Source organism: Lolium perenne, chromosome 1 (assembly GCF_019359855.2).
Source record: "Lolium perenne isolate Kyuss_39 chromosome 1, Kyuss_2.0, whole genome shotgun sequence".
NCBI lineage: Eukaryota > Viridiplantae > Streptophyta > Magnoliopsida > Poales > Poaceae > Lolium > Lolium perenne.
Window position 1 is genome coordinate 265,338,165 of NC_067244.2, and position 72,089 is coordinate 265,410,253.

The 72,089-nt window shown below is 44.4% G+C and overlaps 3 protein-coding genes across 3 annotated transcripts; 2 read left to right on the forward strand and 1 right to left on the reverse strand.

Annotated features, from left to right (window-relative positions):
- Window positions 1-22,092: 22,092 nt before the first annotated feature.
- On the forward strand, window positions 22,093-28,804 carry LOC127327920 (uncharacterized). Its single transcript, XM_051354743.2, has 3 exons — window positions 22,093-23,103; window positions 27,094-27,683; window positions 27,790-28,804. The coding sequence occupies exons 1-3, from the start codon at window positions 22,344-22,346 to the stop codon at window positions 28,549-28,551; spliced, it is 2,112 nt and encodes a 703-aa protein (XP_051210703.1). The 5' UTR covers window positions 22,093-22,343; the 3' UTR covers window positions 28,552-28,804.
- Window positions 28,805-37,876: 9,072 nt separating this feature from the next.
- On the forward strand, window positions 37,877-39,895 carry LOC127327848 (AAA-ATPase At3g50940). Its single transcript, XM_051354649.2, has one exon. The coding sequence runs from the start codon at window positions 38,033-38,035 to the stop codon at window positions 39,566-39,568; it is 1,536 nt and encodes a 511-aa protein (XP_051210609.1). The 5' UTR covers window positions 37,877-38,032; the 3' UTR covers window positions 39,569-39,895.
- A 3,833-nt stretch (window positions 39,896-43,728) lies between these two features.
- Window positions 43,729-51,336, reverse strand: LOC127327849 (lysine-specific demethylase JMJ703). The gene is made up of 12 exons (XM_051354650.2): window positions 51,085-51,336; window positions 49,654-49,997; window positions 49,472-49,552; window positions 49,307-49,384; window positions 48,741-49,211; window positions 48,251-48,475; window positions 47,967-48,128; window positions 47,091-47,459; window positions 45,334-47,008; window positions 45,023-45,126; window positions 44,751-44,948; window positions 43,729-44,201 (listed from the first exon to the last, which is right to left on the reverse strand). Exons 2-12 carry the CDS (start codon window positions 49,993-49,995, stop codon window positions 43,938-43,940), a joined length of 3,969 nt encoding a protein of 1,322 aa, XP_051210610.1. The 5' UTR covers window positions 49,996-49,997; window positions 51,085-51,336; the 3' UTR covers window positions 43,729-43,937.
- Between the last annotated feature and the right edge of the window lie 20,753 nt (window positions 51,337-72,089).

The window sequence follows — 72,089 nt, forward strand, 5'->3', positions numbered from 1 at the left end:
TTGAAGAAGCTCGACTTGTCGAAAAGTTGTTTACGACAAAGTTCAAAGAGTTGACTACGATAAGATTAGATCTTCCGTAGCAATGCTTATAGTCTATGTGGATTATTCTAGTAATCACTACATATTTCTTTTATGAGATATGCTAGTAGGATGGCAAAATACATTACTTATCAGACGTGTGTATTAAAGGTGTATACAAGATACAACCAATTGTTTTGCTAGTCCGTGGAATACAAACTTCAATTGGATGAAGTGAGTATCACGGAGTTGGAATCTTCACAAGATGAAATAGTCAAAGAGTTTTTGATTTCATCAGAAATGATGAAGAGGCTTGCATTTGCAAGAAATTAAGTGGGAGCGCTGAGACATATTTATAATACTTTATGTAGATGACATATAGTTGGTTATAAATGATGTAATTATATACTTGATTAAAAAGGTTTCATTGAGAAATTAACTTCAATGAAAGGATATGGACTGAAACAAATTTAGTGTCAAGATCTATGAAGATAGATTGAAACACATAATAAGTTTAAGTCAAAGTACATAGAATGGATATTGAAGTAGTTCAATATAGAAATATTAAGAAAATGTTCTTGTCATGTGAAGGTTTAACAAGACTTGAGTGTATCTGACACTCGATGAGTAAAAACACATGAGTGATTTTAGATCATGAATAATATGTACATAATCAGATATCTTGTGCTCTAAAAGGTTAGGAGCATATAACAGAATGATTCATGTGATGATCATTGAAAAACAGTAAGAATATTCTTGAGTACTTAAGAAGAACCAAGAATATATATATATATATATATAGTTTTTGTATGAAGAAATGACAAACAAATCGCTGTAAAGTGTTGCACCGATATTTGTTTTTTCACATATGAAAATAAAATTTCAATTTCAAATTAGACTAAGTGTTGTTTAAAAGGTAGCACAATGAGCTAGAAGTTGTCTATGCTAGATTTAGAAGAGTTCTAAATATTGTGACGGATTCTACAAAAGAAGGCAGAGTATGTCATTGTTTTGACAATGACAAAGGATGTTAAGTCAAGAGGTTCTTTTAGAACTTGGTGTAGTTCCGACAGAGTCAGAACTTTGAAGCTATATTGTCTGTGACAATATTAGTGACATATTTCAGACCACGGAATAAAGGTTCCACCAGAAGACCAAACATATTTAATGCCGACTCATTTGGAAATGAGTGATGCGTTGAGACACAAATGAATTGCAAAATACATACGTTTCTGAGCGTGTCAGAACCGTTGACTAAAACCTCTCCCGTGAGCAAAACATGATAAAACACCGGAAGGCCAAGGTGTTATATCTTTACAAATGTAAACTAGATTATTGACTCTAGTGCAAGTGGGAGACTGTTGGAGATATGCCCAAGAGGCAATAATAAAATGGTTATTATAATATATCTTTGTGTTTATGATAATGTTTACATACCATGCTATAATTGTATTAACCGAAACATTGATACATGTGTGTTATGTGAACAACAAGGAGTCCCTAGTAAGCCTCTTGTATAACTAGCTTGTTGATTAATAGATGGTCATCGTTTCATGATCATGAGCATTGGATGTTATTAATAACAAGGTTATGTCATTATGTGAATGATATAATGGACACACCCAATTAAGCGTAGCATAAGATCACGTCATTAAGTTATTTGCTATAAGCTTTCGATACATAATTACCTAGTCCTTATGACCATGAGATCATATAAATCACTTATACCGGAAAGGTACTTTGATTACATCAAACGCCACTGCGTAAATGGGTGGTTATAAAGGTGGGATTAAGTATCCGGAAAGTATGAGTTGAGGCATATGGATCAACAGTGGGATTTGTCCATCCCGATGACGGATAGATATACTCTGGGCCCTCTCGGTGGAATGTCGTCTAATGTCTTGCAAGCATATGAATAAGTTCATAAGAGACCACATACCACGGTACGAGTAAAGAGTACTTGTCAGGAGACGAGGTTGAACAAGGTATAGAGTGATACCGATGATCAAACCTCGGACAAGTAAAATATCGCGTGACAAAGGGAATTGGTATCGTATGTGAATGGTTCATTCGATCACTAAAGTCATCGTTGAATATGTGAGAGCCATTATGGATCTCCAGATCCCGCTATTGGTTATTGGTCGGAGAGAAGTCTCAACCATGTCTACATAGTTCGCGAACCGTAGGGTGACACACTTAAGGTTTGATGTCGTTTAAGTAGATATGGAATATGGAATGGAGTTCGAAGTTTTGTTCGGAGTCTCGGATGGGATCCAGGACATCACGAGGAGTTCCGGAATGGTCCGGAGAATAAGATTCATATATAGGAAGTCACTTTCCAAGTTTGGAAATGATCCGGTGAATTTATGGAAGGTGGTTTCTAGAATTATCCGGAAATAAATTACTATGGAAGGAGGAGTCCCGGAGGGACTCCACAAACCCTAACCAGCCAACCAAGTGGGAGGGTGGAGTCCATGGTGGACTCCACCTCCTTGGCCGGCCAAAGAAAAGGGGGAAGGGGAGAGTCCCTGTCCCTCTAGGTTTCGTCCATAAGGCAGTTTTTCTGTTGGGGTCTTATTCGAAGACTTTGGGCAAACCCTTGGGGTTCCACCTATATAATGAGGAGGAGAGGGAGGGGGCAGCCCATGGCTTGGCCGCACCACCCCTGCCCCCTTGAGGCCGGTGCCCATAGCACCCCCTCTCCCCAAACCCTAGCACCCCTCTTCCACTACTTCTCCCGCATATGCTTAGCGAAGCTCCGCCGGAGATCTCCATCGACACCGCCACCACGCCGTCGTGCTTCCGGGATTCCGAGGAGGATCTACTACTTCCGCTGCCCGCTGGAACGGGGAGAAGGACATCGTCATCAACACCGAACGTGTGACCGAGTACGGAGGTGCTGCCCGATCGTGGCACCGTGATCAAGATCTTCTACGCGCTTTTGCAAGCGGCAAGTGATCGTCTACCGCAGCAATAAGAGCCTACTCTTATAGGCTTTGGAAATCTTCAAGGGTTAGTTTCGTTCATCCCCTCGTTGCTCCCATCTTCAAGATTGCATCTTGGCTTGGATTGCGTTCTCGCGGTAGGAAATTTTTTTGTTTTCTATGCAACGTATCCCAACAACAAGTATGTAGGAATCAATGCACACAGTTGACACAAGTGTTTGCTTCTAAGACAGAAAGAAGTAGGTAAACTGACTCAACATAAAGTAGAAGAATGGCCCTTCGCAGAGGGAAGCATGGATTGCTATATTTGTGCTAGAGCTTTTATTTTGAAAACATAGAAACAATTTTGTCAACGGTAGTAATAATTCTTATGTGTTATGCATAAGACATCTTATAAGTTGCAAGCCTCATGCATAGATTACCAATAGTGCCCGCACCTTGTCCTAATTAGCTTGGATTTACATGGATTATCATTGCATAGCATATGTTTCAACCAAGTGTCACAAAGGGGTACCTCTATGCCGCATGTACAAAGGTCTAAGGAGAAAGTTCGTATTGGATTTCTCGCTTTTGATTATTCTCAACTTAGACATCCATACCGGGACAACATAGACAACAGATAATGGACTCCTCTTTAATGCATAAGCATTCAACAACAAATAATATTCTCATAAGAGACTGAGGATTATTGTCCAAACTAAAAATTCCACCATGGATCATGGCTTTAGTTAGCGGCCCGACGTTCTTCTCTAACAATATGCATACTCAAACCATTTGATCATGATAAATCACCCTTACTTCAGACAAAACGAACATGCATAGCAACTCACATGATATTCAACAAAGGTGAAATAGTTGATGGCGTCCCCAGGAACATGGTTATCGCTCAACAAGCAACTTATAAGAAATAAGATACATAAGCGACATATTCTTCATCACAATAGTTTTTAAGATATTTTTCCCATGAGCTATATATTGCAAAGACAAAGAATGGAATTTTAAAGGTAGCACTCAAGCAATTTACTTTGGAATGGCAGAGAAATACCATGTAGTAGGTAGGTATGGTGGACACAAATGGCATAGTTTTTGGCTCAAGGATTTTGGATGCATGAGAAGTAATCCCTCTCAATACAAGGCTTAGGCTAGCAAGGTTATTTGAAGCAAACTCAAGTATGAACCGGTACAGCAAAACTTACATAAGAACATATTGCAAACATTATAAGACTCTACACTGTCTTCCTTGTTGTTCAAACCCTCACCAGAAAATATCTAGACTTTAGAGAGACCAATCATGCAAACCAAATGTCAACAAGCTCTACAGTATTTCTTCATTAATAGGTGCAAAGTACATGATGCAAGAGCTTAAACATGATCTATTTGAGCACAACAATTGCCAAGTATCAAATTATTCAAGACGTTATACCAATTACCACATGAAGCATTTTATGTTTCCAACCATATAACAATGAACGAAGCAGTTTCAACCTTCACCATGAATATTAAGAGTAAAGCTAAGAACACATGTATTCATATGCAACAGCGGAGCGTGTCTCTCTCTCACACAAAGAATGCTAGGATCCGATTTTATTCAAACAAAAACAAAAATAAAAACATACAGACGCTCCAAGTAAAGCACATAAGATGTGACGGAATAAAAATATAGTTTCACTAGAGGTGACCTGATAAGTTGTCGATGAAGAAGGGGATGCCTTGGGCATCCCCAAGCTTAGATGCTTGAGTCTTCTTGAAATATGCAGGGATGAAGCACGGGGGCATCCCCAAGCTTAGAGTTTTCACTCTTCTTGATCCTATTGTATCATCCTCCTCTCTTGATCCTTGAAAACTTCCTCCACACCAAACTCAAAACAAACTCATTACAGGGTTAGTGCATAATCAAAAATTCATATATTCAGCGGTGACATAATCATTCTTAACACTTCTGGACATTGCACAAAGCTACTGAAAGTTAATGGAACAAAGAAATCCATCAAACATAGCAAAACAGGTGTTATCGCCGGATTTTAACCAGATCAAGAGATGGGCCATGATTGAGATGGGCTTAGAGGATATGCACGTAAAATATTTCTGAATCGGCCTCGTACGAGAGTTTGGGCTAGATTGCCCGTGTATTTGTACATTATGGTAGATTTTGTTAGAATTAAGAGATAGAGTTTAGTTTGTACACAGTTAGGTTTATTCCCAAGATAGAAAGTCCACGGACTATAAATATGTACCTAGGGTTATTGAGAAAGGAGGACGATCACGTTCACAACAAACCAATCTAGGCGCATCGCCACCCCTTGTTTCGAGGGTTTCTTCCGGTAGCGCCATGTCGCCAGGATCGCATCTTGTGATCTCGAGCAAAGATACGTTTATTCATTGTTTTGTGTGTTGCTCGTACTGAAGCCTTGTTGATGGCGAGTAGCACTGTTATCATAGGTGTTTTGGGGCTAGCATCGAGGCTTTCTTGATGTATTTGCTTAGTTATGCTATCCCTAGATATCTAGCTGCCCTTGCACCTATCTTAGGTGTAAGGGCAGCATCTTGCTTAGTCTTTATTCAGTAGATCTCATCTGTTATGATTGTTCCTTGTTTTCCAAGGATTAGTTTGATATCCGCATGGTTAGGCCTTGCAAACGGGTTGAACGATCCAGTAGTGCGTGAGGTATGGTTTGCCGATCCTAGAGTTGTTCCGGGAATCAACTCCATGTTGGTTTTTAGGCCTTTTCTAGGACTAGTTTTCCGTTATCTTTCGTATCTGCCAGGCTCAACTACGTGTAGGATGTTCCAGTTATGCGGTGAAAACCCTAGATCGTCGTAGATCGTTTTAACTTAATATTGATCAAGCAGGGCCTCCATGTTATCGTAGATCCAATACGAACCATGGGTGGATCGGCTCCTTGAGCCGATCCACAGGTAACCTGAGAGCCGATCGAGGCTCGGATTTAATGTTTACGTGTCTGCCATGCAGGAAACTAATCGAAGCAATCCATCACCTTCCTGACCAGGTATAGGTCAGGTGGCACGCCCTCGCACCAGCCAGGACGTGTGCCGGAGTTTTGCGGGCCGTTTCCCGAGGGACCAGGGCCCACCAGCAGTTCTGGGAGCCTCCCGGCTCTTCGTGTTGCTCGACGCTGCTCGCCGGTGGGTTTTGGCAGGCAACACATTCTGGCACGCCCGGTGGGACACAGGTGACGTGTCAGTGTTCAAACGTCTAGGGCCTCTCCCATCTCAGAACAAGCGAGCTGAGTCATATCGGGTGGAAGATCTCGAGGAGTTAGAAGATGATGAAGAAGAAGAAGATAGATACCACCGGCCAAGGTGGTGCCCTGATGGACTCAGTCAGTCCCAAAAGCATAGGGTTCAGCGGCTACGTAGCTTGGAGGAAGCCGAGGCGCAATACCTGCACACGTGAGGAAAGCGCGGCCCGATCTGGCCGTGAAAATTCAGCAAACTTTGGACGCGGAGACTCGTCCACAGAAGAAAGAATGGCGCCCCAAACAAGTAAAAACCGATGCAAAGACATCGGCTGGCACAAATATGGTGTTCATACTTCCGTCGGAGTTTTGTGCGCCAAGAACCGAAGAAGCGCCCGTGGCACAGTTTGACTGCGGCCCACGACCAGTTATTTTTGAAAAGCCACGAGAGAAGAGCTACAAACATTTGAAGGCCTTGTACCTGAGAGGTTACATCAACGGGCAGCCTGTCAGCAAGATGTTGGTTGACACTGGAGCGGCAGTCAATATAATGCCATACTCCATGCTACGGCATTTGGGACGCTCTAATGCAGATCTGATCAAAACCAACGTCACACTAAGCGACTTCAACGGCCAAGCATCAGAAACGCATGGCGTTCTTAACGTAGATCTAACCGTGGGCCTAAACACCATCCCTACGTCATTCTTCATCGTCGACAGCAAAAGCACCTACGCTGTCCTGCTAGGGAGGGATTGGATTCACGCCAACTGCTGCATTCCATCCACAATGCACCAATGCCTGATACAGTGGGATGGAGATGAAGTGGAGGTCGTTCATGCAGATGACTCGGTCGAGATCTCAATAGCTGGCATGAATATTTGGGACGCAGAAGACCAAAAGCCGATCTCTGGAGTCAATTTGGACGGCTGTGAGCGCATCGAAGCTACAAAAAACAGGGTGAGGCTGGTCTTATCCACTGGCCTGACAGAGTAGCAAGAGCAAAATCAATGGACGTACGTGGCAAGGCCGATCCCTGCGATCGGCCCCAAAAAATAAAAAGCAATGATCCCACCTCAAGCAGGTCACGTAGTCGTAGTAGAGCACAAATAAGTTGTAAACCTTCGTTGAGCAATGCAATCAAAATGGGGGCCGATTCCAGCAATCGGCCCAAATTATCCTCCCCATACGTTTTGCCTGTGTTCAGCATCGATCTAGTAGGCGACGGAAAGCTAGGTTATGGGTTTACATCAGCTGACGAGCTAGAAGAGATTGACATTGGTCCTGGGGATAAGCCACGGCCAACTTTTATCAGCAAAAAGTTAGATCCGCATCTAAGGGGCCTGATGATAGCTCTATTGAAAGAATACCCAGATTGCTTTGCCTGGGATTACACAGAAATGCCTGGGTGAGACACGAGCATCATTGAGCATCGGCTCCCTCTGAAGAAAGGATTTCGGCCGTTCCAGCAGCGAGCACGACAGATGAAGGCCGAGATTTTAGAAGAAGTCAAGAAAGAGATCGAGAAAATGTTGAACGCCGGGTTCATCAAGCCATGCAGGTATGCTGAATGGATTTCTAGTATCGTACCTGTGCAGAAAAAGGATGGCCGATGGCGCGTCACCATAGATTTTCGGGATCTCAATAGAGCCACTCCAAAGGATGAGTATCCAATGCCGGTAGCGGAGACATTGATCAATGCATCTGCTGGTCATAAGGTTTTGAGTTTCATGGATGGCAATGCCGGTTACAACCAGATTTTCATGGCTCCAGAAGATATACACGAGACTGCATTCAGAGTACTAGGTTCGGTGGGCTTGTTTGAATATGTAGTCATGACATTTGGACTGAAAAATGCCGGCGCAACATACCAAAGAGCCATGAACTACATCTTTCATGATCTGATCGGCAAATTGGTGGAGATTTACATTGATGACGTGGTGGTCAATTCTGTTTCATTAGAAGGACACTTGGAGGATTTGCGACGCATCCTGGAACGAACCAGAAAATTCGGGCTAAGAATGAATCCAAAGAAGTGTGCTTTTGGTGTAACAGCCGGTCAATTCTTGGGTTTCTTGGTTCATGAACGTGGAATTGAGATCGGCCTGAAAAGCCAGGAGGCAGTGCGAACAATGAAGCCACCTACCACGAAGAAGGAACTCCAGTGTCTCATCGGCAAAATCAATTTCGTCAGAAGGTTCATCTCCAACCTGTCAGGGCGAATCGAGCCGTTCATGGGACTGGTAAAAATTAAATCTGATGAGGAATTTCGCTGGGGGGCAGAGCAACAGCGAGCGTTTGACGAGATTAAAGAGTATCTAATGAAGCCACCTGTGTTGGTTCCGCCCCAGAAAGACAGACCATTCTATATTTACTTGTCAGTGGCTGACACTTCCATCGCCTCAGTGGTGGTGCAACTTTATGATGGTCTGGAGAGAGTTTCTTTCTACCTCAGCAGAAGGATGCTGGATGCAGAAACTAGGTACCCTGAGATCGAGAAGTTGTGCCTCTGCCTATTTTTTACCTGCACCAAGCTTCGTCACATCTTGATGTCAGCGGAAATTGTCATCATATGCAACTCAGATGTCATCAAACATATGCTGTCGGCTCCTGTATTGAAAGGCCGACTCGGTAAATGGATGTTTGCATTATCGGAATTTGATCTCCGGTATCAGCCTGCGAAAGCAGTCAAGGGACAAGCGTTGGCCGATCTTATTGCTGAACAAATTAACACTGATATAGCAGCACTATCTGTACATGCATGGGCCATGTTTTTCGATGGATCGGCTTGTGATGATGGTTGCGGCATCGGCATTCTACTCGTGTCGCCCCGGGGGGCAACATATTCCTTCTCCATCAGGCTACCCACCCTTTGCACCAACAATGTCGCTGAGTATGAGGCACTACGCAAGGGAATGGAGTTGCTTTTGGAAGCCGGGGCAGAAGCAGTGGAACTTTTTGGGGACTCAAAATTGGTGATTTCCCAACTCACGGAAGAATACAAATGCGAGAGCGAGTCGCTCTTCCCATTATGGATGCAATGCCGTGAGCTGATGGCACAATTTAGGTACATAAACTTCAATTGGATCCCAAGGTCGCAAAATACCGAGGCCAATGATCTCGCACAGATGGCGTCAGGCTACAAGGATGTAGCAGGTGGAGCCGATGTTCAGGTGCAATTCCTGGAACCGGATGACTGGAGAGCCGATATCTTCAATTACTTGAAAGATCCGGCTCGGGGGGCACCTAAACGGATAAGGTACAAGGCCATGAAGTATGTCCTTATAGGAGATGACATGTTCTATAGGACTTTGGAAGGGTTACTTCTCAAATGTCTGGGACCAGCCGAGTCAAATCGGCTCTTACACGAAGTACACGAAGGAGCCTGTGGAAGTCACCAATCGGCTCATAAGATGAAATGGTTGATCAGGCGATCGGGGTTTTATTGGCCCACCATGCTTGAGGATTGCTTTAAGTACTATAAAGGGTGTCAAGCGTGTCAGATGTTTGGGAAAATTCAAACGGTACCCGCATCAGCAATGAACCCCATCATCAAGCCTTGGCCATTTCGAGGTTGGGGCATGGATATGATCGGCAAAATCAATCCTCCATCAAGCAAAGGCCACGTGTGGATTTTGGCCATCACAGATTACTTCACTAAATGGGTGGAGGCCGTCCCTATGAAGTCAGTAAAATCGGAAGATGTTATCAATTTTGTGAAAGAACATGTCATTCATAGATTCGGGATTCCCCAGACTATCACGACCGATGGAGGTTCGGTCTTCATCTCTAAAGAGTTTAGAAAGTTCTGCGAGGACATGGGAATCAAGTTGATCCGATCGTCTCCGTACTATGCTCAAGAAAATGGGCAGGCTGAAGCGTCCAATCAGAGCCTTATCAAGCTGATTAAGAGGAAAGTCGACGAGCACCCTAGACGTTGGCACGAGGTACTGTCAGAGGCTTTGTGGGCTTATCGCATGTCATGTCACGGAGCAATAAAAACCTCGCCATACCATCTGGTCTACGGACAAGAAGCCGTATTGCCCTGGGAAATTACGGCTGGCTCGAGACGTATTACGTTTCAGAATGATTTAACAACTGAAGAATATGCAGCCCTGATGAGTGATAGCATTGAGGATCTAACGGAACTCAGACTTTGGTCGCTTGAGAAAATTAAAGAGAACAAAGCCAAGGTAGCTCGCGCATACAATAAGAAGGTGAGACCAAAGGAGTTCCACGTTGGCGATCTGGTATGGGAAGCTGTATTGCCATTGGGGACTAAGGATAAAGTGTATGGTAAATGGTCTCCAAATTGGCACGGGCCATACAGAGTCGACCAAGTTTTAAAGGGTAACGCATACATGCTCGAGGAGCTGAACGGTGTGAAATTCCCAGTGGCTGTCAATGGTCAGCATCTCAAGAAATATTTCCCAAGCATGTGGGATGACGGACAGTGAAATATGGGGGCCGATGCATGAAATCGGCCAGTAAAAAAAGGATATATACAAAGCAACAGGACGCAAAGTACAGCCGATGCACAGACATCGACTTCAGACTAAAAAGCCGATGCACAGCCATCGACTTTAGAGGTACAAACTGTTACATAGATAGGCTCTACTGAAGGAATGCCTCGAAGGCACTGAGGGCGTCAGCACGGACACGATCCACCTCGGCGATCTCGGCCTCATCATCTTCATCCTTGCCCGTCACCAGCTGTTTGTTCAGGGCACGTATTTCTGCCAGATCAGTCTTCAGTTGAGCTTTGAGGCCTTCTGCTTCCTCTTGGGAGCGGGCAATAAGAGCTTCCTTATCGTGGATAAGCTGTTTGGTTGCCCGGACCCTCTCTTCAAGGTCCTCCAATTCCTTTCGCAAGGTCTCAAGTTCGGCGGTACTGACAGAGGTGTCAGTTTTGGCATCCAAGGCCGCCCTTTTCTCATTAAGCCGCTGACATTTGTCTGCAATATCGGCTTTCAGCGGAAGTTGAGCGTGGCGTAGATCGATTCTCTGACGAGCTGACTTCACCCTTGACCTGTAGGCAGATAAAGTCACAACTGGCCAGAGTTTCACCTGCAACGTTACCGGGAGGTGGGGCTGGATTTCTTCAAGAATGCTCTTCACTTCCTCGGGGTCTTCGACCAACGTCTCGATCAAGGAGGAAAGTAGAGCTTTGAGACGCTGGAATTGACCGAGGATAGCGCTGGGTCCTGGTTCATCGCATGCCGTAGAAGGAGCTGGTTCGATGGATTCAGGATCGAACGATAGCAAGCCCGAGAGGTCACAACCCTGACAAATAGAAGCAGCGTCAGTATGCAGCAAAAGGGAAGGGTAAAGCCAAACAAAGGGAGTATACCTCTCCTAAGACCAGGGGGACAGCCGATGGTGGCAAATCTGGCTGGCTCCGCGTGGTGATTTTCCCAAAGTTGCCCGAGCTCGAATCCCCTCGACTGGATTGCGTTTCCTCGCTGGAGTTGTCTTCGGTGGAGGCCTATATGAGAAGAGTTAGTAAGCCCCAGCATATTTACAGAAGCCCATAAGGGTAGATAAATCAGTCAAGGCATGGATCAGCTTACGTGCAAACTTTCTTGAGCTGGAGTAGGGTTTTGGCGCTTCAAGGTCTTCCTGGCAGCTACTCTCCTCACTGCCGTTCTCGCCTTGATTGAGGCTCGGGGGGCAGCTGGCCCAGAAGATACTTTGCTCTTGGAAGCCGATTTTGGTGAAATCGGCTGGCTCTGCATCACAACCTTTTTCAAGGGTGGTGAGTTTTTGCAGAAGAGGACCACCGGAGCTGGTGGGAGGAATTGGAAGGGGGAGCCGTCATCATGTACAGGTTCTGGACCATCTTGTTGCTGCAAGGAGACGGGGCAAGGTTATAAAAAATCATTGTAAGCCACTTCAAGAAAATTTGTGAGTAGTGGTACCTGTTCTGCAGGGATATCATATTCAGCATCAAGTTGTTTCAGCAACGGTCCCAGAGCTCTCCTGAAGGCATGAGTCTTCCACAGTGACCACCAGGTCTCAAAACCATCGGTTGATGAGGTGAAAGAGAGGTTGTGAGGGACTGGGATGGCTAGAGCATCAAAGAAAGAGTAACACCTCTGACCGGTGAGGACATCGGGCAACTCAGCTCTGCTCTCTGTTAAGTGGTGGAGGAAGAAATGGGGAGATACCTGCCCAAGACCAAACTGCCGGGCTGCTACGACCGGCTGATAAGACTCATAACCAGGTTTGATGATCCTCTTTGAGGTGCTCATGCCAACTGGAAGGAAGCAGGGACGGATCATGGTGGAATACAATTGCCGGGTGCTGGCGTCATCGGCAAAGCTGTCTAGCCTGAAGGAGACTGGATTTTCAAAAGTTTCAGACTCCGTGTAAGGAAAGAAGAGAGGATTGTCCAGGCCTTGGTAGAAAGTTCTAAACCACTCTGATGCTTCCTTGGGGATCAGTTTACTACCTGGAAGGCTATATAGAGCTTGGCCGTAGCTAGTGCATCAGATCTGCTTCCCATTAGCATCTGGGAAGGTGCAAGTGGTCAAAGGTGGAAAGTTTGGGATGTGATTCTGGAAATACAGCTGAGCCCATAGCTGAATAAACCACCAGGGACCTCCTGTTTTGACTGTCTTTTGGGAAAACAGGTTGATAGACATTAGTTGGAGATATCGATAGACCTCTCCAAGGAACAGTTTGCCAATGCCAAGCTAGGTGCCTCTGGCAAGTTCATAGGCCAAGGAAAGGTAATTCTTGGTTGGAGCAAGTGAAGGGCCACAGAATATGAAGTGTTCCAACCAGAAATTCAGGAAGGCCGTGTGTTCTTTCTCTGTTACAGGGCCTTTATTTTTCATGTGGCGTCAAAGATAAGCACCCCAGTTTGTGCACTCTGTTTTGGAAGAGAGTTTGAAAGGGACCTTTGGCAGCATAAAAGCAGAGGGGCTGGGGGATGCAATGTCTAGACCAGTGATCATGGCCACATCTAGTAGAGTTGGTGTCATGGGGCCGTGGCCAAACATGAAGCAGTTCAGAGCATCTGACCAGAAGTAGCCGATGGTTTTTAGAAGATTTTCATGCTTCTCAAGGGGAGACAGTGATAAAGATAAAGCATCGGCTATTCCTGTGGTTTCCATTTGGCTTGGTGAGTCTTGGATACTCTACTGTACCATGACACCCAATCTTCAGGAGGGTTAGGCCAGGCTCGTAAGCAGTCGGCCCAAGAAGTTAGATCTAAATTCTGGTTCACGAAGGGGATTCTATTGGCCTCGCAAGAAATCAAATGGGCAGGACTCTCGGTAGTACAGGGGCCAAGGCAAAGAGAATTTGGAAGAGAAGGATGCGGCAACAGAATGTCTGATACCTAAAATTAATGATGGAATAAAGCATTAATTCAGATGTTCGTTGTTAATTCTAACACTATGCTCGGATGGCGAGGGGCAGTTAAGGATTACCTTCAGGCCAGAGACCGTTGCGTTGGCGTTGGATGATTCCGCCATCTGACTCGCTGCGGAGTTGAATCTGCACGATTGGGATCTGAGATTCGCGTGGCTGTGAGTTGAATCTGTTCGATGGGCGATTTGGGGATCTGAGTTTGCTCCTTCAGACAAGGGTCGCAGGTTACCGTTTGAATAGGCAACTGAGTTTGGCCTTACTAGCGTTTTATGGTAAAGACCGATGCGTTGCCATCGGCTCTTCATGCGTTGACTTACTTTGACAATCGGCAAAATTGAAATGGAAGCATTCTTCATTGATAAAGAGGGTTTTTTACAAGAAGAGCCGATTGCTCACAAAAGGAAGATCTGCTGCCTAGTCTACTACTACTAGTCCTACTCTAGTAGTCCCTAGTCTAGAGGCCGGCGCCGTCGCCGCCGTCGCTGCCCTCGTCGTCACCGTCGTAGCTGTCATCGGCACTGCTGCCGGCGAAGTCCTCGTCGCTGCTGCCGAAGCCATCGACAGGCGCTTCTTCTTCCTCCTCGTCGTCGTCGTCCTCCTCCGACCCGGCGCGGAAGCGCTTCGCCGGCGGGTACTCGTCGGAGGAGGTGTCATCCTCCGCTTCCTCCTCCTCGTCGGAAGAGGTGAAGTCGCCCCAGGAGAAGGCGTCGTCGTCGCTATCTTCCTCCAGCTCCCCGTCAACGAGGAACCGGAGGTCGTCCTCCCCGTCGGTCAAGGGTTCGTCGTCCTCTGACCCGACGACGGTCAAGGGTTCGTCGTCTGACTCGACGGCGAAGTCCCAATCCCTCTCGTCCAATGCTCGAGAGCGCGGGTCTCGTACGCCGCTATCGGGTCGTACTCCGGCGTCGGCTCACGAGAGGAGGAGGATTGGAAGGAAAGACCTGGGGAGGCAGAGGAGGAGGAGGAGGAGGAGGAGGCCATGGTTGCAGAGGAAGGGGTTTTTCGATTGCTAGTGTGGAGCAAGAGGATGAAGAAGCGAACTGCTCGATGCGGTTAAATAAAGGGGATATAGTGGAATTGATTCAATGCTGCGGTGGTTTCCGAGGATGTGGTGCCAAAACTATCAAGTCGTGCGGTATAGAGAAGTTGAGAAGGCAAGGCATCATGATGAAAGGATACTGTAGCGGTTCTGCTCTGCCACGCGTGACCCGACGAAGAAAAAACAGAGTGGTTTTGGAATTATTATTGCCAAAACCAGGGGGACATGTGTTATCGCCGGATTTTAACCAGATCAAGAGATGGGCCGTGATTGAGATGGGCTTAGAGGATATGCACGTAAAATATTTCTGAATCGGCCTCGTACGAGAGTTTGGGCTAGATTGCCCGTGTATTTGTACATTATGGTAGATTTTGTTAGAATTAAGAGATAGAGTTTAGTTCATACACAATTAGGTTTATTCCCAAGATAGAAAGTCCACGGACTATAAATATGTACCTAGGGTTATTGAGAAAGGAGGACGATCACGTTCACAACAAACCAATCTAGGCGCATCGCCACCCCTTGTTTCGAGGGTTTCTTCCGGGTAAGCGCCATGCTGCCCAGATCGCATCTTGTGATCTGAGCAGTATACGTTTATTCATTGTTTTGTGTGTTGCTCGTACTGAAGCCTTGTTGATGGCGAGTAGCACTGTTATCATAGGTGTTTTGGGGCTAGCATCGAGGCTTTCTTGATGTATTTGCTTAGTTATGCTATCCCTAGATATCTAGCTGCCCTTGCACCTATCTTAGGTGTAAGGGCAGCATCTTTCTTAGTCTTTGTTCAGTAGATCTGATCTGTTATGATTGTTCCTTGTTTTCCAAGGATTAGTTTGATATCCGCATGGTTAGGCCTTGCAAACGGGTTGAACGATCCAGTAGTGCGTGAGGTATGGTTTGCCGATCCTAGAGGAGTTGTTCCGGGAATCAACTCCATGTTGGTTTTTAGGCCTTTTCTAGGACTAGTTTTCCGTTATCTTTCGTATCTATCAGGCTCAACTACATGTAGGACGTTCCAGTTATGCGGTGAAAACCCTAGATCGTCGTAGATCATTTTAACTTAATATTGATTAAGCAGGGCCTCCATGTTATCGTAGATCCAATACGAACCATGGGTGGATCGGCAACTTGAGCCGATCCATAGGTAACCTGAGAGCCGATCGAGGCTCGGATTTAATGTTTACGTGTCTGCCATGCAGGAAACTAATCGGAGCAATCCATCACCTTCCTGACCAGGTATAGGTCAGGTGGCACGCCCTCGCACCAGCCAGGACGTGTGCCGGAGTTTTGCGGGCCGTTGCCCGAGGGACCAGGGCCCACCAGCAGTTCTGGGAGCCTCCCGGCTCTTCGTGTTGCTCGTCGCTGCTCGCCGGTGGGTTTTGGCAGGAAACAACAGGCAACGCGAAATAAAAGGCAGAATCTGTCAAAACAGAACAGTCCGTAAAGACGAATTTTTATGGGGCACTTAACTTGCTCAGATAAAAATGCTCAAATTGAATGAAAGTTGCGTACATATTTGAGGATCACGCACGTAAATTGGCAGATTTTTATGAGTTACCTATAGAGGGGGCGGCTCAATTTCGTGACAGTAAGAAATATGTTTCTGCGCAGTAATCCAAATCTAGTATCATCTTTACTATCAAAGACTTTACTTGGCACAACAATGCAATAAAATAAAGATAAGTAGAGGTTGCTACAGTAGTAACAACTTCCAAGACTCAAATATAAAACAAAAGTGCAGAAGTAAATAATGGGTTGTCTCCCATAAGCGCTTTTCTTTAACGCCTTTCAGCTAGGCGCAGAAAGTGTGAATCAAGTATTATCAAGAGATGAAGCATTAACATTCTTACCAGGGGAGTCGGGAGTTTTCTCAACAATGCATTGTATCTTATCTATGTAAGTAACTCCTCTTTCATTGCTTTTAGGCTTACTATTCTCATCAAACAAATTTTCAGGAACAAGCCAAGCATAGTTATTTTCTAGAGCTTCATGCATTCCTAGGAGCTTACTAGGTATCAGTACTTTAATCTCCCCCCCCCCCCATCATTGACATTATTAGTGTACTTTATTCTATCCATGTCCATCTTTTCAAGTGTTTTTGCAAAATCGGTGAAAAGACCAAGCCTCCTATGCTTAATAAAAACTTTTCTAGCTTCTTTAGCTATATCTTCAAATTCTCTAAGAAGGACATCTAAAACAAAATATCTCTTTTCTCCTATCTCCATATCAGAGAGTGTAAGAAACATATGTTGCATTATGGGATTGAGATTAACAAATCTAGTTTCCAACATGTGTACTAAACAGGCAGTAGCACTTTCATAAGTAGGAACAACTTTTACCAAGTGTCTATCTTCAAAATCTTCAACCATACTAACATGAGTGAAAAATGCTTCTATATTATCTCTTCCAATGATAGACCCTTGCCCTACCGGTATATCTTTCAGAGTGAACTTAGAGGAAAGCATGATGAAATAATCAAAAGGTAAATAAAGTAAATGCAAGTAGTTAATTTTTTGTGTTTTTAATATAGAGAAGGCAAACAAGACAGTAAATAAAGTAGATGCAAGTAACTAATTTTTTTGTATTTTTGATATAAAGAAAGCAAACAAAGTAGTAAATAAAATAAAGTAAAGCAAGACAAAAACAAAGTAAAGAGATTGGAAGTGGGAGACTCCCCTTGCAGCGTGTCTTGATCTCCCCGGCAATGGCGCCAGAAAACAGTCTTGATGACGCGTCAAGCACACGCCCGTTGGGAACCCCAAGGGGAAGGTGTGATGCGTACAGCAGCAAGTTTTCCCTCAGTAAGAAACCAAGGTTATCGAACCAGTAGGAGTCAAGGAGCACGTGAAGGTTGTTGGTGGTGGAGTGTAGTGCGGCGCAACACCAGGGATTCCGGCGACAACGTAGAACCTGCACAACACAATCCAAATACTTTGCCCCAACTTAACAGTGAGGTTGTCAATCTCACCTTCTTGCTGTAAACAAAGGATTAAATGTATGGTGTAGAAAATGATTTTTGTATGCGAAGAACAGTAAAGAACAATGTTTGCAGTAGATTGTATTCAGATGTAAAAGAATGGACCGGGGTCCACAGTTCACTAGTGGTGTCTCTCCAATAAGATAAAGCATGTTGGGTGAACAAATTACAGTTGGGCAATTGACAAATAAATAGGGCATAACAATGCACATACATATCATGATGAGTAGAGTGAGATTTAATCGGGCATTACGACAAAGTACATAGACCGCTATCCAGCATGCATCTATGCCTAAAAAGTCCACCTTCGGGTTAGCATCCGCACCCCTTCCAGTATTAAGTTGCAAACAACAGACTATGGCATTAAGTATGGTGCGTAATGTAATCAACACAAATATCCTTAGACAAAGCATCGATGTTTTATCCCTAGTGGCAACAGCACATCCACAACCTTAGAACTTTCGGTCACTGTCCCAGATTTAATGGAGGCATGAACCCACTATCGAGCATAAATACTCCCTCTTGGAGTTACAAGTATCAACTTGGCCAGAGCCTCTACTAGCAACGGAGAGCATGCAAGATCATAAACAACATATATATGATAGATTGATAATCAACTTGACATAGTATTCCATATTCATCGGATCCCAACAAACACAACATGTAGCATTACAAATAGATGATCTTGATCATGATAAGGCAGCTCACAAGATCTAACATGATAGCACAATGAGGAAAAGACAACCATCTAGCTACTGCTATGGACCCATAGTCCAGGGGTGAACTACTCACTCATCAATCCGGAGGCGATCATGGTGATGAAGAGTCCTCCGGGAGATGATTCCCCTCTCCGGTAGGGTGCCGGAGGCGATCTCCTGAATCCCCCGAGATGGGATTGGCGGCGGCGGCGTCTCTGGGAGGTTTTCCGTATCGTGGCTCTCGGTACAGGGGTTTTCGCGACGGAGGGAATAAATAGGCGGAAGGGCAGCGTCGGTGGAGGCACGAGGGCCCCACACCATAGGGCGGCGCGGGCCCCACCCAGGTCGCGCGGCCTTATGGTCTGGCCACCTCGTGGCCCCACTTCGTATGCTCTCCGGTCTTCTGGAAGCTCCGTGGAAAAATAAGACCCTGGGCGTTGATTTCGTCCAATTCCGAGAATATTTCCTTTGTAGGATTTCTGAAACCAAAAACAGCAGAAAACAGCAACTGGCTCTTCGGCATCTCGTCAATAGGTTATTGCCGGAAAATGCATAATAATGACATAAAATGTGTATAAAACATGTGAGTATCATCATAAAAGTAGCATGAAACATAAGAAATTATAGATACGTTTGAGACGTATCACTCCACTTGGGAGCCATTATCCTCCAAGAACACCACATTACAAGATACTTCAATAGTCCCATTGGACTTGTTGTAGTATCTATAGGCGTGGGAGTTCTCCGCATATCCAACAAATATACCCATAATAGTTCTAGTTTCAAATTTACCAAGCGTATCTTTATTGTTTTTAACAAGATATTTGCATCCAAAGACACGAATGTACATGACATTAGGCTTGTTACATGTGAGAAGCTCGTATGGAGTTCTATTATGCAGGGGACGAGGAAGAGCCAGTTGGAGTAGTGGATAGCAGTAGAGATGGCTTCTCCCCAAAAGTTATGGGGTGACTTGAATTCACTCAACATGGTTCTTGCCATCTCAATAATAGTCAGGTTCTTCCTTTCAACAACACCATTTTGCTGAGGGGTATATATATGGAGCTGAAAACTCATGCTTGATGCCCTCATCATCGACAAATTCTTGCACAGTGTAGTTCTTGAACTCGGTGCCATTGTCGGTCCTTATCACCTTGATATCAGATTCATACATTCGTTAAGTTTTCCTGGCGAAGATGATGAACTCTCTATAGGTCTCATCCTTAGACTGAAAAAGACCCAAGAGAATCCTAAGTAATCATCAACAATGACCAGTCCATATTTTCTCCCACCCAGAGTATCATAATGAGATGGCCCAAAGAGGTCCAAGTGAAGGAGCTCCAAAGGCCTAGAGGTGGTGATGATACTCTTGATAGGATGTCTCTTCTTGAGTTACTTCCCAGCTACACATGCACTGCACATACGATCTTTCTTAAAGGAAATGTCGGTTAGTCCAACAATGTGCTCACCCTTTAGGAGTTGTTTAAGATTTCTCATGTTGACATGACCAAGGTGGCGATGCCACATCCAGCCCTCGTTATGTTTGGCCATTAGACATGTAGGGAGAGAAGATCTCTCTTTTGAGAGGTCAACCACGTAAAGGTTGTTCTCCACATATCGAACAAGGACCAATTTGAGATTATCACTCCTAAATACTTTCACACAATAATTAGTAACATAGGAATTATAACCGGCATCTGCAAGATGATAAATAGAAAGCAAATTGTAACCAAGGGATTCAACAAGCATGGTCGTCTCAAGGCACAAGTCCTTAGAGATTATCACCTTGACATACCCAAGTACCTTTCCATTTGAATTGTCACCAAAGGTGATACTTGACTTTTTGTTAACATCCTCTATGAATTGGTCAATCACACCTCTTCCGGTCATATGATTGGTGCATCCACTGTCAAACACCCATTTTAGACCACCGGAGGAATATCCCCACAAAATCAAGTAGAGGATTTAGGAACCCATCGATTAATGGGTTCCTTTGCAATGGCAACAAGATCTTTTGGTACCCAAATTAAGTACCCTCTATAAGCATAGCCATTGCGAGGGCCAACATATTTAGCATAAACCACCATAATAATCTGCAAATAAATCATACTGATTGTTAGGTCCAGTGCGGTCACCACTAGTGGCTTTGCCATCATTAGTGGCCTTCTTGTTCTTTTCTTGAGTGGGCATCTCCTTCTTGTAGTTGTTCTTCTTGTGGGGCTTGGGAACATACCCAAGTCCATACTTCTTATTGTTTGACCTTCGCTTACTCAAAAGGTCATCCAACCCCATCTTATTCTTGGAGGTGGTGAACTTGGCCAGTTCCTTTGTCAACCTAGCATTTTCTTCAAGAATAGTTACTTGTTCACAAGCAGAGTCATTGGGATAATAGTTGAGACCATACTTGGTTACCAAAGATTCAAGATATTCATTGGTCTCAACATATAGAAAAATTTCTTCTTTTAGTTGAGCATGTTCCTCAACAAAATTAGCATGATCACAAGTAGATGAGGTAGAGGAACTAGCAACATTTTCAACAATAATGGGATCACCCAATGATCCAAGAGCCTTTTTATAAGTATCTTGAAGTAGGTCATGGTTCTCTCCAAGTTTCTTGAGCTCATCTTTAACAAGCTTGTGGGCCTTTTCAAGATGGTCAAGGTCCTTAGTGAGAGAAGCATGAGCAACTTCAAGCTTCTTCTTTGAAACATCTAGCTCTTGGACCATTAATTGAGCCTTTTAATAGTTTATATGTCCTTAACTTTATCGAGTTCAAATGTTTCAACTAGTTGCTTAAGGCCTTGAGTCCAGAATCCGAAATATGAGTTTTATTAATTTTGAGCCGAAAAAATACTAATTGTATAAACACATACCAAAAAAAATGACCACCTAATACTTTTGGCATACATGTCAACGCCAAGCCCATGTTTTTTTTTTCGAAAGTTCACCGGGGGGGGGGGGGAAAGGAATCCCCACCTGAATTTTCATTTTCATTATATTTTATGTGGGCTAGACTAGCCCGAGGGGAGAGGAGGGAAACCGCCGCAACCGGCGGCTCCTGAACTTACAGACACACACTCACACACAGACCCAACACATATTTCCTATACCAACTATACACGCGAGGGAAGGAGGGGAGAGGCCGGGAGTAGTCAACCTCCGCGCGCTCCGAGCAAGAGGGCCCAGGAGAGCACGTCGTCACGCCGGTCCAGGGGTAGGCGACATCTCCAGAGAAGGGCGTCGTCGCGGCAGCACTTGCGGACCAGTGCCAAAGACCAGTGCCAAGCCCATGTTTCAAAAGTCCTCCCCGAAAATCTAGACGAAAATTGATCCAGAAAAAAAAAGTTGAATCTACAACTTGGAAGGAAACAAGTTTTATAATAGACGCACTTATTGTTGTATCATTAAGAACATTTGGAATCTGAATTCATGGGATATAACTTTCACCAAGAAAACGAAAACTAGATCATCCTTCAGATACGGAGATTGTGACATTATTTGCCCGTATTCTGAATGAAGAACAGCGGTCTGTAAGAGATGTATTTGCCTTAATTTTTCCGATTTAGCAACACTGAGGATGCACCCAAAATTTTAGTATGAATGTTTAGATGAGGGTCACATGGACCGGCCTTCTAATCCAAGAAAAAAAACTGAATTGTTTAGCGCGGACCTAGAGTTGACATTGCAAGCATATATAGTTAGCGGATCTCAGAACAACTGGCAGCATGCCAGCATGTTCCTAATCTGAAGGAAGGAGATCTGTAGAAGATATTTTTTCCTTAATTTTGTCATAACATCTTGCATGTGTTCTGACATCAATCTGACCGACTCAGTGCAACATGTGGTTGGAGACAAAGACTGACAGATAAGTGGCGGATGGATCAAGCTGGAATCTAAACGATCCATTTTGCAGTACTTGCCTGCATTCTCATGTGATCGTTAGGTGGGGAAATATGAATTTAAGACAACAAGACGTGCTGACTTCAGTTTCTAATCCCGTGAGATAGGTGTGTGCCCAAGATTATATAACTGAACCGTCCGTAGACACTGATACACAACACTAGACAAGCTTAAGAGAAAAATCGCTTCGGGTGGCAATGGCGTGCAGCAGCACTGGTGAGCAGACTCCTGCATCGTCCTCGCCGATCGGATCCCCCTCACCGAGTGATGGCGTTGGTAGAGCTGGCACATTTGCCGAGCTCCTTGCTCAACGCCGGTGCGGCGGATCGGATCAGCTGATACCTTATGCGCTGCTGACGCCCGCCCCTTGCGGGCACTGCGGGAAGATCGACGATGTTAGGCGGGCTCGGCTGTCGGAGCACGACACCGGCGGCGGCGTTCCTGATGGCAGCACGCCGCTGGACCGCCGCGTGACGGTGTCGTCGGAGGCGTCGCTCGTCGAGCAGGTCGCCTTCGAGGGCAACTCCTGTTCCACGTGCGTCAGGATGATCTACCGGAAGAACCGGTGGCTGGACGACGGCGGCGACACGCCGCTGCACTACGCTGCCAGGTGCAGAAACCTCAGGATGCTTTTCCATTTCATCTGTTTGGTCGGCGATGAGTACGGCCATGCCGGGGCCGCGCTAGTGCTGAGGAAACTCAACGGCCGGAACGAGACTGCCCTGCATGAGGCGATCAGGCTGGGAAACAACGGCATGGCCGGGCTTCTGATGTGGGTGGATCCAGAGCTGGCCCTGTATCCTGCACCCGGTCAGGGCACCTCGCCGCTGTACCTGGCTGTGTCCATGGGAGACGAGCTCATCGCAAGCATGCTGCACCGTGAAAGTGGTGGCAACCTGGCCTACTCCGGGCCAGATGGACAGAACGCATTGCATGCTGCGGTTCACCATGCATACGGTCAGTATGTTTCTCCTGACATATCATACTAGTTTATCTGTTTCGGCATATCTTATTTCCAGACATACCTCGGGGATTAGGTAATATCATCACTACGTAGTAATCAATGTACATAGATCATAGTTTTCGATAGCGCGCTATAGTGGCGCTATAGCGACCTGGAGGAGACGCCGCTACACTATGGCCATTTTAGCCGCTATGGCAGCTATTGCCATTTTCGCCGCTATATCGCCGCTACATCGACGCTATAGCGCCGCTATTTTTCCATTATATGCATATATATTGTTAAATTGTTATTTTTATACATAATTTACTCATATTTTTATTTTTTTAGGCAAAACGCTATCTGCCATAGCGGCGCTATAGCTTAGTAGCGGCAAAAAAAAAATGGTGCCGCTATTCAAAATTTTGACATAGATACGTCACATCACACTTACTCCCTCTTATTCACATTACTTGAGATTTTACCCAGTCTTAAGTCAAACACAAGTTTGACTCATTTTGTAGAAAAGAATATCAAAACGTACAATACCAAATTAACATTATTATATTCGTCATCAACTATGCTTTCACATTGTACTTATTAGATATTGTGGGTATTGATATTTTTTTAGAGTTTATTCCACTTTTTACCCCCAAGATTGAGATTTGTGTCAAATGTTACTACCTTACACAATTACTTTCACATTTTACTTTATAATTTTGATTTTTGACCATATTTTACCCCCTCTTGACAATTCAACTATTTTTGACATGTTTTTGATGAGCTGGCGCCCATGTGGCAGCGTCGTCCTGCGCTTGTGGTGCTGCCACATGGGCGCTAGCTCATCAAAAACATGTTAGAAATAGTTGACTGGTGAACGGGGGTAAAATGTGGCCAAAAATGGAAAGTATATGGTAAAATGTGGAAGAAATTGTCTAAGAAGTAAATATTTGACACAACCCTCAAGCTTGATGATAAAAAGTGAAATTAAACTCTTCTTTTTACGAAGTTAGTCAAACTAATATAAATTTGACTTTAGAAAATGATAGAAATCCCAAGTAATATGAATAGAAGGGAGCGTTATCGAATTTATTACAACTGCTAGATCACCAAAAAGATAAGGGACAATATACTTCAACACTCCCTGTCATATATAGGCTCCGTAAGGCTTTTAAGTTTTAATTAACGCGTAATGGATGATCATGATGGTTGCCGCAGATTTTTGCGTTTGTTGTGTCTTAAAATTGAAACATGTTGCTCTAACATTGTATACCAGCTGCCATCTCATATTACCTAGCTAAAGATCTAAGCTTCGGGGGAAAGGCATATGTCAATAATTTATTCTAGTTCTCCAAATTCGTATCTTTGTGAAGAACATTCTGTCCTCTCTCTTTCCAACCACTACAGGAATGGACGCATACGCCGACGGCCGGCTGCCCTCGGCGTAGCCACGCCTGGCCCTCGGCGTAGGCTACGCCGACGGCAGCCCTCGGCGTATGGCGTCGGCGTCTACCTCCCTCGGCATAGACAATATTGCCGTTGGCGTAGCCCGGCCCTCGGCGTAGCACGCTACGCCGACGGCAAAACCGTCGGCATACAAATTTTAAAAATTCGAATTTTCTTTTTCCAAAAAAAATTCAAAAAAAAATTCAAAAAAAAATTTTCTATATGCCGATGGCAGTTTTAAAAAATTTCAAATTTTAATTTTTTTTACATCATTTTTTTACTTGTTTATCTTTCACCATACACTTTTAACTCTAAGTACACTTAATCTTAGGTTAAATTACAATCATGGCTAAACTTCCCAGTCGGTCAACCATCCTCACACTATTCCAACCTCAGCACGCTTAACTTCTTGGTTCCATTCGGATGAGCTTCCCTTAAAGAATTGACACCTTGCTGATAATAATAGCCTATCAACCCTATTAACCCTTGGACCGTGATGTCATAACTCTTTATTTTTGAATTCCAAATAATTACTTAAGTAAACAATAATGAATATATAAGTAACAATGAATAATAATAATATTGAATTTCAAATAACAATAAAATGATTTTATTTTTTGGTTTTTTTTCTATTTAATATGGAATAATTAATATCTTTAAATCGAAAAATCGAAATTCCACAAATAATATGTCTAAATCGATCAGAAAAATGAGAGGAATCTAAATATAACATCCATATCATCATTTGAACCTAAAAATTAGAGGAATCCAAATATGACATCCGGTTTGCCATATGGCCAAAACGGCCCCGTCGGGAGATGCGAAATGGCCGTACCGGGCGCGCTAGTGCACCTGTTCACCATCGTGCTAAACGGAAAAAAATTAGCACATAAAGTGATGTGTCTTAGACCTAAAAATATTTTTCGCGGAATTTATTGAGCGACGAAAAGTGTACCCCTAGTTCAAATCCGGTCAGTTTCCAGCGGATTCGGCGGGACACCGTAGGAAGCCGCAGGGATTCCCAGATAGCTAGCGCGCACATATGGCATGTGATATGTGGTGCGGGGGCGGTGTCCTACTACTACGCGGAGGTCTCGCGCAATACAAAAATACGCCCCATGTAGCTGCTTCACAAAAAAAAATCGTTTTGGCACCCCGAAAATGAAAAAACCATCGACCATGGGTCGGATTGGAAATCCGCTTCCGGGGCCTTGCTTCCCATCCCAGGGACCATGCACGTGCCAAATATGGCCTCGTTCCGACAAACTATGCGGTGTCACAGGCCGTTTTCTACTCATTTCCCCTAAAAGCTATAGAACTCCCGACTTGATAGCCCTGTTCGTGAAGGATTTTCCAAAATAATTGCCGTATCCCAATTCCGACTTTTGGAGTGGTTACTAGGACACATAAAATGATGTCATGCGGCTCCGCGGGATTTTCTGACTTCGTTTAAATTTCCATCTGGCCAAAACGGGAACCCGGGGACATATAAGAAAGTATTTGGAAATCCGCACTCGGGGCCTTGCTTCCCATCCCAGGGACCACGCACGTGCCAAATTTGGCCTCGTTCCGACAAACTATGCGGGGTCACGGGCCGTTTCCTACTCATTTCCCCTAAAAGCCATAGAACTCCAGACGTGCTAGTCCTTTTTGTGAAGGGTTTTCGAAAATACTCAAATCCTCAAATTCGAATTTGAATATCAGTAAGAAGGATCAAATTGATTTGGAAATGATTCTACTGGACAGGTGACATCAGTACCTTCCATTTGCAAAAGGATTCGCTCGATTTAAGTTTCTACAACTTGAATTAGGTCCAATATACTCGGATTCACATATTCAAATTCGAGTATTTGAAAGTAATTCAAAAGTCCAACTTTTATTGTACCATTGTGTTCTTCACATTTTTCTGAATCCAACGGTATATAATTTGCTAAATTTGGATAAGTAGAACTGAAGATACAAATTTTAGAATTTGCAGCATTTTCTGTCCAAAATAACAAAAAATCAGTAATTAGGAAAACTAGTATCACCGGATAGGAAATTTAATTACGACCCTAACACAAGAAGAATTATTTGAAACGGAGCTGTAGATCTATATATATGGAATTTCAAAGTTTTGTCATGAGCTAGAGCTAGCACCATTGATCGATCGATCCCTTGATCCGTATGTGTTGTTAACAATCTACGCGAGGGCTTTGCTATGCCTAGGGTCACCGTCGGCGTATCGGCGTCTACGCCGAGGGCTTTGCTATGCCTAGGGTCACCGTCGGCGTATCGGCGTCTACGCCGAGGGCTTTGCTACGCCGAGGGCACGCACAGCGGGCTGGCCTCGCCGAGCTCTACGCCGACGGCCCTGACCTTTGGCCGTCGGCGTAGAGTTTGGCCGTCGGCGCTTAGCCCCATTCCTGTAGTGAACAAGCATACCGAACCATATAGGATTCAAAATTTAATGATGAAGCTGATCTTAGCCCAACGCATATTTCTATAGAGTTTGCTCAAATTCCTTCCTTTATCTACTATACGTGTTGTTTTCTTGACCTAAAGGGCCTAATTAATTGCAGGTATGCTAGAAAAGCTACATTATTGGAACAAGGATCTTAGCAAACAGAACGACCGTAACGGCCGCACCCCTCTTCACTTTGTGGTTTCGTCGCAGTTTGAACCATACATCCATAGAAGTTGGTTTTGTTTCCCCAGTATCGGGTTACCGTTGGAACAACATGCTACATGGGGTGTACTTAACGCTAACCCATCTGCTGCGTTCCAGCAGGATAATAATGGTTTCTTTCCTGTACATATCGCGGCCTTGATGAATAGGTTGGTCGCCTTGCGTATTCTTGTCAAAAGATGCCCTGGTTGTATCGGTCTTCGTGACAACCAGGGAAGAACCTTCTTTCATATTGCTGTCCAGGCCAAGATCTTACGCATAGTAAGATATGCTGCACGGGAATCAATTTTCGCACCCATAATGAACACTCGGGACAATGATGGCAACACGGCACTACACCTTGCTGTGGATATTGAGCATCATTGGATTTCCTGCGCTCTCTTGAGAAATCAAGAAGTACTGTTGAATTTAAGCAATAACAAGGATCAAACTCCACTGGATCTAGCGAGGAGCAAGAAGTGCAGAGATTTTTCATATGGATTGGTACTAATTTAGCTTGCGCTCTCATGTTTCCTTCATGTCAATCTTATAAATGAGAAGTACCTTATATAGTTGCTCATATCGTTTTATTATATAATTCATTTTGCAGAATCCAGAGAACTTGATATATAACACACTCCTGAGTGCTGGTGCAAGGCACGGTAGCTTTTGGAGAGATCATCTCCAACAACTTTGCATTCCATTGCGAATGTCAAAATCAAAGGATGAAGAGGACCATTCAGAAAATGAGGATGAAGAGAACCATAGGAAAAAAGAGGATGACGAGAAAGAAGCCTCGGCTCAATTGACTGATTCGACCCGAACACTTGGCCTTGGCTCGGTACTCATTGCATCGGTGACATTCACTGCAACCTTCACTGTACCTGCAGGAATCAAAGCCAGCGACCACACCAACAGTGGTATACCAAGGCTTTTCGGTACGTGGCATTTCCATGCATTCATGATGGCCAGCACGTTGGCTTTCATCTGCTCCTCATTAGCTACACTTGGACTCATGTTCTCCGGCATGTCCATGGTTAAATTGAAGATCCGACGGATGTACTTCAAAATATCCGTGTTCCTCACCTCTAGTTCGCTCACTTGCTTGACTGTTGCTTTTTCGCTTGGCGTATATATGGTGCTGGCTCCAGTTGGTCTCACCATTTCCAGTGTCATATTTATCATCAGTCCTCTTTTGCTGATCTACCGAAACGCAGAAGTTGTTAGAGAAATGCTTCTTACGTACAGACCGCTGTATGTCAGACGGGGGCATGAATTTGTATGCCGGTTATATATACAACGTATCTTTCTGTTGATTCTAAGGGACTTTTGGCCCTTCATCTTCATAGCCATCTTCAGCTCGGCAGCATGAAGGAAACCATCAGCAGTATAAAGCCGGCCTAAAGAAGCGCCATCAGCTAGAGTTCCAGTGCATATCCCATTGTACATCTACTCCATACTGTTCATGTTTCGCATGTTAGCTTCTACCGTTGAACTTGACGTTGCATAACTGTTAGATAGTTTGAAACCGGCAGGGTGGATGGAGTGTGGGTCTATGAAGTCTCACTTGTTAATGTGACTATTATTTGTTTTTTTTGTTTTCTAAGGCGCAATGTAAATGTATAATAGGGTTATATATTAAGGATTTGTTGTCTAATAAAATTGTCTGATTTTTTCGGCTACAACCATGGAAATCATTATCAAGCCGTTTGGTACCCGTGTATTCATTTCACTTTGTCAAAATGAAATGATAACATAAATTTTGTGTTTATTCATTTTGTAGAATCTAAATTCCCATATCAATTTCCATGTCTGGCTGCCACATAGAATTATGAGATGAAGGGAAATGACAGGACTTGGCAAATGAATTCCATGACTCAATTGTCTGGCAGCCAAACACAATCGTTTTGGAATTGCTAAATGAATTCCGCTCAATTCCACCCAAATGATGGCTGCCAAACGTGTTGTATATGTTTACCTGTGTTTGATGCTCACCGATTAAACGCAACATGTTGGATCGAAATCAAAATTCCACCAGCAGCTCTTCGATGCGGTCTGTACTGAACAGTGAAGAGACGCAATGGTATAGCGACGCTTGGGGTAAGCATGGAATGGGCCTTACACTAGCCCGAGATAACATATGGGGAGCAATGGCTAAAATGGGCTAACAAATAAGGTGTAGGTGTTCTTCTTGGGAAAAAATGGTGGTCTATTAATACAGGTTTTTGGAATTTCAGTGGCATCACTAGGGATAACACTAAAAATTTAAATAGTATAGGTTGTAATTATTTTAATGCACCACATTGTTACTCTTTTATGCTGAATTTATGGCACAACAGATAATGATGTGATACCGTTTTTTAATAAAAAAAGTAAGATCCTTAGCAGAAATGGGGGGTAGTCTTTTGAGCTGAAAATATAGTATGTTGAAAAAGAAACCCTCCGGTTACAATATCAACTTTTTTTAGGCAGAAGGCACAACTTCATTTATATTTGAGATCGACAGCTGGTTACAATATCTAATTACATGAGTAAGAGTGCCCTCCGTGGTCTTATTATCCCAGAGCCCAACTAAGCCTGAAAAGCTAGCCTCGAGGTTGTGAGCCGCGTTGTTACAGCTGCGATGCGCCCAAGAGATACTGCAATTCGGCAGGTGCTCCAAAGAAGATCGGATTTGGTCGTAGAGTCCAGATGTTTGAGCTCTTATCTTAGGAGATTGAATCTCCGTTTCTCATCTTTCATATGAGATTCTAATTCCTCAATGGACTCATCCCTTTCATTGAGGGAGTCCATCAACAAATCGAACTTGACAAGAGCATCGCCATGAAGGGTGCATCTAACTTTGAAAAGACATTTAAGAATAGCCTCTTCATCTTGATTATCAGTTTTACCATCATCAAGAATGCTAGATAAAGAAGGTGGGGATTCCATTACCTTTGCTTTCCTTGCCATAAGACAAGAGTCAACGACCGTAGAGGAGGAAGAGTCATCGGAGTCATCACAAATCATTCTTGCCATGAAGGAAGATCCAATAACTTTGGGAGTAGAAGACTCTGTTGAGTAATCCTTTGAGTAGTCATATGTGAAGAGTGATCCGGGTTCGGAGAAAACCAAACCTGCCACTCCTGCCTCCTTCTCCTCATCTTCTCCCTCATCATCGGAAATGTACTCAGTACCAACAAAGGCTCTTCCCTTGTTCTTCTTGTATCTCTCATTTATTGGGTTTGGCTTCAATCTTGGCTTGACACCTTTGACAAACCTTGGCTTGTCTACCCTCTTCTCATAAGGGCACTCATTTGCAAAGTGATTATCTTCATCACAGTTGTAGCACATTCTCTTCTTCTCATTGGAGGAGATTGGGAACTTCTTCTTGTACTCCTTGACAAAGAAAGCAAAATATCGACCAATGTCACTAGTTGAAGTCATCTCCTCTTCTTCTTCAATATCATAGACTTCTTCCCTTTCTTGGTCTGCCCTGACCTTCAAAGCAAGGTTGTGGGAGGGGCCATCGACACGGTTCATCACCATGAGTCTTTCTCCTTCATTGGTAGCCACATAAGAGACAAGATCATCTGCGGATAGATCTGCTTGTTTGGGGAGGATTCACAAATGTAGGGCAAGGTTGGTGTCCTTCTGTTTGACATCAATCATGGCAATGACCTTGGACTTTATGAAATCTTCATTCATTTCAAAGTAATCATTGTATTTATCACATCCAAGGCCTTGACCTTCACTCAAAGAGCTCCAAATCTTCCATAGGCCTCAGCTATAGTATCTCCTTCCTTTATCATAAACAAGGTAGCCTCAGTCTTGGCTGACTCATAAAGAGACTTTTGAATAAGATTGGTTTCCTCTTGGAGTACTACAATCCTATCCCAAAGCTCTTTAGCTGAATCAATGTCATCGACTTGGTCAAGCAGCTTGCGGTTGATGCCACTTCTAATTTTGTCACATGCAGAAGCATTGAGTCGACGGTTGTATAATTCGGTGGAGGTCAACCTAATGGAATCTTGTGGCTTCCGGTGTGCATCAACAATGATCTCTCACATCTCCACACTGCAGCTGCGAATATGAGACTCCATAGAAGATTTCCAAATGGAAAAGTGAGTTCCACCAAAATGGGGAACATTCTCACTATGTTTAACTTGTTTGTAGGACTCCACAGGGATATGAACCCCACTAGAAGTCCCACCACTTAGGCTCTTAAGTATGGCACTCATTTCTGCCATTTGGTTCTGACGATCATCATCCTTTTTCTTTTTCTTAGCTTCATATGCTAAGAATCTAGATTTCATCTCCTTAACCAAAATAATAGAATCTTCATCCAAACCCTCGAATAGTTTATCCATCTTACTCTTAAGGCTGTAAGGTCCTTAAAAAGAGTCCAGGCTCTGATACCAATTGAAAGTTCAGAGATGGTAAACCTAGAGGGGGGTGAATAGGTTTCTACAAATTTTAGTTCTTTCTTTGCAGTATTAGGCTTTTCGGAATATAAATGTGAGTCTAATACAAACTAGGTGAGGCAACCTAGATGATAATGCAAGTATCTTAAGCACGAAGGCTCTCACGGGATATATAACAAAAGTAAAGAGTTCGGTTAGGAATAACCGAAAGCACGCGAAGACGAAGATATATTCATGTGTTCCCTTCCTTTGCAAAAAGGTACGTCGCGTTTGGAGAGGTGGGGATCCCACGAAGGATTTTCCAATGCCACGAAGGCTCACCTTCTTCTCCGAGCCTATCCCACGAAGGAATATCCCTTTCACTTGTGGTAGACTTTGAGGCAGCCTCCAAACCTTCACAATCTTGTTAGAAGTAAATCCACAGCCCGGATGCTTCCGGAAAATTTTGAGCATGTATCTCGAAGAATACAAGGGGGAACAGGATTTGGCTCGGTGAGACTGTAGATCAAGACCTCCTCTAGCTTTTTTTCCGGAGGGATTTGAGTTTGGGTGGAGGAGGATGGAGATCTGAAGCTTTTGATGTTTGCAACAATGGAGTATGAGAGAGAGAGCTCAAGAACAAAGTATAGTGTAGTGTCTAACTGTTCTGAGCTAGGTGAAGGGATATTTATAGATCCAGTTGAAATCCAGTCGTTGGGGGAGTGTCCAGCTCAGCAGCAGGTCGAAGTGGCTGGTCTGCTGGGCCAGGCACCGGACTGGCCAGTGGCACACCCGGTGCCGTCGGGCTGCAGACCGGGCCAGCCGGCAGCCGCCGGGCGTGGCGCCGGGCCTGCACCGGGTGAGCGTGCCCAACTTCCTAGAAGGGCTCCGGTGTGCACGGGCATAGGGGCCGACCTACGCCGGGCCGGCCGGTGCAGGAGACGGCGTCGCCGGGCCATCCGGCAAGAACCGGACGAGGGACCGGGCAAATGCCGGGCGAGCAGCACGGAGTTCCTGGAAGGTACCCGGTTGGCAACGGCACAACAGCCGGCATACGCCGGGCCAGCTGGTGCCACGGCCGGTGCTGCCGGACCAAGCGTCAGGCAGATGGAAATCAATGACTCCCCATTTTTCATCGAAGTGGGGGGTCTCCCTTCACCTTCTTATTCCATTGATACACCATTATGCTTGATGGACTAATACCTGGGAATAATCTTGTAGGCACGCATTAGTCCAATACTCTAGCTACGGTGTCATTGTTACCAAAATAATGGATAAGGGTAAAATACTCTTACACTAGGTCACATAAGATGATATAGTGCGAGATTTTTTTTTTGAACTACTTGTGCTTGATTCAAAATGTGGCCAAAACGGCGAGCATGAGCTTTGTTACCTAGGGGTATAATCTTGCAAAACTTAGAGTGAATCAATGATGACATAAATAGTTATGAGCAAGCATCTGTAGTTCAAGTTCCGTTGGCTTCTAGGTGAATCAGCGACTATTTGTCTTTTTGGTGAGAGGTACCTATAAATATTTTAAGATGCAACCAGCTTGTGATTTGTACACAAAATGTGGTCTAGTATATTCCTTAATTTTTGGGTGGTCCAATTTTGGAATGCTTTTTTGGTAGGTGCTTCACAAAAAACCTATTTTTGACACCTAGAAAATAAAAATTAGATTTTTGTGCAAGTAAAATTAAAACCTCCAAAAACAAGATTATTTGACATCACAACACACACACCTGTGCATAATATAAGGTTATTTTAAAAAAAAACTATACCCTGATTTTCATCATGATCTAGCTCATTTGGTAGGAGCTGCACAAAAATCTCTCTTCTCTTCCCTTCAAAAACGAAAAGTCAACTTTTTGTGTGATATAAGTGAACTTCATTCGGCAATATTGAGTGCCATTGCAAGACGCAGACATGCGTGCAGATTTCCATTTTATGATTTATGTTAATTTTCATAATAAGTCTAGGTCAAACTGCGGTCAAAGCCTAACCAAAGAAACACAATTTGAGCGAATCATAGCATGGGAAACAGCAACCCACGGATCACCCCCGGAACTCATTTCAATCGATCATTCTCATCAAATCCAACGACCACCCACCCACCCGCGCCTCCACCTCCTCATCCCACACCCAAACCACCCGCTCATTCTCACCCCCCTCTCATTCTGCCCTTGTCGTCGCTCGTCATCCTCCATAAGGTCACAGCGGATCCCCACCTCAGCGCCCTCGCCATGCGCTGCCTTGTCCCCATGCGCCGCCACATCCACGTGCATCGCATCTTCATCGAGCGCTGCCTCGCCCCCGTGCGTCGCCCGCGACCCCTGAGCGCTTGATGATGCATGTGGTTCCTGGAAGAAACGGAGGCGATGACAGCATGCTCCCATCGGCAGCGCGGTGGACAGGTGTGGGTGCTAGGGTTAGGTTTTTTTAATTTTTATGGCATTGTCGTCAGCATAGGTCAGGCCGGATGGTGAATGGCGGGCGAGGACACGTGGCCAGCTATGCCGTCATCTGGTCGTCCGTCAAGTTGGCGCACCGACGGCAGTGCGACGCTAACGGGTGGAGAACAACCTTCAGCACACATGCGTGACGCCGACAGCCTCGCTACGACGACGGGCTCGCGTCTACGCCGATGAAAGCTTCGTCAACAACAGCCTTGCTACGCCGACGGTGGCTGTCGGCATACGTCTATACCGATGGTTTCCACACATGTGCCGACGGCAAAGGTCGTCGGCATAGAGCCGTTGTCCTCTAGTGACACATGGCCTTGCGAGATATCCTAGGCACATACTTCGATAATCAAAAAAGATAATTAACCTTATTAGAGGTACCAAACCTCCCTGTAGATATGTCAAGGTATTATTGACGGGTTTTTTTTTTTTTGAGCTTAAAGAGCATATATTCATTCAAACAAGAACAAGTACAGAATTAGCACAAGATCGAACACAGGAACAAGCAAGAAGGAAGAAGAGAACACCAGGAAGAACCACACATCTAAACCAACAGAAGGAGCAGCAAGAGCCCCTAGCCAAAGGCGTTTTGAACCGCTGCAACCACCAGCTACAAAGCTGGATCTAAGACGATGAACGATCATCGGTCGGCACGACGCGCCGAGCTCGCGCCACTCCAGGTCCAGGCCTCCAAACAGGCGCCCGAGACCACCACCATCAAGCCACCATCCCGCTCCTGGGTCACCTTCTCCTCCCGGCATCCAGCGTCCAAGCAGCCTCCAGAACACGTACCTCAGCAGCCTCGCGTCGTCGGTGGAGGAAACGGCGGCGCGTCGACCGAAGGCCCGAGGACAGGATCCCCACCAGGCGAAGACGGCGCCGTCGCTACGCCATCCACGCGGAGGAACTCCGACAGATCCATCACCGCTACACACAGCACCGGCGAGGAGGAGCTGGATCCGCGGAGACCAAATGGCTGACCACGCCGACACCGCTCCTACTCGGACGCCGCCGCCAGCCACCAACGTCCACGCCCTATTTACAAGCCGGACACCAGATCCGCGGTTCCCCCCCCTCTCCCACCGCCACAACGGATGGAGGAGAGGAGGAGAACCGACGGCGGCGCCGGAGAAACGGGGGGGAACGGCCGACGACTCTCAAAATCGCCTCTCTCGACTGTAGCACGGGAGAGGGGATAAGAGAGACTTTCGCTTATTATTGACGGTTGGGACTTCCTCTCGTAGGGCGTCATGCTAAGGATCGATAAAGACGAGTCAACTTCCATGTAGGCTCAAGTTTGGATTGCCAAAGACAATCTGATACCAAACAACAATGTCAATGTTCTGATGAACAAAACTCCTCGTAAACACCTTGTATGCTCTAAATTTCCCTATTTTCGTATACCTGGTAATAAAAATCTAGAAATTTCTTTTCAAGATCTTTGATACACCATATGCTTTGCAGATATCTACATTAAAAATTAAGGATCCTAGATATATACGAACAAACATAGCTAGAATCCATGCAAATTTAAGAAAATAATATATTGACACGTGATTTGGTTCTTTTTTTATTTTCCTCACATTCAGGAGTTTTCACTAGAACTAAACATCTTAAACCAGTGATTATGTTGAAAAGGAAAATATGTAACTTCTACCACAAATGTATGTTGCTTAGCGCATTGTAGGTAATCATACATGGAAGAAAATACGACAAAATACAAGAATAATAATATTTGTTTAACACTATTATGCAGTTAGTTACATCAACTAATTAACAATAGTAAATAAGAATAAAATTTAATAAATAAAAAATTATAGAAGTATAAGAGTTTAATACAAATAAATTAAAGAAGTAAATTTCTAATTTGATTTGTTTTGCCCTAGTGGACATGCCACTGTAAGATATATTAGACCTATTTCTGGATGAACCGGTCTACTTCGACTGGACGGTCCAGTGAAGCTCGTCTTGCCACAACCTTAAAATCACGTATATATTCTTATTTATTAATAATATACTTACTTGTTTTTGTGTGTGAGTCTAGTGGACGAATACTTGCTCGAAAAAAATCATCAACAAAACTACTTTATCCAAAATATTTGATGTCATTTTTTCTTCCGATCATCAAAAAAAAGGTATGGGCTAAAAATAATCAAGTTGTAGTATGATGCTATGCAAATACATCTAAATGGCTCAATATAACCAATTAGATAGTGAAAGTAACAATGCGAATCGTCACCCTTCGAGGCTTTGACAACTCAGCTCAACGGGCACAATAGAGTTATTAGTTAAGGTCCATGTAGAAGTCAACAAATTATCTCATGCTTGTTGTAATAGGTCAAACCAGAAAATTGCATCGCACAACAGCATGAAAAAAGAAACAATTGGATGCTGTGATTAGAGTTCTAACTTCCGAACATAAAGTCACCGGGAAATGTCAATGCCATTAGATATGCTGCATGTTCATCTTAACTCTTGGCTTCTTTAATGATATAATCTTTTACTTTTTTGAAGACAGAAGATAGATATCAACTTATAGACGACTGTTCTTTGCGGAAGAAATTAGGGTTGGCTCTATTACACTCGAGTGAATCGTTATCTTCAATTTCCAGGCTTCTAGCACGCACTCGAGTTACACATACTTCCCCATGGAGCTTTCGCAGCATCGCATTTTTTTTCCTCCCGTAAGCACCGGGCTGTTCTTTGAGGCCACAGAATATAACAAGGCGACACGTTCTCGATGATGGACACCACTTTCCACACGCCAGATAGTAGGAGTAGTAATCTTATCACTTTCCCCAAAACAGATACTACCAAAAGAGCTGGAATTTCAACTGCAGCCAACGCGGACGCTGCAACTGAAAGGAATGGCCGCACACGCCACGCACCGCCTGGGATACTACGTCCACTTGGCCGTCGCGCACGGCTGCGTTCTCTAGGTCGTGACTGAAGATGTAACTGGCAGTGGAGTCTTCCCAGGGCATATTGGTCCCTGTCCAGCCTCTGGTCTCGAAACGTGACAAGGACGTGTATATATTCGGCTCTTCTTTTTTGTTCTTAGCTGACGACAGTGACACACGCGCCCACCCGAGCACAAAAGTGGAAGAAGAAGAAGGAGTAGGCCGCAAGGACGCTCCTGCATACCTTTTCTTTTCCATATCTACCTCCAGGCTCCAGTCCACCAAGGAAACATTCTTCTTCCCCTTCGCTTTTCTAGAAAACGAACTAGCTTCCAGGAAGGAAACTTGGCGCCCACAATTCTTCCATTCCATATATTGCCCTAGCAAACTTGGATGCCAAGGAAGAAGTCACGCAGCTTCCCCCTCCAGAGCCGCTTTACAATCTGAAACAAAACAATAATCAGTAACCAGCTCAAAACGTGTGTGATTCAGAGGATAAAAGCTGTAACCAATATATCAAAGAATCGATACTGGGAGTATCACATGCTGGTACAGTGGTGCAATGTCCAGACAGACCTTCTGAATCTCCATGGTGATAGTAGTATTCTGCTAGTATAATACATCGGCAGATTTATTCACGCCTCCTCTCCCTTTCAGAGGAAGACATCATATCCTCAGCCAATCAACCAACGAGTCAGCAAGTGCTTCACAATTCAGACTTTGTCAACAATTTACCATACAGAGATCCTAGGGGAATTAATTAACACAGGCATTGAAATTACGCCATAATGTGATGCTACCTTTTGCAAAGTAGGACCAAACCGTGTGTCTGTATGAGGTCGGTTTGGAACACCATGCTTAGATTATTCAGACCAGTTCCTTTCAGAGTAAGACATCACTCGGTCAACCACCTAACCTCACACTCCACTGCCTATAAAAACAATACACACACACCCCCAGCTCCCCACCTCAGTTCCTCGCAAAAGAGAGGCAGCCTCATTTCCTCACACTGCTACTCCACACCTAGGAGAACACAGGGCAACAAAAAAACAGAGCCCTCAACACAGCAGGCCAGTCCTCTCAACCCCCACCCTCACACAGAGAGAGAAATGGCGTCTTATGACAAGACCATCGCCACGGCGGCCTCCCTGGCAGCCTCCCTCATGCTCGTCCGCGGCCTCGCGAATGAGCTGCTGCCGTCCGAGGTGCGCGAGGCCCTCTCCGACCTCCTCGCCAGCCTCCGCTCCCGCCTGACATGGCAGCACACCATCGTCATCGAGGAGAACGAGGGTTGGTCCTATAACCACGTCTACGGCGCCGTCAAGGCCTACCTCGCCGCGCACATCGACAACGCCCCCGCCAACATCAGCATGCAGCGCCTGCGGGTCAGCAGCGCCGAGAGCGAGGCCGAGAAGATGATCGTCAGCATGGAGGCGGGAGAGGAGATGGCCGACGTGTACGAAGGGACGGAGTTCAAGTGGTGCCTCGTCACCCGTGAGGTCAAGGGCGACCCAAATGGGAACGGCGGCGCACGGGAGGTGAGGTCCTATGAGGTGAGCTTCCACAAGAGGCACAAGGAGAAGGCCTTGAAGGAGTACCTCCCATTCATCGTCGCCAAGGCCAAGGCCATCAAGGATGGGGAGAGGAGCCTCAGCATTTACATGAACGAGTACTCCGATGAGTGGAACCCCATGGAGCTCCAGCACCCGTCAACATTCGAGACCCTGGCCATGGACCAGAAGCAGAAGCAGTCCATCATCGACGACCTTGACAGGTTCATCAAGAGGAAGGATTACTATAGGAGGATCGGTAAGGCATGGAAGCGAGGGTACCTGCTGTACGGTCCACCGGGTACCGGCAAGTCCAGCCTCATCGCCGCCATAGCCAACCACCTCAGGTTCGACATATACGACCTCGAGCTGACTGGGGTGGATTCCAACTCAGACCTCAGGCGGCTTCTTGTTGGCATGACCAACCGATCCATTCTTGTGGTTGAAGACATCGACTGCACCATCGAACTGAAGCAAAGAGAGGATCAGGATGAAGACGAGGAACATGCCAAGTCCAATTCTACAGAAAAAAAGAAGGCAGAAGACAAGGTAACGCTATCTGGGCTGCTCAATTTTGTTGATGGCTTGTGGTCGACAACTGGGGAAGAAAGGATCATCATCTTCACAACCAACTACAAGGAGCGTCTCGACCCAGCACTTCTGCGGCCTGGCAGGATGGACATGCACATCCACATGGGGTACTGCACCCCGGAGGCTTTCCGGATCCTTGCTAATAACTACCACGCCATTGACTCTCATGCCACGTATCCAGATATTGAGGAGCTGATCAAGGAGGTGAGTGTGACGCCTGCAGAGGTCGCCGAGGTTCTGATGAGGAATGACGACACTGATGTCGCGCTCGATGATCTTGTCAAGCTCCTAAACAGAAAGAAGATAGATGCTGCCAATGAGATAAAGACTGAAGACAAGCAGGTCGATGAGAAGAAAGAGGGTGTTGAGATCAAGACTGAAAACCAGCAGGTGGATGTGAAGAAAGATGCCAATGAGATCAAAACTGAAAGTGTGCAGGTGGAGAAGAAAGATGACAAAGAGGTAGTGGTCAAGATCGATTCCACAGAAGAGTGGAGCGGTTAGGTGCTGGAAGCTAACACTGACCAAAGAGTGTGCCTACCATGTAGATTGGTCCTACGGGAGATCCATTGCAAAATATGTGATCATTTTGACTAATAATAACACTGCATTTTTAGAGCAGTGATCGAGGTGCATTGTAAGTACTGTTGCAACAAGAAGTTATATATATGCAAGAAGACATCTTCTATGGAGTATAAGATTATTGGCTGGCAGAGCCAACTACAGAAACTAGGACCTAGAACCAAACGCAGCCACTTGTCATGTAGTTTGTCCATTATGCTGTCTCATTCACTCAACATTCGATATTAAAATCCCCGGGAAAAATTATCATCTCCAAATCCTCGCACGGTGCTTTCCGTCAGTTACTTTGCACGAAATTTAAGCAGGCTAAGGGCTGTGATTAGATGAACTAATCCACTGTTTTTGTCTAATAAGAAGGTAGTGTGTTCATTAATCTGATCGCTCTCCCCAAACAGATACCAGTAATAATAGCCAGCCACTATTCACGCCTAACATAGGGCACATCATTTTTTCCAGCCACACCCTATAATAATAAATATAATAATTCTGACAACCTCACCTGACAACGACGTCGACCAGTCTTCCTCCGTCCGTCCACATGAGCATGGAATTTCAGCGGCAGCCAACTCAGAATGGAACGGAACACACCGACCTGAGCACAAGTGGGAGCAGAAGAATCAGTAGGCCTCAGGAAACCTTGTTCTTCTACACTTTCCGAGAAAACTGATTAATTAGCTTCCAGGAAACTTGCCACGCACAACTCTCATTCTTTCTCTTGGCAAAAAGTGGTACAGTTCCTGATCAAACTTGCATGCCAAGGAAGCAAAGTGGCATCGCTTTCCGCCAGAGCTTTATGAATCTGGAGCTCCATCTGAAATGAACCCTTTGTTTAGGAAAGAAATAATAATCAGAACCAGCTCCAAAACGTGTGATTCAGAAGGTCAAAGTGCACATTAATTTAGCACAGAAATCCATGCCAGGAAAACAAATGTAAAACGTCACCAATCAAGAACATGTTAAGCGACGATGGCGTGTGCCTGATCGAGAAAATCGTATGTTAGCAAAGTGCCGGTTACAGTGTATCAACAATCGAGTACCATATATATATGGAGATTCTAGGGGGGAACTGCTAGTAATGTGATGTTATCTTTTGCTCAGTAATTAATTAGCACAGGACCATGTAAGCCCCAGAGGTGGATTCCAACTCAGACCTCAGGCGGCTTCTTGTTGGCATGACCAACCGATCCATTCTTGTGGTTGACGACATTGACTGCACCATCGAACTGAAGCAAAGGGAGGATCAGGATGAAGACAAGGAACATGCCAAGTCCAATTCTACAGAAAAAAAAGAAGTCAGAAGACAAGGTAACATTATCTGGGCTCCTCAATTTTTTTGATGGCTTGTGGTCGACAACTGGAGAAGAAAGGATCATCATCTTCACAACCAACTACAAGGAGTGTCTCGACCCAGCACTTCTGCGGCCTGGCAGGATGGACATGCACATCCACATGGGGTACTGCACCCCGGAGGCTTTCCGGATCCTTGCCAATAACTGCCACACCATCGACTCTGATGCCACGTATCCAGAGATTGAGGAGCTGATCAAGGAGGTGACTGTGACGGCCTGCAGAGGTCGCCGAAGTTCTGATGAGGAATGACAACACTGATGCCGCGCTTGGTGATCTTGCCAAGCTCCTAAACTCAAAGAAGAAAAATGCTGCCAGTGAGATCAAGACTGAGGACAAGCGGGTGGACGAGAAGACAGATGGTGATGAGATCAAGACTGAAGACGTGGATGAGAAGAAAGATGCCAATGAGATCAAAACTAAGACTGTTCAGGGGGAGCAGAAGATGCCAGAGGCGGTGCTGAAGAAAGATTCCATAGAAGACGGAAGCAGCTAGGAGTGCGGAAGCGAACAATGACCAAAGAATGAGCATACCATGTAGATAGGTCCTACAGGAGATCCATCGCAAAATATGTTATCATTTTGACAATTAATAACATTGCTTTTTTAGAGCAGTGAGGCGCACTTAACAGTGTGCTTCTAAATAATTTTGTAAGTACTGTTACAAAAAATAAGTAACATATGTACAACAAGACATCTTCTATAAGACATTGCCAGCCAACTTCAGAAACTAGGATCTAGCCACTTCTCGCGTAGTTTGTCCATTGTATGGTCTCGAAAATTTTCTATCATTCATTTATATTCACCCAGCATTAGGAATTTAAATACATGGGAAAAATGATCTTTTCTGAATCCTCAGATAGCTCTGAAGCATCGGATGAATGAATTTGAAACAAACAAAAAAAATAGCTGAAATCAAACTCTACTGGTGTACCTACGTCCAAAGTCCTCAATACATGGTCTCAGCATCACTATTCAGTACCTCGAATCCGTATTCCCTTATTGACTACCGAGTAGAGAGATTAGACACTGTGTGACCCTAACACTCACCACCTGTTATGTGGCTGCTAGGGTTTGGAGGGAGAGAAAGGGCTGCGAGAAGGCCGGCCGGGGGCCTTTTGCCCACGGTTGGTGGCAAGAGGGAAGAGATTTCCTTCTTAATTCTTGCTTGATTAGATTGATACGTCTCCTCTCCTTATATAGAGAGGTTTACTTGACCCCTAAGCAAGCGACCCTTATCTCTAATTAACCCTAAGACTAATGGGCTATACCGCCAGCCCAGGCCCATTACGTACTCTAACACTACACCCCACCTGGACATGCAGCTCTGATACCAAGTTGTTAAGGTGCTGCTAGAGGGATGGCGCGAGAGGACCGGCCGGGGGCCTTGCCCACGGCCGGTGGCAAGAGGGAAGGGATTTCCCTCTTAATTCTTGCTTGATTAGATTGATACGTCTCCTCTCCTTATATAGAGAGGTTTACTTGACCCCTAAGCAAACGACCCTTATCTCTAATTAACCCTAAGACTAACGGGCTATACCGCCAGCCCAAGCCCATTACGTACTCTAACACCACCCCTGCCGGCTGAGGCAAATGAACTAACAAGGCAAGCCAATTGCAACCAATAGCCCACACACAAATATAATTACCAGCTAGAATCACGAGATCATGGAGAAAACAAGCAGCTAGAATCACGAGATCATGGAGAAAACAAGGCAAAAACAAATTTGGCACTCAAGAGTAAACAGGAACACCTCTATATGTCCAACTAGTTGATAGTGTTTAGACAGATATAAATTATGGGTAGGACACACTCAATAATGTTCTTCAAGAAATGCAGCAGATTGACATATAGTCCCCCCCCCCCCCCCATCTATGAAGTGAGCAGAGTAGAAGATCAGATGCGTAAAAGTCTACAAGATAACTTACATGCCAGCACATTGAAAGCTGAGTATTTTGCTGTGCCGCTATCTGCAAGATAACAATGGAATAGCTCATAAGATATAACAATTCAAATCTTCATAATTCTGAGAAAAGTTGGAGCAACATAGAGGACAGTGATATCAGAAACCCCAAGACAAATTAAACATTTAAGCTAATAAGGAGAGCAAGTGTATTGTTAGGTTCTTCCAGGTATCCCCTGAACAAGACATCAGAAAGACATTATTAACCACAGTACAGTAGACACCATTTGTGCAACAAAATACAAAAATGAATTTCAAAGATAGTTGAACATATTGTTACTCCAGAAAGATGAGTCAGCGAAGTTAACCTTAGCAATTTGGCGACATAATTAAGTGCCCAGCAGAGCAAATGTAGTGCAGCAACTATTACAAAAGGAAACCAGATCTTGCAATAAATATACTCCCTCTGTCCCAAATTAGATGTCCCAGATTTGTCTAGATTCAAATGTATTTATACACTAAAACACGCCTAGATACATGCATATCTAGACAAATCTGCACAAGTAATTCGGGACAGAGGGACTATAAAAGCAACAGACCACTGAGATCAGAATCATGAACTTGCAAGAGAAAAGCTGCAGGAGATCAGAATCATTAAGGGGACATTAAGTGGATAAATCCAAAGTTTCCAGGTAGACAGCGACCAACACTTAACTGTTTACAGGTTTGTTCCATTCTTTTGGTTTCTTTGATAAGAAAAGAAAATCTGACTAATGTCATGCGGAAAAATCCATGAAAAAAGATGAATGGGTAGGTAACAGAACAAAAATGTCAATAGAAAGAATTGTCATGTCATTTCGACTTTGAGAAGATGTCTGGTACAGAATGATCTTATACATAAGGAGAAGGCAGAGAGACATTCCATGCCAAGTTGTCCACAAGGATCAACATGCTCATACGAGAAAAAGAAGAAAATCGCTCTGCCTTCTAGAAAAAATCACGCCATCTACGATACAACAGACGGTTAATATTTACTCTTGTCAGCGCCATTGCTTCGCAATCTCCTCATCAAGCATATGGGTGGCCTGCTGCCTGGATCGCTCATCCAGATTGGTATTGCTTGCCAGTAAACCTCGCAGGGCTCTTAGTTCGTCAGGTCTAGCTCTCTGGAAGAGCCCCCTCAGGGCAATATTCGCCGGACCCTGAGGCAGGGTATGCTGAAACTCTCGATTATCCATGACAACATGGGGCCTGGATCTCCAGTACTCTGTACAGATGCGATCTCTATCTTGTACCTCGATTGCCTGTGAAGGATTAGAAAATCAGTTTACTGCACAAATCCAAGTGTATGGCTCCAACAAATTAACATAACAAAAAAAATGTAGGTTTGAATTCCAGCGGAACCACTAAGTGGAAATCATCCATGCAATTAAGGAATCAAAAAAAACTTAGCACCTGAATTGGATTTATAATTTTCACCATTAACTGCAAACGTTAGGATAATAGAAGAGCATTGCAATATTGCCTACATAGTTTGTTCAGAAATTAGTGTTTCTAGAACAGTACTAGTTTATTAATAATAAATAACAGTTTAGAAGATTATGTACAAAGAGTCAGGGATTAGTAAGTACAAGGTGAAACCCCAAAGAAAAATACTACTAAAAGTATTAGGCTAGAGAATCTGTCAAGCTATCTGGGGAGTGTTGGCATCATCCCTAAATATATGTGAATGCAAGAGCAATTCTTTCTCAAAACCAGTCTTTTGGCACGGGAAGCTGGAGGTGGCATTTCCAACAGAAAAAGGGGGATTGTTCAGAAATTAGTCAAGTGAATGCCAAGCACCAATGTCTCACCTGGACTACTGTTGGTGATAAAAGCCCAAACATTTCAAGACCATCGATTGATCCTGGAGGCTGCAGAGTAGGAAGGTTGGGCCTTCCCATACTGAGTTGCCTTCGTATTTCCATGTTCAGCCTCTCTCTGACCATGTTCCAGCACTTGGTAGGAGTCACATTGATGAAAACTTCACCTGGGCAGTTCTCTACAGTAACCTGAAATGCATCAAGTAATAAGATATCCAGATGCTGAAGAAGTGGTACATAGCAGGGACAAAACTGGAAATTACCATAAACAAAGGTCCCTGCAACCCAGCGTCTAATATTTCAGAAACATAGTATGCCATTTGCATTGGATCCACAATGCTGAAGTATTTTACTCTGCTCCTAAATCCTACATTAACAGAAAGATGGAACGTTAACAATAAGCAGCAAAACAAAGATCAAACTGTCTACGAAATCATAGACAAAGAAACAATCTGGCTAATCCGTAACATTAATGAGTAGAGGCAGTAATATTCAAGGATGTATGATAACAAAAATTGTCCAGCATCCACCAAAACCAAAGGATGTATCAACAATTAGCCTAGAAAAAACAAACCTTTGGGAAAGATTGCTTGGCTTGAAGACCACATCCTCCCTGATAACACAATACCAATTTCCAGAGGTTCAACAGAGCATTTGAATCGATGGACGACATTTGCTATGCGAGGACCCCTTTGTGCACCTCCATTCCTGCTGTGCATTTCCAGGGCAGGTTGTGCTAAGGTAGATGGATGCCCCCGAGCTCTAACCTCTACAGAAGATTGAGATTCAGGTATTCTTTGAAGCCATACATTATTTGGTTGCTGATTGCCTGAACTTAAATTTCCATGATGGGCACCGGCTGAAGTAAAACTCCCATGCGGAGTTTGTTGCTGATTGCCTGAAGTTATATTTCCATGATGGGCACTGGCTGAAGTAAAACTCCCATGCGGAGTTTGTTGCTGATTGCCTGAAGTTATATTTCCATGATAGGCACTGGCTGAAGTAAAACTCCCATGCGGAGTTTGTTGCTGATTGCCTGAAGTAAAATTTCCATGATGGGCACTGCCTGAAGTAAAACTCCCGTGCTGAGTTTGTTGCTGATAGCCTGAAGTTAAATTTCCATGATGGGCACTGGCTGAAGTAAAACTCCTGTGCGGAGGTTGTTGCTGATTGCCTGAAATTAAATTTCCATGATGGGCACTGGCTGAAGTAAAATTCCCGCGCGGAGTTTTAGCAACAGAAGGATGTATGAGTGTCTTCGAAGCAGACACACTGCCTGATGCTTCCTGTGACACACTTTGTGCCCTTGAAACAGTTTTGTCAAACTGCTGACTCGGCACAGCACAGGCCTGGCTGCTGCCTTTCTCAAACGTTACCGAAGCATTGGTCTCTGGTGTTATAAGTGTGTGGTCCTTATCCAAGTGACTGAGAGTTGCATTAGAATCGGACGCAATCAACCTATGAGAAGTATTTGAGCTTTCTAAACTGGACTTGATGTTGGTTCCGTCATGAATCATAGTTGGTGACCTGTTACAATGCTCAGCAAGTGATGGTCTACAGTCTCCAGTTTGAAAAGAAGATTCTCTGCTCCCTTTCAATGATTGGCTTATCTGGTCTCCAAGCCCTCCATTACATTGCAATCTACTGGTGTCATTGTTTATTGGACAGGATAACTCATTCTTGACGCATGGCTCCTTTGATGGTGAAACATTTCCCAATTTCATCTGCTCGACAGGAGGTGAGGCATTATTAGTCTCTGGACTAGCTAAGCTCAGCATCTTATTTCCTTTATCTTTCTGTTCATCGCAAACAACGGAAGGTACCAAGGATACTGTTGATGCCTGTGACATGTAGGACCTTCTGGGTCCATCAGTTGATCTGCGAACAGTTTTGGAATCATTGACCTTTTCTCTTTTGCATGAGCTCAAACTTAAGCCAAGATCAGAGACACCCCATCTGTGAACAGCACTCAACTTGCCCCCCAAAGCATCAGCTAAGATGCTGAGCTCGTTGACATCATAGCGGAATAGGAAGAATCTTTTGTCCCACTCACATGAGCAAAGTTGCTTTGCATGTAAAAGGCAAACATACTTCTCTGGGCAGCATGGACAGCCTGAAGCAGAAAGATGCAAATCATAGTAGCAAAAAGCACACTCCCTATCAGTGGAATCAAACTCGGCATCCATTTTCCTAGATTGAGATGGGGAACATAGATTTTGCCTTTGCGTCAACTCCGTCTCAATTCGTGCCTAGGAAAAGAAGTTGCAAAGCTATAAGATTTCATTGAGTTTAAATAAATTTGTACAAATTTTGATTGTCGCTGCCGTTTACCTTAAGTGATTTGCATATAGTGCTATCAGGTCCACATACACCTTTCCATCTCAAATTATCAGCAGTATTCCTCTTGAGAAATAGGATATCCCACTGAGCTCTGATTGCTTCTCTTGCAGCCCCCAATAACAACTTATCATGGGAAACAGTTATCTTCCGAGCTTGCTCGCGGTAAAGCTCTACAGCATTCTGTCCAACTGGCAACCAATCAATAGGTGCGACATTAACAGCTTCTGCACAATTGAAGCCACAATTGAAACCAGCATGGTATGCTCGCGGGAATGTCAGGACAAATTCGCCTTCACGCTGAACACAGCGGTAGGCTTGTACTCCTTCAGATTTCAGCAATGATGGTGAAAATTGAGTAACCTGCATAAGAGTTGCAATTGTCACTGAAAGGCTACCTTACAAAAAAAACAATGGAAATCTAGGCAGAAGAAGGCGCAGAACAGACTTTTAAGCAGAGGGCTCAAACTTAGGCTGGCTAGCCCACCATCTCTGGTTCTACCCTAAGCCCATGGGTGACTTCTGAAAATAAAACTAACTTATAAATGTACTTCACGCATATTAACAAGAGAGAAATAACTAGCGGAAAGCTGGAAACATCACACAGAATATCTGACAGACACACCATCATGTTGTATAGCGAAATATACTCAACCATCAATATTCATGGATATGTGATAGTTTCAGATTATTCAAACAAACCATTTCTTTACTACATGCATGTTCCGTTAATGTGTTGGCGTGTTTTACAGAAGGGACAGACAGATAGTTGGAAAATCCAAAGAAGCATGTCAGTTAGACACAAGACCTTCTTGTACAGCACAGAATATATATTTAACTAATAATTGCCAGTCAAGAGAAAACACTCACCAGGTTGTGAAGCAAATCAGGTTGCTCCTCAAACAAGTCAGGTAGATGTTTCCTCATTGCAGACTCCAGATTCACAGCATCCTTTCCTGGAACTCCATACCACATCTTTGGTGCACCCCAATGCAAGTAGTTCAGCGAGTATAAATGATGGTCTTCTACATGCTGACAGATTAAAAGGTCTCAGGATACGATCATATCAAACAGCATACTCTAAACAACAAGCACAACTACAACACCCATCGTCGTGGGTTCGTGATAAGCAAGCAACATCACAAGCTTCTTACCCAGCAGAATGATGAAAAGCACATGCCAACATACACCCAGGGCACAAGAACACCAGAAATATCACCACCCTCAAAAGAAAGAACTGAGCCTTGTAGTCTAGGCAAGTTGTTTAGATTCCAACCAGATTGTGCATACTTATCCTCAGTATCAGATTTTGCCTCAGGAGGTAACTTTGGAAAGCCACTGCCAAAAGTTCCTGTCTCCAAATCAGCGCCATAGATCACCTACACAATAATACACTTCCAATAAGTCAAGAAGCAAAATGCAAGGTGAAAAGCTGTTAGAACATTGATATGCAAGGGATATGACTATGTAAGAGTACATGCAATGATGCAAACCATGATTGCATACAGCTCCACACTGCACCGTACAACTTAAGTAGGAACTCTCAATAGCCATAATACATGCCACAGATATCACAAACTTATGATTTACAGCATGCACATCTTCTATGGACATACGTGTTCTTAGCTAAACCATGTTCAATACCTCTATCTCTTCTGTAGGACTCTCAACTATACGCCAATACTCTCCTTCAATATCTTCCACTGATGGTGCTAAATTCGTCGATGCATCTTTCCTAAAGTACTGCTCGCTGAAGTAATCTGCATACTTCTGAAATTTCTGCAATGTGAGCTCTGGTCCAGGTTCAAATCCAAATCTCTCTGGGTTTTGTTGCACCCCCATCTGACTGTGATTAAGATTACTGTTTTCTTCTGGCTCTGAAAGCTTTCTCCGCTTCTTCATCATTCCACCTCTTCTGCTCTTTTTGGATGAAGTGCGGTTTTGAAGCTTGTCAACCTTTTGTACCCGTGTAGAAAATTTTGAGTTTTCCCATGTACTCTTCTCTTTAAGAAGGCACGGCGGTTTCCATGAAGATGGTGGAACAATACGGCAAATCCCATATGGTTCTGCTGTTGGTCGTATACTCTCAATATATTTTAGAGTGTCTTTAAATTCCTGATTCACGAGAGAATATATCATAAGATTGGCGCATTCATTAAAGCAATGGTACTAGATAAAACGTGATACATCAGTTAGCAAACCCAAGATACCTCCTCGGTAGGATGGTAGACAGGAGCCTCGTCAAGAACAGGCCTCCGTGCACCAGCTGGATTCCAATTTGCAATAACCTGCATGTGGTGTGATAACACATAAGACAACAAGGCAACAGCTTCACGGAAGTAGGAAACACAGGAATTCGGCAGACAAATATGAACCTTTTGACAGTCACTGCATCCCGCACATCCACGAATAACTCCTTTGGGTAATTGCTGTCGGCGTCTCGCTGAACTTACAGCCTGCCAAAAGAAGATTTTAATATTATGGAAAGCATTAAAATCATAGTAAGCTTCAGTTGATTAGGGCATAAAGAATGAATTAAAACATTGGCAGGTGCAACCTTTTCTGCTACTTCAACATCGGAATCGTCATCAGAGATAACGTCAAAGCGGCTGTAGTCTACCGGAGGTCTGTTACGCAGCGACTGCCTGCACGTATAGCTCCCTGAAGTACTACAGTGTGTGTCATTCCGACTCTGAGCTGAATGGGGCTGAGACTCCAAGGATTCGACATGTTCCTTCACGCTCTGTAATACTTGAACAGGGATAGGATGAGAATCAGCAGGTCTGGCATCCTTTTGGATCCCTTGGAAGGCAAGGGCAGCAAGCGGCCCAAACCCAGGTGGGATAGAGGGCTCAGAATCGTCGCTGAGCGTGGCAGTTATGCACTCCGTTCCCATCATCACTGCATCAGAAGAAGCACACTTTGATCAGGGCATGTGTTATCTCAGAGGGAATAGAAAAAAAGTGAGCTGACCATACAAAAATTGACCATCATTAGCAAACCGAGGCAACCACCATACACGAACTACAGCTTTTCACTAAATCAGGATAGAATACATTTATGTCGTGTCATTCTATGAAACACATCGGTTAAGCTTAAGCATCAAACAGGACATCCTCGTTGCAGCGGGCTACAAACAGCACTACAAACAAAAGCAGCAATTGTTTGTCAACACCAAACAATTGCTGCAACACACACCCAACCTAGATCCGGGTAACACGGTAACAATTAGACTAAATTTATGGCGCTACTACCGACTAGCTCGCCGCCACGGGCGTACTGCGAGTATACGCATTAATTGGAATCAATAGCTTCTCTGTAAAGCTACCTCCAGAAAACAAATAGAGAAAGCAAGTGAATCAATGAGGGGATCTACCCCTGCACACCAAGCAAGCAAAGGCAGAAGATGAGAAACCCTGGAATCGGACCTAGGGTTTGTGCCGAAAGAGGCCAGATGAACATGTGGCAGGTGCTAGTCACCTACCGGAATTGATCCGTTCAGATCGATCTGGATCGGAGCTCGAACCCGGCCTACCTGGTTGCTTCAGAGAGTCTAAGCCGCGTGCAGGGCCGGCGGCCGGCGTGGGGGGCGGCGGCCGGCGGAGGTAGGGGCGAGGTGGCGTGTAGATGGATGAGGTGAGGTGGGTGGTTGACAGGTCAGGGAGACGGCTCCCTCTCTCTCTCTCTCTTACCTCGTTTTCTCTAGATAGGAAAAAAAAATGTGGCTATTTACACCATGAACAGCTCACAGACCCGATCGAACTCGGAGGAAATTTCCATGGCGGTTCTTGCAGCAAATCTGCATCAATACACAGCTCTACGCTCAGATCTGATGATCAACTACAAACAATTTGCATCCATCCATCTAATTAATCCAAGGGGATAAAAGGGGGCACAGATGCAGCAGCAGCAAAAGGGAAGATCCCCAATCCATCCGAGGTGATGAACAGGGGGAAAGCATGAGCAGCAGCAGGGTGAGGGGATTTACCAGCTCCGTTCAAGCGTCGTTCGTGTCAGGTATCATCATCGTCAGGCTCGTGATGATGGTTTCTTAGGTTTTTTGCCCAGATCGACGATGCCCAGTTCAAGAAGCAGCAGGAGGATTTGCAAATCAAATTACCAGTAGTTGTTAGTTTTGTTCTTTCTCGGTGCTTTCTGCAGTGCCAGAAAACCCAATCTCAACACCAACTCCTTTTTGCTTGCCTTGCCTGTTGCTTATGGCAGCCAGCAACACACATGCACAGCACTGGGGATGAGGGGAGGGGGTTATTATTGTTCTCTTCTCACACATCCATCCACACACGGCCCACATGGCAGAGAGAAGCAAAACCACCAGCTAGAGAGGTGTAACATGGGGTGGTTAGAGCATATCTCTAGCGGATCGACCCAAAACGGCGACCCATTCGCTTCGTTTTGGTCCGTTTAAATCGGCCCACGGACTGATTGGTGGTGGCTGTCCGGCATGTTGGGCCAGCACGCGCAGCGGTGTGACCCATTCGATCTAGGTTGGCCTTTTGGCCCACTCACAGTAGCCAAACAATTTTGAATAGTCCAGGTGCGCCACTAATAACCTGTTTTCTAGCAGTGGAAGAAGAAGATGATGTTGATCCATGATTGAGATGTGTGATTCACTTGAGCACACTTCCATGTCTCATCTTTCGGAAATTTGGGCAAGGCTGGATTTGAACTACCTTATACCACTACTTAATTTGCTATCATTTTCGTTGAATTTGGATGATACGTGTGGAATGTGCAAAATGTAAATTCGCAAAGATTGCCCGGTCGAAAACCAAACTGACGTTGTTGGGTGTACAATCACCCTCAAACAAACATGGGCCTCTGGCTTATCCGTGGACTACCATAGACGAGCCATTTCAAACACTTTTAATGTCCAGAAACGGATGCACGATTGGAGATGCCCTTAGAGCCCATGATGGTATGGTGGGTGGGGGTAAACTTGGGTTAAATGATATAGTACTTAAAAGTAACAGGTGAGAAGATGTACTCACCGGAAAAAGAAAGAATTATTTTGGAGAAAGCCTTATTTTTGTGTCGGTAATTTGCACTGTCCAAGTAGTAGAAACAATTAAATTTAACTTTAATCGTAAATCAAAGGCACCTTTTAGTTTTTTTTTTTTTTTTGAATAAACCTTTTAGTTTTTGGTGGGGTCGATCCAAGCAAGCCAAGGATGGGCATCCTTGTCCTTTGTTTCGGTTGAGTAGCTAGGAATGCTACTACACCCACTCGCGTACACATTAATTGTCCAGTTAATTGCGTGATGAGCTGAGGTGTAATTATGGGTGGGACCAAGAGCGTGTGATGGCGGGTAGGGAGAGGAAAAGGGAGAAGTTAGCATGTGAACTTTTTTTGATCGGCCAGAAAATATCTAAGAAGTAAAATAGTACTTTCTCCTTTTCAAATTAAGAGGTGATCCATGGGATATTCATTTCAGCTCAGGGGTGCATATGCACCTACTATGTAAAATCACATTTTAAAATATCAAAAAAAATTAAAATAAAATTGCGTATGTACATCTAGACATTCTATATTCGCACCTTATCACACTGAAAGAACATTTTTTGTGTCCCGTGCAAAAAAGATAATTTTTTATGTTCAAAATATGACTATTCACATGACATTTTTTGTCTTTTTATATAGACCACATAAAATATTCGTTTCCCCTGAAAACTTGTGTGCGAATATAGAATGTCCATATGTACATGCAAAATTTTATCTCGATTTTTTTTAACATTTTTAAATTATATTTATTCTGTATTCTATATAATAGGTTCATATGCACATATGTGCCAAAACACCCTCTCCGTACTCCATTACCTACAAAGTTAAACTTTATAACTTTGATCAATTGTATATAAAATAATAGTATCAAATCTAAATCGTGTAGTATGTATTTTTTTATATATAGGCCACAAATACTTATATTTAAGTTTTAGATTTCATACAAATATAGCTACATCCATTACCTACATACAAATAGCCTTTTAGAAATTATAGAAGTATGATTTTCACGCACCATTTCCAACCACGCGAAATCACGGACAAAAGCGGACGGTCCATACCTGACGGGTAGATAAATAGGTTTGCATTCCCGGCCCCATCTTTAGTGGCACTAAGGAACTAGCATAAACTAAAACAATACCTAAGACGTTGCAGACAAACATATAAAAGTGAATCCAGAGTGCCCAGTGTGTAGAAGAGGAGCGGAGGATATGAGACATCTCCTTTTTACCTGTGATCGTGCTAATGAGGTTTGGAGTACAATGGGGCTGTCTGATTATATTAAGCAAGCGGCAATTGGTGAACGGTCGGGGTCCACTATTCTTGAGGATTTACTCTGTCGACAAGCCAGAAAATCACCAATTCTGGGTAATCTGCAAATTAAAGAAACCATAGCTGTTACTTGTTGGTATCTATGGTGGCAAAGAAGAGAAATAGTAAAGGGAGAGAGAGTTGCAGGAATCAGACAATCGGCGTTTGCAATTCAAGCACTAACATCTAATTTTATCCCTGCAGCTTCAGCATCTTCTATGGTGCGGGATATCTCATGGAGTAAGCCCCCTCGCGGAACATATAAGCTGAATGTTGATGCAAATTTCCATGCTAATGGTAGAGGTGCTGCCGGGGTGGTGCTGAGAAACGACCGAGGGGAGGCTATAGCCGGGCTTGCATGTCCATTATCGCATATACACGATGCCACGACAGCTGAAGCCCTAGCTCTTTTCAAAGGGCTGGTGTTTTTACTGGATATTGGTGTTACAAGAGTAACAGTTGAATCTGATTCCCTGGAGGTTATTAAAGCATGCAATGCTGAGATGGAGATTTGGAGTCCTTATTCGGCCATCCTCTATGACTGCTTCTCAAAGGCTCAAGAGTTTGATTATATCGTCTTTACCCATTGTATTAGAGAGGCTAATCAGGTGGCACATGAGCTAGCTAGATATGCTTTTACTAGTAATTCTGTAGTTAGATGGGATGAGTCCCCTCCTAGCTTCATTCTACCATTTGTTCTAAAGGATGTAACTATGTACTGATTAAAAGCAGTAGGTACCAGACGCACTCTTTTCCTTCCAGGGTACCTAAGGGGGCTGGAAGGTTTTTAATGAGGCGGCCTGCTGGCTCGGGTTAATATATATGTTGTTTCAAAAAAAAAATAAGACGTTGCAGCTGAAGTTTTCTAACAAATTATATTACCTCTATCCTAAAGTCTAAGGCTTATATTTTTTTTAAAGTCAAACCAAGTAAAATTTGATCAAACTTTTAGAAGAATCTATCTACAAATATGATATTTTATAGATATCATATAAAAATATATTTTATTATCTATCCAATGATATTGATTTTGTATTTTGCATGTTAATAAATTTTGGTAAAAACTTAGTCAAACTTGATAGAAGTGGTATTATATAACCCAATTTCTATTCCGTGCCGGGGCACTGTGTAGTCTACCGGAGTGCTCCCTCTTTTTAGACGTTGGATCTAAATCGTGCGGATCTTTTCTGTTTCCACTAGCATCAAAAACGTGGCCGGTTTCATCTTATCGAATTAATTAGTCATGCGCTGTCCTCACCGTATTCATCTCCCCCCGCACTCACCTCCCCCTTGTCCACAACGCTTTCGTGTCCTTCGTCGCCCCGTCGATTGGAGCCTCGCCGAATCCAGTCGCCGGCGACGAGAGGTACTATCGAGAACTTCGTTGTGGTGTGTGTCGGTGTGCTTAGTTTTCGGTTTGTGGTGCCTCTCTTCCCGAACTCGCGCGTTCGTCGTTTCTCGGAGTTGTGTCGCCGTGTTTTTGGTGAGTGCGGATTTGATTTTTGTGTCGATCTCACTCGAATCGGCTCGTCTTAGTCCGGCGACGGTGTGTAGTTCTCGTTGAAATCGTCGGGAGGGTCAGGCGCGTCGAATCGTGGTGTTGTCGAGGTGGCTCGCCGTCGGTGAGTAGCGCTTTGTTGTCGATGCCGATTTCATGCGATTCGGCTCGTCCTAGTCCGGCGACTGTCTGGAGTAGTCGTTGAAGATCGTCGGGAGGGTCAGGCGCGGCGAATCGTGGTGTTGTCGTTCCTGGAGGTGGGTCACCGTCGGTGAGTAGCGCTTTGTTCTCGGTGCGGATTTCACGTGATTCGGCTCGTCCTAGTCCGGCGATTGTCTGGAGTAGCCTGGAGTAGCCTGGAGTAGTCGTTGAATAGGGTTTGGTGCTCACGCGCGGCGAATCGTGGTGTTGTCGATCCCTCATTCGAGGATATGTGTTCTGCTCGTAGCATTTCCTGCTCGTTCGAGGATGTGTGAATCTGCATGTAGTTCCCCTCTATTGTTACATGTACTAGATCCCATACTCATCATCTATAATGTATTTTTTGCTCATACTTTGTTGCCTTTTGCTCATCCTACACATAGTGTGTTTCATTTTGTAGTTTCTGGGGTTTTTTACATCTGTAATATGCGGACTTGAATTTCGCATGTAATTTTTTTCCCAGTACTTACATGTTCTTCCTCAAAGACATTTAGCAGTATTTTTTTACATCTGTAATATGCAGACCTGAATTTCTCCATGTAAATTTTTTCTCAGTATTTACATGTTCTTCGTCAAAGACATTTAGCAGTATTTTTTTTACATCTATAATATGCAGACCTGAATTCCCCATGTAAATTTCAGTTGAATGAATTTTTACATTCAGTTAAATGAATTTGATTGTAGTTTCTGTTCTAGTTGTTGATTTCTAGATTTTGTTATGTTGACTCTATTATTTTGGACGATTTAGTGCTTAATTTCCTTTATATGCATGTGTAAGGGTATTTTACCCTTATCCATTATTTTGGTAACAATGACACCGTGCTAGAGTATTTGGCCTAATACATGTTCATGAAGTTAATCTCAGGTATTAGCCAAAGAGGCATAGATGATGTATCAATGGAACAAGAAGGAGAAGGGAGACCCCCCATTTCAACAAAAATGGAGAAGGTGGCCACATCAAGGCGGCCGGTCAGCCGCCCGGTCAGCCGGCCGTGCGACCGGGCCGATCCGGTCAGAATCCCGGTTTGGCCGGGTCCTCGACCGGGTGCGCCGGCGCCGACCGGGCCGTGGACCGGTGTCAACCGGAAGCCATCCAGGGGGCTTTTTCATGGGTCCGGTTGGCGCCCGGTCTCTGGTCCGGTTTGGACCGGGTGCACCGGTCTCTGGGCCGGTCTGACCGGGCCCTCGGCCGGACGATCCAGTCCCAGACCAGGTCAACCGGTTTTCTCGAGGAAAAACGCTGAGGTGGCAAGTTCCAACGACCATATTTCGTGTGACACTATATAAACCTCTTCTCCTACCTCTGAACAGTTAGGCACTACACTACAAGCTGTTCTTGAGCTCTCTCTCTCTCATACTCCATTGCTAGAAACACCAAAAGCCTCAGATCTCCCTCCTCCTCCACCCAAACTCAAATCCCTCCGGGGAAACGTTAGAGGAGGACCCGATCTACTGTTCTACCAAGCCAAATCTCATTCCCCCTTGTATTCATTGAGAGGCTTGCTTCCTAGGGTTCCTTAGCAATCCTAGGTGGGCAAGAGTGGTCCGGAAGCATCCGGGCTGTGGATTCGCTCCGGGCAAGATTGTGAAGGTTTGGAGGCTACCTCAAAGTCTACCACAAGTGAGTGAGCTATTCCTTCGTGGGATAGGCTCCGGAGAATAGGGTGAGCCTTCGTGGCGTGGGGAATCCTTCGTGGGACCTCCACCCCTCCAAACGTGACGTACCTTCTTGCAAAGGAAGGGAACACGGGAATACATCCTCGTCTCCGCGTGCTATCGGTTATCTCTAACCGAACTCCTTACTTGTGATTTAACTGCCTGTGAGAGCCTTCGTGCTCGAGTTAGTTGTATCCTCATATAGGTTGCTTCACCTAGTTTGCATTAGGCTCATCTTTATATTCCGCAAAGCCTAAGATTGCAAAGAAAGAATTAAAATCTGTAGAAACCTATTCACCCCCCCCCCTCTAGGTTTACCATCTCTATACTTTCAATTGGTATCAGAGCCTGGACTCTTTTTAAGGGCTTCACAGCCTTAAGAGTGAGATGGATAAACTATTCGAGGGTTTGGATGAAGATTCTACTCTTTCAGTTAAGGAGATGAAATCCAGATTCTTGGCATATGATGCCGAGAAAAAGTTGAAAGAGGATGAAGTCCAAAGCCAAATGGCACAAATGACTGCCATGCTTAAGAGCCTGACTAGTGGAACTTCTAGTGGGACTTCGGTTCCTCCGGAAAGTTTTCATCAAGTCAATCATGACTATCCCAAAAACACTTCACCCATGCCTCATATAAACCATAGTGGGAATGTTCCCCATTTTGATGGAACTCACTTTCTTTTTTGGAAATCTTCTATGGAATCTCATATTCGCAGCTGCAGTGTGGAGTTATGGGAGATCATTGTTGATGGATACCGGAAGCCACAAGATCCCGCTCGGTTGAACTCCACCGAGTTCTACAACCGTCAACTCAATGCCTCCGCACGTGACAAGATTAGGAGTGGCATCAACCGCAAGCTCCTTGATCAAGTCAATGACATTGACTCCGCTAAAGAGTTGTGGGATCGGATCGTAGTACTCCAAGAGGGAACCGATTTGATCCAATCAGCTCTTTACGAGTCCGCAAAGCAAGAGGCCACTATGTTCATGATTAGAGAAGGAGAATCCGTGGCCGATGCCTATGCAAGGCTTGGTGCTCTTAGAGTGAAGGTCAAGGGTCTTGGATGTGAGAAATACAATGACGGCTTTGAGATGAATGAAGCATTCATAAAGTCCAAGGTCATTGCCATGATTGCTGTCAAGCAAGAAGACACCAACCTTGCACTCAACTTGCAAATCATTTCCAAGAGTGCCGATCTGAACGCCGATGACCTAGTCTCCTATGTGGCGGCCAATGAGAACATGGCCAAGTCAGGAAAAAGGCTCATGGCAATGAACCGTGTTGATGAATCCTCACACAACCATGAAGCCTCACACAACCTTGCCCTCAAAGCTAGAGCTGACCATGGAAGAGAAGAAGTCTATGAAATTGAAGAAGATGAAGAGATGACTTCAACTAGTGACATTGCTACCGACTTTGCTTTCTTTGCCAAGAAGTACAAGGCAAAGTTTCCAATGCTCCTCAATGACAAGAAGAAGAAGAGAACTTGCTACAACTGTGATGAGGATAACCACTTTGCAAATGAGTGCCCTTATGAGAAAAGGGTAGACAAGCCAAAGTTCATCAAAGGGGTCAAGCCAAGATTGAAGCCAAACCCAATCAACGATCGATACAAGAAGAACAAGGGAAGAGCCTTTGTTGGAGCCGAGTACTTGTCCGATGAAGAAGAGGAAGATGAGGAGAAGGAGGCCGGAATGGCCGGCTTGGCTTTCTCCAAGCCCGGGTCACTATTCACATATGACTACTCCAAGGATTACTCCACGGAGAATGATGTTGGCTCTTCCTTCATGGCAAGAACAACTCAAGATGATGACTCGGATGACTCTACCTCCTCTACAATCGTTGGCTCTTGTCTTATGGCAAGGGAAACCAAGGTAATGGAATCACCACCTTCCTTAACTAGTGTTCTTGATGATGAAACTGAAAATCAAGAAGAATTAATTGTGCTTAAGGAACTTTATAATGTTAGATGCACCCTTCGTGGTGAAGCTCTTGTCAAGTTTGATTTCTTGATGGACTCCCTCAAAGAAAAGGATGAGTCCCTTGAGGAATTAGAATATCAATTGAATGAAAAAGATCGGAGATTCAATCTCCTAAGACAAGAGCTAAAAGCCGAAAGGTGCATATCTCAAGGTCTTAAGCAACAAATTGAAACTTATGAACTTGATAAAGTTAAGGACCTAGAAACTATTGATAGGGCTCAATCATTGACTCAAGAGCTCAATGCCTCAAAGGAGGAACTTGAAGTTGCTCATGCTTCTCTCACTAGGGATCTTGACCACCTTGAAAGAGCTAACAAGCTTGTTAAGGATGAGCTCAAGAAACTTGGAGAGAACCATGACCTACTCCAAGAAACCTACGAAAAGGCTCTTGAATCAATGAAGGATCCCATTGTTGTTGAAAAGCTTGCTTGTTCCTCCACCTCCTTTACTAGTGAGCATGCTAAACTTGTTGAGGAACATGTTCGTTTACAAGAGGAACTCTCTTTGCATGTTGAGACCAATGCATATCTTGAATCCTTGGTGACCAAATATGGTCTCGACTATCATCCTAATGAATCTTCTTGTGAGCAAGCATCTATTCTTGAGGAAAATGTTAGGTTAACAAAGGAACTTGCAAAGTTCACCACCGCCAAGAACAAGATGGGATTGGATGACCTCTTGAGTAAGCAAAGGTCAAACAATCAAAAGTTTGGACTTGGATATGTTCCCAAGTCCTACAAGAAGAACAACTACAAGAAGGAGAAACCCGCTCAAGACAAGAACAAGAAGGTCACTAACAATGGCAAAACCACTAGTGGTGACCGCACGGGGCCAAATGATCACTATGCTTTATTTGTTGATTATTATGGTGATGTTTATGCTAACTATGTTGGACCTCGGAATGGCTATGCTTATAGAGGGTACTCAATTTGGGTACCAAAAGATCTTGTTGCCATGACTAGGGAACCCATTAATCAATGGGTTCCTAAATCCTCTACTTGATTTTGTAGGGGTATTCCTCTGGTGGTCCAAAATGGGTGTTTGATAGTGGATGCACCAATCATATGACCGGAGGAAGAGGTGTGCTTGACCAATTCATTGAAGATATAAACAAGAAGTCAAGCATTACTTTTGGTGACAATTCAAAGGGAAAGGTACTCGGGTATGGCAAGGTGGCAATCTCTAAGGACTTGTGCCTTGAGACGGTCATGCTTGTTGAATCCCTTGGCTATAACTTGCTCTCTATATATCACCTTGCGGATGCCGGTTATAATTCATATTTTACTAATTATTGTGTGAAAGTCTTTAGGAGTGACAATCTCAAATTGGTCCTTGTTGGATATGTGGAGAACAACCTTTATGTGGTTGACCTCTCGAAAGAGAGCCCCTCTCCCTCCACATGTCTAATGGCGGCCAAACATGACGAAGGTTGGTTGTGGCATCGCCGCCTTGGTCATGTTAACATGAGAAATCTTAAACAACTCCTAAAGGGTGAGCACATTGTTGGACTAACCGGCGTTTCCTTTGAGAGAGATCGTGTATGCAGTGCATGTGTAGCGGGAAAACAACTCAAGAAGAGACATCCTATCAAGAGTATAGTCACCTCCTCTAGGCCTTTGGAGCTCCTTCACTTGGATCTCTTTGGACCATCACATTATGATACTCTTGGTGGGAGCAAGTATGGACTAGTCATTGTTGATGATTATTCAAGATACTCTTGGGTTTTTCTCCTTAAGTCTAAGGATGAGACCTATAGAGAATTCATCATCTTCGCCAAGAAGGCTCAACGCATGTATGAATCTGAGATCAAGGCGATAAGGACCGACAATGGCACCGAGTTCAAGAACTACACTATGCAAGAGTTTGTTGATGATGAGGGCATCAAGCATGAGTTTTCAGCTCCATACACCCCTCAACAAAATGGTGTTGTTGAAAGGAAGAACCGGACTATCATTGAGATGGCAAGAACCATGTTGAGTGAATTCAACTCACCCCACAACTTTTGGGGAGAAGCCATCTCTACGGCCGTCCACTACTCCAACCGGCTCTTTCTCCGTCCCCTCCACAACAAAACTCCATACGAGCTTCTTACCGGTAACAAGCCTAATGTCATGTACATTCGTGTCTTTGGATGCAAATGTCTTGTTAAGAACAACAAAGGAAAGCTCGGTAAATTTGAAACTAGAACCATAGAGGGTATATTTGTTGGGTATGCGGAGAACTCTCACGCCTATAGATACTACAACCGGTCCACTGGGACTATTGAAGTATCTTGTGACGTGGTGTTCTTGGAGGATAATGGCTCCTAAGTGGAGCAAGTTGTTCCATGTGTTGCAGGTAATAATGATGATCCATCTAGTGCCATCAAGCATATGGGCATTGGACACATCCGGCCCATGGAAGTTCATAATGATGATCAAGATGATGGAGTAGATGTATCAAGCTCGGCTCAAGTGGAGCCTAGCTCAACTCAAGCCGAACCATCAAGTGCAACTCAAGAACCATCCTCTACTCAAGATGAGTCACATTCCGAAGAACAAGAAGAAAACCCTCATACCACGGAGCAAGACCATGATGATGATCAAGAAACATCCTCAACTCATGATCAAGCTCATGTGGTCCCTCATGATCGAGTACTAGCAAGAGATGAATTCATTGATCATGAAGGAACCATTCGGAAGATCAAGGCCGCTACAAGGGCAAGTGACATGAAAGTAGATCAAGTCCTTGGTAGCATCTCAAGAGGAGTGGTAACTCGTAGACACCATGCATTACTTATCACTTATTGTCAACATCATGCTTTTGTGTCTAGTTTTGAACCACTCAAGGTACATGAAGCCTTGGTTGATCCGGATTGGGTAATTGCCATGCAAGAAGAATTGGAGTGTTTCACTCGTAATGAAGTATGGTCTCTAGTTGAGAGACCCAAGGATCATCACATCAATGTTATTGGGACCAAATGGGTATTCAAGAACAAGCAAGATGAGAATGGCATTGTCATACGAAACAAAGCAAGGTTAGTGGCGCAAGGGTTTGCCCAAATAGAAGGTATGGATTTTGAGGATACCTTTGCGCCGGTAGCCCGTCTTGAAGCTATTCGTCTTTTGCTTGCATTTGCATCTTTCCACAATTTCAAACTATATCAAATGGATGTGAAAAGTGCATTTTTGAATGGTCCCCTAAAGGAAACCGCATATGTGGCTCAACCCCCGGGTTTCGAAGATCCATGCCGACCCAACCACGTGTATTTACTCCATAAGGCACTCTACGGTCTCAAGCAAGCTCCACGTGCTTGGCATGAGTTCCTTAGGGATTTCTTACTACATGATGGGTTTTGCATGGGTACGGTCGATTCCACCCTTTTCACCAAGCGGGTTAAAGGGGGTGGCTTATTTATATGTCAAATATATGTTGATGATATTATCTTTGGTGGAACTAACCCCAATCATAACAAAGCTTTTGAGCTATTGATGACTAGGAAATTTGAGATGTCCATGATGGGAGAGTTGAAGTTCTTCCTAGGCTTCCAAGTGAGGCAACTTGCAAAAGGCACCTTCATCTCTCAAGAAAAGTATGTGAAGGACATGCTCAAGAAATTCAACATGACCAATGCAAGCCCAATGAAGACACCCATGCCCGTAAAGGGGCAACTTGGCTCATGTGACGGTGAGAAGGATGTGGATATAAAGGTATACCGCTCCATGATAGGATCCTTGCTCTACCTTTGTGCCTCTAGGCCGGATATCATGCTAAGTGTAGGGATGTGTGCTCGTTTTCAATCCGCTCCCAAGGAGAGCCATTTAATGGCGGTCAAACGGATTCTAAGATACCTTGTTCTCACTCCTACTCTCGGGCTATGGTATCCAAAGGGGTCAACCTTTGAACTCATTGGCTATTCGGATTCCGATTGGGCCGGTGATAAGGTTGACCGGAAGTCTACCTCCGGGGCTTGCCAATTTATTGGCCGGTCATTGGTGAGTTGGTCGTCCAAGAAACAAAACTCCACCGCTTTATCCACCGCCGAAGCCAAATACATATCCGCGGCATCTTGTTGCACTCAATTGTTATGGATGAAGCAAACCTTGAAGGACTATGGTGTGTCTCTTGGTACGGTGCCTCTTCTTTGTGACAATGAAAGTGCAATTAAGATCGCCAATAACCCGGTTCAACATTGTCGCACCAAACATATTGACATTCGCCATCACTTCCTACGTGATCATGTTGCCAATAAGGATATTGATCTCACTCATGTGGGGACAACCTACCAATTGGCGGATATTTTCACTAAGCCTTTGGATGAAGCCCGGTTTGTTAACTTGAGAGGAGAACTTGGTATTCTTGATCCTAAAAACTTGGATTGATTAACTTCTTGCACTATATTCTTGCATTTATCGTGTTCTCTAGCTTAGAGGCATAGCACATATGGGGATAGTCATCTTACCATGTCTTGGTATGATGCATACCTATGTGTGCAACATAAATAGACCCAATGTCATTATATGGACCCAAGCATGTCTCTTCGAGGTCTCATGACATTTGTGCTTTCACATAGGGAGAGTAATCCCCCGCCCCTCATTGAGCCTTCATTACAACTTGAGTTGATTATATAAGGCCAAATGATCTTATTGCCAAAATCATTTCCAAATGACTTATTATTCTTGATATACTTCGAATCATGCCCATCGTTGCTATTTATATCTTGTTTGGATTTCACTCCAATGGGTATGCCTAGAGAACTTTGTGTTTCCAACCCCATGTCTATGCTCATCTCATCATCATCTATCTATCTATATGTACATGTCATCATCTGAGCATTCATACACATTCACACACGAATAGGGGCAGATCGAGGCAAAAACAAAAAAAAAATGGGCAAACAGAATCTGGCCGGTCTCTGGCCCGGTCCGACCGGCCTGTGCGCCGGGTCATCCGGCGCCTGGCCCGGTCAACCGGGAGCCCGACCGGCCGTGCGGCTGGTTATGTGTTTGGAGGGGATACCCCTTGGGGTCATCTTCCCCATTATCCCCCAACTCCCACACCTCCATGGCCGCCGCCTTCACCACCTCCACCACGATCTAGGACCCTCCCACCACCAGATTCCCCTCAAACTTCACCAACCCATAGATCGGGATCTCTCAAGCCTCTTCACCGAAGGATTTGGTCCCTCTCAAGCTTTTTGGGGAGATCTTGGGGATTTGACCCTCAAGCCCTCTTCACGTGTTCTTCTTGCCCCCTTGGGCTAAGAGGACGATGTCTTCGGGTAAATCTTCCACACATTCCCTATCCCTCTTGCTTTTCCTCTCCCATTGCAAATTTTGAGGAAATTTGAGAAAAAAATTAGGGTTAGGGTTAGGATTAGTAAGTCCTCATGCCATCTAGAGTGTCTCTCACACCTATGCACATTGCTCCTCCAAATACTATAGTCTATGTTCAAGTTTATGAGTTTTTGCATGATTTTGTGGTAGAAATTCTGGGCAACACCTCACAAATCATCAGATCCGGTCACCCGCCCGGTCAACCGGCCCTTCAACCGGCCGGCCCGGCGTGCCGCCCGGTCCACCGGATTCGCGACCGGCTCGCCCGGTCTGTGGTCCGGTTGGACCGGCCTGTGCGCCGGCTTGCCCAGTTTTTCGCATGATTTCGTCGAAACACTTGGATATATGCTATGTTTTTGGGCTTCCCTACTTACTGATGACATGTACACTTATCCCACTGCTATTCTTGCTCTTGCTTCCTCATTCTCAGGTGATTCAAGTGAGGGTGCTCGGGGTACAGTTTCCAAGAGAGGGAGGTTTGAGAGGCCTCCGGGGTGCCGGACTAGCACTCGCCAGCCCTCTAAAGCTCCTCAAGGTGCAGGTCCAGATGGTTCAGCTAGAGTTAGAACCAAGTCAGCTGTCAGGAGACGCAAAGGCAAGAATGTTGCTCAAGATGATGATGATGATGATAATGATGATGATGATGATGCTGATCTTGTTGAGACGGTACCTGAATTCAATCTTGGCACAACGCATGTTGCTAATTGGAGAAGTGTTCGAGATGAAAATCCTTATCGGTTTGTGGACCGAACTTATACTGGTGGGGACAGGATGTTCTGGACCAACACTCAAATGCACCTATGGATAGATTTTTACAACAACCGAGAGTGCATGAAGAATGGTATTGTTGTGATGCCCAAGGCCATCATTAAGGAAACACTTTCCCTGCATCGAGCCACCAAATACCGCTTTGTGGTTGATAATTTGAAGAATATGGGGCTCTATGACCTTGTGTGCTTGAAGCCCGGTGATGAACAAGGAGTTGGGTACTATTGTCCACATCTTGTGCGCCAATTCCATTGCACCGTTTTCTTTCATGATGATCCCGCACGGACCATGACTTGGATGAGTGGTAAAGCACAGTACTCTTGCAACTACCTTGATTTTTGTGCAGCTATGGGCTTTGCTGGTGGTCGTGCTCACGGGTTCAAGATTCACTCTCAGAACAAGCTTACTCATGGGGACATTGCCTTCTGTTATCCTTCGAACCCTTCAGCTGATCCTCCCACTATCTCTGGGATGTACTACTCCTACCTTGTGCTTGCCAAGCTCTTCCGTGTAAGCCTTGTCAGCAAGTCAGGGGATACCTCTCAAGTTCGTGCCTACCACCTCAATTTGATGTTCTATTGCCGTCCTGAGAACATAAGGAGAATTGATGGCTGCGACTTTCTCTATTGTGAGATGAGGCGCTCCGTTCGGGACCGCATGACACCGAACTATGCTCAGTACATTCAGCAGCTCATCAATACGGTTGTGCCTGCTCCTCACAACAAAGAAGGCCAACTCATCCTGATGGAGGCATTCAAGTTTCCTAAGCTTGGAGCTAAGCCAGAAATTCCTGCTATGATGGCTTCTGAACGTCGTTCCAAGGAGCGCCATGACCCTGAAGCTAGCTCCAGCTACACTAGGCGCCCCAAGCATGGTGCCTCTCGCTTCTTCACTAGCTTGTGGCAGATGTGCAAGAACACCAATGATGTTGCCCATCAAAGTCTAGCCTTGAACCAGGAGACCAGGAGGCGACAGAATGAGTTCATGGCTGCAAGGAATGCCCCTGTACCTCCTCCTGGACCTGAGATGGCGCCTGTGATTGCACCCTCTTGGGAGAAGCCTCCCCTCACTGATGAGATGCTCCAGAACTTTGACCTCTCCATGTATGCTCATGGTGGTATTCCCCCTAGATCTGCTCAGGACCCTGATACCTCTGCCAGTAGAGGAGCTGATGCTGCAGATGATGAAGAGTCTGATGATGAGGATGAGGAAGATGGCTCTCCACCTGCTGGGACTGAGTTCTACTGATATGGGCGCTAGTGTTTCTCTTTCTTCCTTGCCTTTTTGGTGTTCCGATGCCAAAGGGGGAGAAGAGAGTAGACTAGGATCACGGGGTTCCTTGTTGGGTTGCACAAGCCATGGTTGACACTTTATTTGCTTCTTAGTTGGCTTGTGCTCATTTGCTTGCTTTTCCAAGAACAATTTGCTACTTTATATAATTCGTGTATGGACAAGTACTTGTATGCTTAAATCTCTATTAGGATGATCATGTCTTTATGCTTATATGTCTTGATATACACATGTCCATACCATGCTTGTTTCCTAAAGATATTGGGGGAGCTTCTTATATTCCACAAATGGTGCACTTTGCATTCAAACGCAATTTCTCCAAGTGCACACATTATGGGGGAGCTATCTTAATATTGTAGGATAACGTTGCATAGAAAACAAAAATTTTCCTACCGCGAACACGCAATCCAAGCCAAGATGCAATCTAGAAGACGGTAGCAACGAGGGGGTATCGAGTCTCACCCTTGAAGAGATTCCAAAGCCTACAAGATGAGGCTCTTGTTGCTGCGGTAGACGATCACTTGCCGCTTGCAAAAGCGCGTAGAAGATCTTGATCACGATCGGTTCCGGCGCCACGAACGGGCAGCACCTCCGTACTCGGTCACACGTTCGGTTGTTGATGAAGACGACGTCCACCTCCCCGTTCCAGCGGGCAGCGGAAGTAGTAGCTCCTCTTGAATCCGACAGCACGACGGCGTGGTGTCGGTGGCGGTGTAGAAGTCCGGCGGAGCTTCGCTAAGCAAACCGGACAATATGAAGTGGAGGAGCAAAGCTAGGGTTTGGGAGGGGGTGGCCGGCCACTCAAGGGGGGCGGCCAAGCTATGGTCTTAGGGTGGCCGGCCCCCTCCCTTGGCCCCTCATTATATAGGTGGATCCCAAGTGTTGGTGTCCAAGTCTTCGAATAAGACCCGAAACCAAAACCTTCCATAGGAGGGGGCAAACCTAGCCCAACTAGGACTCCCACCCAAAGGTGGGATTCCCACCTCCCATGTGGGGGTGGCGGCCCCCTATGGTGGAGTCCACTTGGGACTCCACCCCCACTAGGGCTGGCCGGCCATGGAGGTGGAGTCCCTTGTGGACTCCACCTTCCTTGGTGGTTTCTTCCGGACTTTTCTAGAACCTTCTAGAACCTTCCATAGAACCTTCCGCGACATTTTATTTCACATAAAATGACATCCTATATATGAATCTTATTCTCCGGACCATTCCGGAACTCCTCGTGATGTCCGGGATCTCATCCGGGACTCCGAACAAATATTCGAACTTCATTCCATAATTCAAGAACTACCATTTCAACATCCAACTTTAAGTGTGTCACCCTACGGTTCGAGAACTATGCGGACATGGTTGAGTACTCACTCCGACCAATAACCAATAGCGGGATCTGGAGATCCATAATGGCTCCCACATATTCAACGATGACTTTAGTGATCGAATGAACCATACACATATATTACCAATTCCCTTTGTCTCGCGATATTTTACTTGTCCGAGGTTTGATCTTCGGTATCACTCTATACCTTGTTCAACCTCGTCTCGACAAGTACTCTTTACTCGTACCGTGGTATTAGGTCTCTTATGAACTCATTCATATGCTTGCAAGACATTAGACGACATTCCACCGAGAGGGCCCAGAGTATATCTATCCGTCATAGGGAAGGAAAAATACCACAGTTGATCCATATGCCTCAACTCATACTTTCCGGATACTTAATCCCACCTTTATAGCCACCCATTTACGCAGTGGTGTTTGGTGTAATCAAAGTACCTTTCCGGTATAAGTGATTTACATGATCTCATGGTCATAAGGACTAGGTAACTATGTATCGAAAGCTTATAGCAAATAACTTAATGACGAGATCTTATGCTACGCTTAATTGGGTGTGTCCATTACATCATTCACACAATGACATAACCTTGTTATTAATAACATCCAATGTTCATGATTATGAAACTAATCATCCATTAATCAACAAGCTAGTTTAAGAGGCATACTAGGGACTTCTTGTTTGTCTACATATCACACATGTACTAATGTTTCGGTTAATACAATTCTAGCATGATATATAAACATTTATCATAAACATAAAGATATAAATAATAACCACTTTATTATTGCCTCTAGGGCATATCTCCTTGATCTCCCACTTGCACTAGAGTCAATAATCTAGATTACATTGTAATATACCTAACACCCATGGCATTACGGTGTTGGTCATGCTTTGCCCTAGGGAGAGCTTTAGTCAACGGATCTGCTACATTCAGATCGGTGTGTACTTTGCAAATCTTTACTTCTCCATCTTCGATGTACTCGCGAATCGAGTGGTAACGCAGCTTGATATGCTTGACCTCTTGTGTGACCTTGGCTCTTGTGCATTGGCGATGGCACCCATGTTATCACGATAAATGATTAATGGGTCCAATGCACTCGGAACCACACCGAGCTCTACAATGAACCTCTTCATCCATACCGCTTACGATGAAGCCTACGAAGCCGCTATGTACTACGATTCTCGTTGAAGACTTCGCCACCGTGCACCGCTCGAGCTTGCCCACCATCTGCAGCACCATTCAATATAAACACGTACCTGCATTGTGACTTAGAGTCATCAGGATCAGTGTTCCAACTTGCATCGGTGTAACCGTTTACAACGAGCTCTTGGTCACCTCCATAACAAAGAAACATATCCTTAGTTCTTTTCAAGTACTTCAGGATATTCTTGACCGCTGTCCAGTGTTCCATTCCTGGATCACTTTGATATCTGCTAGTCAAACTAACGGCATGTGCTATATCCGGTCTAGTACATAGCATGGCATACATGATAGATCCCTCTGCCGAGGCATAGGGGATGTTACACATCCTTTCTCTTTCTTCTGTAGTAGCGGTCCTTGATTTTTACTCAATACCTTGCACAGGTAACATAGGTAAGAACCCTTTCTTACTTTCGTCCATTCTAAACTTCTTTAGAATCTTGTCCAGATATGTACTCTGTGATAGCCCTATTAGACGTCTTGATCTATCTCTATAAATCTTGATGCCTAATATATACGATGCTTCACCAAGGTCTTTCATTGAAAAACTATTATTCAAATAACCCTTAACACTGCTTAATAGTTCTATATCATTCCCGATCAATAATATGTCATCTACATATAATATCGGGAATGCTAAGAGCTCCACTCACTTTCTTGTAAATACAGGCCTCTCCATGACCTTTGTATAAACCCGAAGTCTTTGATCACCTTATCAAAGCGTCGGTTCCAACTTCTCGATGCTTGCTTCGGTCCATAGATTGAACGCTGAAGTTTGCATACTTTGTCGGCATTTTTAGGATCGACAAAACCTTTGGGTTGTACCATATACAACTCTTCCTCAATGTCTCCATTAAGGAACGCCGTTTTGACATCCATCTGCCAAATCTCATAATCGAAAAATGCAGCTATTGCTAACAAAATCCTCACAGATTTCAGCTTCGCTACGGTGAGAAAGTCTCATCGTAGTCAACTCCTTGAATTTGTCGGAAACCCTTTGCGACAAGTCGAGCTTTATAGACGATAATATTACCATCGGCATCTGTTTTTCTCTTGAAGATCCATTTATTTTCGATGACCTTTCGGCTATCAGGTAATTCTACCAAAGTCCATACTTTGTTATCATACATGGATCCCATTTCGGATTTCATGGCTTCTTGCCATTTGTTGGAATCTGGGCTCATCATCGCTTCTTCATACGTCGCAGGTCCTCATCATTGTTATCCACAATCATGACATTTAGACAAGGATCATACCAATCGGGAGTGGCACGTTCCCTTGTCGATCTGCGAGGTTCGATAGTTTCCTCGTTCGAAGTTTCATGATCATTATCATTAGCTTCCTCTTGTTGCCGGTGTAGGCGGTACAGTACAACTTCCGATGCTTGCGCTACTACGATCAACGAGTATAGATTCATCAATCTCATCGAGTTCTACTTTTCTTCCAGTCACTTCTTTAGTGAGAAATTCTTTCTCAAGAAAGGTTCCGTTCTTAGCAACAAAGATTTTGCCTTCGGATCTGTGATAGAAAGTGTATCCTATAGTTTCCTTAGGATAACCTATGAAGACGCATTTCTCCGCTTTGGGTTCTAGCTTGTCCGGTTGTAACTTCTTTACATAGGCTTCGCAACCCCAAACTTTCAGAACGACAGCTTAGGTTTCTTATTAAACCATAATTCATACGGTGTCGTTTCTACGATTTTGATGGTGCTCTATTTAAAGTGAATGCGGCTGTCTCTAATGCATAACTCCAAAAAGATAACGGCAAATCAGTAAGAGACATCATACTACGAACCATATCTAAGAGAGTTCGATTACGACGTTCGGACACACCGTTTCGTTGAGGTGTTCCGGCGGTGTCAATTGTGAAAGTATTCCGCATTTCTTTAAATGCATGCCAAACTCATAACTCAGATATTCACCTCCACGATCAGATCGTAGAAATTTGATCTTCTTGTTACGTTGATTTTCTACTTCACTTTGAAATTCCTTAAACTTCTCGAAAGTTTCGGATTTATGTTTCATGAAATAGATATACCCATATCTACTCAGGATCATCTGTGAAGGTTAGAACATAACGATAACCACGCGCGATGCTACGCTCATTGGTCCACATACATCGGTATGTATGATTTCCAATAAGTCAAGAGCTCGCTCCATCATACCAGAGAATGGAGTCTTTGTCATTTTTCCCATTAGACATGCTTCGCATCTATCAAGTGACTCAAAGTCAAGTGATTCAAGTAATCCATCGGTATGGAGTTTCTTCATGCGTTTCACTCCAATATGACCAAGACGAGTGCCACATATAAGTAGAATTATCATTTAGTTTAATTCGCTTAGCATCAATGTTATGTATATGTGTATCACTACTATCGAGATCTAACAGAAATAAGCCATTCTTTTGTGGTGCTCGACCATAAAAGATATTATTCATAAAAATAGAACAACCATTATTCTCGGACTTGAATGAATAACCGTCTTGCATTAAACAAGATCCAGATATAATGTTCATGCTCAACGCAGTACATAATAACAATTATTTAGGCTTAAAACTAATCCCGAAGGTAGATGTAGAGGAAGTGTCCCATTGCGATCACATTGACCTTGGATCCGTTTCCAACGCGCATCGTCACTTCATCTTTCAGCAGTTGTCGTTTATTCTTTAGTTCTGTTTCGAGTTACAAATATGAGCAACCGAACCAGTATCAAATACCAGTGTACTAGAACGAGAACTAGTGAGATAAACATCTATAACATGTATATCAGATATACCTTCTTTCTTCTTCTTGACAAGGCCGCTCTTTAGATCAGCCGATACTTGGAGCAATTACGCTTCCAGTGTCCCTTCTCCTTGCGTAATAGCACTCAAGATCGTGCTTAGGGCCGTTCTTAGGTTTCATAGGAGGCGTGGCAGCTTTCTTGCCACCCTTCTTGAATTTTCCCTTAGACTTGCCTGTTTCTTGAAACCGGTGGTCTTGTTGACCATCAACACTTGGTGCTCTTTCTTGATCTCAATCTCAAGAGCTTTTAGCATGCCAAAGAGTTCGAGTAACTCCTTGTTCATGTTCTGCATATTGTAGTTCATCACAAAGTTCTTGTAACTTGGTGGCGGTGATTGAAGGACACGATTAATCCCGATCTGTTAGGAATCACTATTCCCAAGTCATCGAGTTTCTTCGCATGCCGGTCATGGCGAGCATGTGCTCACTAACGGAGCTGCCTTCTTCCATCATACGGTGAAGAAATGTTTCGATGCTTCATAGCATTCCATCGCCGCATGAGTCTCGAATATAGCTTTCAGCTCATTCATCAACTCATGAGGATCATGGTGCTCAAAACGTTTTTGAAGATCGGATTCCAGCATCGCACAGGATGGCACACCGAACTTGAGAGTACCGAGTTTTCCGAGTTGCGTAA

Coding starts and splice junctions, on each gene's coding strand:
- LOC127327920 (XM_051354743.2), top strand. CDS start 22,344: ATGGCGTGCAGCAGCACTGGTGAGCAGACTCCTGCATCGTCCTCGCCG. Junction 23,104..27,093: donor TGCGGTTCACCATGCATACG/GTCAGTATGTTT, acceptor AATTAATTGCAG/GTATGCTAGAAAAGCTACAT. Junction 27,684..27,789: donor GAGATTTTTCATATGGATTG/GTACTAATTTAG, acceptor TTCATTTTGCAG/AATCCAGAGAACTTGATATA.
- LOC127327848 (XM_051354649.2), top strand. CDS start 38,033: ATGGCGTCTTATGACAAGACCATCGCCACGGCGGCCTCCCTGGCAGCC.
- LOC127327849 (XM_051354650.2), bottom strand. CDS start 49,995: ATGATGGGAACGGAGTGCATAACTGCCACGCTCAGCGACGATTCTGAG. Junction 48,476..48,740: donor GTCCTACAGAAGAGATAGAG/GTATTGAACATG, acceptor ATTATTGTGTAG/GTGATCTATGGCGCTGATTT. Junction 48,129..48,250: donor GCTTTTCATCATTCTGCTGG/GTAAGAAGCTTG, acceptor TTAATCTGTCAG/CATGTAGAAGACCATCATTT.